This window comes from Lissotriton helveticus, chromosome 4_1 (genome assembly GCF_964261635.1).
Source record: "Lissotriton helveticus chromosome 4_1, aLisHel1.1, whole genome shotgun sequence".
NCBI classification, from domain to species: domain Eukaryota; kingdom Metazoa; phylum Chordata; class Amphibia; order Caudata; family Salamandridae; genus Lissotriton; species Lissotriton helveticus.
In genome coordinates, this window is record NC_136063.1 from 173,067,761 (window position 1) to 173,139,849 (window position 72,089).

General features: G+C 43.6%; 1 protein-coding gene across 1 annotated transcript; it reads left to right on the forward strand.

The window, feature by feature from the left end:
• The first annotated feature begins 22,467 nt into the window (after window positions 1-22,467).
• LOC144828469 (ly6/PLAUR domain-containing protein 2-like) lies at window positions 22,468-57,940 on the forward strand. Its single transcript, XM_078686658.1, has 3 exons — window positions 22,468-22,558; window positions 37,812-37,931; window positions 57,324-57,940. Exons 1-3 carry the CDS (start codon window positions 22,507-22,509, stop codon window positions 57,545-57,547), a joined length of 396 nt encoding a protein of 131 aa, XP_078542784.1. The 5' UTR covers window positions 22,468-22,506; the 3' UTR covers window positions 57,548-57,940.
• The last annotated feature ends 14,149 nt before the right edge of the window (window positions 57,941-72,089 follow it).

The following is a 72,089-nucleotide window of genomic DNA, read 5'->3' on the forward strand; positions in this document are numbered from 1 at the left end:
CTTCAACCTTCTTTGGGTCCATTTCTATCCCCTTGGGACTGATGACATATCCCAGGAACTCAACCTTTGAAGCGTGAAACAAGCTTTTTTCCAATTTGACATACAAAGAATTTGCAAGCAGTTTTTTGAGAATAGCTCTGACCTGTTGTACATGCTCTTCTTCTGAATTAGAAAAGATCAGAATGTCATCTATATAGACAACACAACATACATCAATAAACTCATGCAAAACTTCATTTATAAAAAATTGGAAGGCTGCGGGGGCATTGCAAAGACCAAAAGGCATGACTTGGTATTCGAATAATCCAAATTTTGTGCGGAAAGCAGTCTTCCATTCGTCACCCTTTCGTACTCGTACCAAATGGTAAGCTCCCCGCAAGTCCAATTTTGTATAAATGGTTGCTTTCTTGACCTGATCTAGCAAAGTGGGGATCAACGGCAAAGGATATCGGTTTTTTATAGTCACATTGTTCAAAGCTCTATAGTCTATGCACGTGCGCAATTCACCTCCCTTTTTAGGAATAAAAAAGAGAGCTGAAGAGACAGGAGACTTGGAATGACGAATAAAGCCGTTAGCTAAATACTCATCCAAGTACTCTCTAAGATGAATATTCTCTTTTTCTGTCAATGCATAGATTCGACTACATGGAAGAGTAGCCCCGGGAACAAGATCTATTCTACAGTCAAAGTCTCTGTGTGGAGGGAGAGTATTTGCCTTTTTTTTGTCAAAAACGTCTTGTAGATCCGAGTAAACTGATGGAACCCCTTCTATCACTAAAACTCTAGATGAGTTAGAAGGAAAGTCAAACCCTTGAATAATTTCTCCTGATTTTTCCAAAAGGAAACAGTTGTTTACACAATGTGTTGACTGAAAGGTTAAAGTCTGAGATACCCAATCTATACCTGGATTGTGTTTTACCAACCAAGGAATCCCCAAAATTAACTTGAACTGCGGGGCGTCTATGATATCAAACTGTATTTTTTCACGATGAATAGGTGAACAGTCCATCTCAAGGATTTCAGTTTGTTGGCTAATAGGTCCTGAAGTTAACTCTTTGCCATCTACTGCTCTAACTATCTCGGGACAATCCTTTAAAACTGATTCAAAGCCTAACTGAGAGAAAAACTGAGTATCTATAAAGTTTCCCGTAGCTCCAGAGTCTATTACAGCTTCTACCCTTCTAGCTAAAGAGGAAGGCAAAAGACTTCGTAACTCGACTAGGATACCAAAATGCTTACATCCTAAAGGTGGAACAGTAGAGGCCAAACTAGGAATTACACTCGATGAACCGACCTCATCTTTCATCGAGTTTTCTAGTTTTCCGACGTCTCTTGAGTTAACGCAAGATCAGAGGATTTTACCTTAAACTTATTAGGTTTAGTAGGACAGTCTCTTACAAAATGTCCAGTCTTACCACAGTAAAGACATTGATTTAACTTCCGCCTCTTCTCTTTTTCATCCTTAGAGAGCGGACCTCGAACAGTTCCAATTTGCATTGGTTCCACATGATCTGATTTTGAGCCTACCTCCTTACCTGATGATGTATTTCTATCTTTCACAAATAAGATTTTATGGTCACTTTTCCCCTTCTCGCCCTTTCTCTCACTAAGACGGTGATTCAATTTAATCACAAGATCGATAAACTCACTGATATCATCAGGAGGTTCCAAAATTTGAGTTACCATGTCTTTCAGATCTTCTCTAAGACCTCTATAAAAAATAGAAATTCTTTTATCATATGGCCAATTAGCCTCTAAAACCAAACGATTAAATTGAGAGATATAGTGAAGGAGATCAGAAGACCCTTGTTTTAAACTCAATAACTCATTGTCTGCAGACTGCACAAACATATGCTTTGCAAAGATCTTCTTTAGTGCCCGTTCAAAGTTTCTAAAATTATACAAAATTGCATCATCCCTTTCTACAAAAGGAATGGACCAAAGGGCAGCATCCCCTCCAAAATACGATAGCATGAAAGCTACCTTGGAGGAGTCATCAGGAAAGGCTGATTTCTTGGCTAAGAAATGTAGATGACATTGTTGCAAAAAGATGGAAAACTTGTTGCAATCTCCATAAAAACGTTCTGGTGGAGCTAATGGCGTGGGCATTGGGGTAACTACCTGAATCTGAGCTCCCCCCCCTGAGTCTGAAGACGAAGCCTGCACACTAACTGTACTCTGCTGGATTGCTGCTTGTAAGGCGGTCATGTCGTTTCGTAAAGAAACATTCTCATCTCTAATATCCTTTAGAACTGCCGCTATGTCTTGCAGGGATACCTGGTCCATTGCGTCTGGGTGAAATAAGCTTCTTGGGCTTTGCCTTCTGTCAAGACCTAAGTACACTGTCTCTTACCTTTTAGCAATGACTGGTAATCCTGTTGACAGTGTAGAGATTTTCACAGAGACGCAAGGGACCAACTTCCTGAAAACTCTAACTAAGCCTTGCTGACTAAACTTACAGCTAAGCATTAACCAGAACCTTCGGGAAGAGGGCCGGTACTGGACGTTGACTGGAGGGTTGAGTCTTCGACTGTCGACCTGCAGGTTCACAAGAACAATAAAGTTCAGAATCCTATCTATCTGAATTAGTATTCCTACTTCTAGTTTACCCCCCCTTGACTCTCAATGTAATATCCTGCTCTCCCCCAGCTGCTTCCTACCTGCGATCAGTCCGGGTCCGTCCACCGTCCAGTATTTCTTTGTCTTGTCTAGGGTGCTGCAGTCTTGGGAATTGTCTTTTAGGGTTTTGAAGTCTGCAATTTTAAACAAGAGAAATATCAACAAAACTCCTTTCTCTAAATTCCTTAGTTCACTCTCTCCTCCTATTCAGATATCTAATATCTAAAACTTACTTGAATAAACTCTTCTTTTAAGATGACATGTGGTTTCTGATTATCCTCAAGAGTGTCTTTCTCCTAAGGGAATAAAACTCACCACAAAAACGACAACTCCAGCAATAACAATCCACTAAGAATTCAGTGAATAAATACTCCTCGACAAGATTTGTATCTCTAATAGACCTAAAACATTTATTTATTTATTTATTTTATTTATTTTTAGAATTTATTAAGCGCGAACAATTGCCCGCAGGCGTCTCGGCGCTGTATTGTATTACTCACTTGTTTGATACTGAGGATGTTTTTCAGAGGTTAAACAGCCAGGTTTTCAGTTTCTTCCTGAAGGACATTAAGTTCGGACATGATCTTATGATTTGTGGGAGAGAATTCCACAATCTTGGGGCGGCAACTAGGAAACGTCTGTCTCCCCAGTTGACCAGCCTAGTCCGAGGCACTGCCAAGTCATTCTGTCCTGCTGATCGTAGCATTCGAGTGGGAATGTATGGGACAAGATGGTCGCGCAGGAATTGAGGTGCTTGTTGATGTAAAGCCTTGTAGACGATACAAAGTGTTTTAAATTTAATTCGGTTCCTGACCGGGAGCCAATGAAGACTCCTCAGGGATTCTTGTATTGGCTTAAATTTAGGAATGTTCAGGAGAAGTCTGGCTGCCGCATTCTGGATTGTTTGCAATTTCTTTATTATCCTGACTTGTGCGTTTGCAAACAAGCCATTGCAATAGTCCAGTGCTGACAATACCAGAGCGCTGACCAGTGTCTTTCCCACATTAGTAGGAAGAAAAGGAAGAATCTTCCTAACCAGACGTAGTTTGTAAAACGCCGTAGAGGCCGTCTGATTAGCATGAGCCAGAAAATTTAGCTTGTCATCGAAGATGACACCCAAATTTCTTACTTTCGTAACTGGTTTGGGTACGGCTCCAAAAGATGATGGCCACCAGGTTGGGGACCAGCTAGGACTGAGGTGGCCAAAAGTGACCACCTCAGTTTTATCAGAATTTAATTTCAGACAGTTTGCTGACATCCATTTTCCAATGGCCAGCATACCTGTCTTGAAATTTTCCGCCACTGTTTCCCCATTGTTCCTGACAGCCAGTATCAGCTGTTAATAATTCTGCGAATCACAATAATTATTCTTGTGAATACCTTTTAAAGAAAAAACAAAATATTGACACCCTGAATCTTTAACCAAATTCTGCAATGAATTTGACAATCTAAATACAAATCAGCATTCAAAAGTTCAAAAGAGGGCTGTTTTAAACATTACTCTGAAATCAAAACAGTTATTTCTAAATAATTGCAAAAGTTAGCTCAGTTCTCTTTCTTGCGTTGGGCGCCTTAAATTGTCCACGGAAACTTATCTTTAATTTGAGGCTGGAATCCTAAGCTGCTTGCCGAGTGCTGAAACCTCGCACTGAAGTAGCAATTCTGAAGGCCTTGAAATTCTATCCCTCGAAGTCTTCCTTGAAGCGCTGGATAGACGTCCGCGATGCAGGTCCTCTGGAAACTCCTAAGGCAAAGCGAGGCTTCAGGGAAGGGTGTGGTTTAAATAGCCTACGCACCAAATGCCAACGTGCGCTTGCACGTTGCAACCGCCTTCAGCCCTCCGCGTGCAGCGCGAGCGGAAGGCTTTCGGCAGACAGCTGAACGAAAGCGCACGCATTTCCAGCGTGCGAAGGCTGCCGAAAGAAAGCACACGTATCTCTCGCGTGTGAAGACCCCCTTTGATTCTAACTGTGAAAGCAAGGAACTAGTACTTTCTAAAGGCTCACGGGCCTGCCAGCAGTGATATTGTAGAATGAAAGTTACACTCATGCGCTTACCACGAAATGCTTTTCATATAAAAAATGTCTCTGAAAGTAAGTAACAAAAAGCATAGACATCAGTTTCAAAAACACAAACACAAAAGAGGTGCTGGTGCACGGGAAAGGGGTGGGTTTTTACAGATGGAAAGATACCCTTTGTCCTAGGTGAAATTTACCGTTGGGTATTTAGCAAGTGTCCCCAGGGAGGAACAGCTGGGACTGGAGAATCGTGACAGGGACGTACATCTTAAGCCTTATTACACTATTATACAGTGCTCCCACGGTTCGGGTGCGGTTGGGAACTCTTTTTTCGGACCCAATACTGATAGAACAGGGGACTCGCCAGGGGTGCCCCCTTTCTACCTTGATCTTTGCCATGGTGATAGAACCACTAGCAAAGGTGCCTCGGAGTTCGGCACTGGAATGGGGCATACGTCTTGGAGATGGCTTACATGAAGTTTCACTGTATGCAGATGACATCTTGATGTATGTTAAAGATATTCAATTGATCCCACAATTCATCCCTGATATGCTGAGGGTTTTTGCATCTCTATCTGAGCTGGGTGAGCACTGGGGTAAATTTTGTTTGTATCCCTTTAATCCAGGTATGGACGACCCGAATTGGGAGGTGGATGGGACAGCTGTGCATTGGCAGCCGGTGGCGTTTAGGTATTTAGGCATATGCATCTATCACAATGATCAAGACCTTATGGATGGCATTATCACCAGGGCGGTCACAGCACTCAAATCCCAGATTGAGTTTTGGAAGACGCTTAATCTCTTGGTTATAGGGTGGGTGGAATTAATCAAAATAGTTATGTTGCCGCATCGCCTTTATTATTTTTCGAATCTGCCGCTTTACCTCCCTGCATCCTTCTTTCGCTCCTTGGAAGGGATTGTCAGGAATTTTATTTGGAACAACTTGCGGTGCAGGGTGGCTTTTGTGAAGCTCTATTTACCAAGATCGAGAGGTGGGCTGGCTTTGCCCAATTTAGAGCACTCTTTCCTCGCTTCTCAAATAATGTGGGTGGCAAGGTGGGTAAAGGAACTTCATTTGTCGTACTCGGCTGAACGTAACCCGCCGTACTCTCTGGACAGGATTCTCTCTTTATTCCACTTTTGTGATGGCTCGCATGAACCTCTTCCCCTATTGGTTCAGATTGCATGGAAATGTTTCTGCAGGGCGCTGCACCATACTAAACATGTTACACCGAATGCAACCAATATGCCATTACTGAGTATACCAACAGTGAGGGGACGTGTACTGAGTACGGATCTTACTGACTGGGTAGGAACAGGTATAACTACCCTTGGGGACTTATATGGGCAGGGCGCTTTGAGGCCATTCCTTATCATCACGGAGGAGGATGGGGTTAACCCGGGTCAGTTCCTGAATCATGCCTCCTGGACAGCCACGATGAGGCGATGGTGGGGCGACATTGCACAAGAACCTCCAACACATCTCCTTATGCAATATTTGCACGTCTAAGCACGGGGCACCATTTGGTGAAGTGGTTTGCGGAGTCGATCCAGGAACACACTATGGTTGATTAAATACTGTTACGAGTCACATGGGAAGCGGACTGGGTAGGGCCTTTTTCTGAGAAGGAGTGGTCTGCTGTGTTGGAAATTCCTAAATAGACTCTGTGGAACGCCCGTTTTAGATTAATCCAATTCTGTATTATCCATAGGGCATATCTTTCTCCGGACAAGATAAATAGGTATTTTTATAGACAGGATGCCTGCTGCCCATGATGCCGCTGGTAGATGCAGACTTTTTGCATATGCTGTGGTCGTGCCCCAGTCTGCGCTCCTACTGAGATGGGGAAATTGGGATGTTGGCCACTAGCACTGATAGGGAAATACCGCGGACATGGTAGGCATGTATTGCAGGCACCTTTCCCAGGAGTAAAGTACATAAGGCATCCTCTAGGTTCTTAGATTTGGGGTTCATTGTGGCAAAACGATAACACGCCTGTGGATATCGGAGGAACCCCTGCTGAAGACGGCTTGGTATCTTTCTATGCTGAATTGGGTGAAGCCAGAGGCAGTCTCACTGGTGTGTGAGGATACGCTGGGTCTCCGTAAATTCCCTATTTCCACTGCATGGAATGCAATGCTGTGTTTGCTTCAGGGGATGGCGCTGGATGGTTCCTCGGCCAACTCCACTCTTGATTAATGGTGTGCTATACACGTATTGCATTTCGACCCGAACTATACTCTGACTTGCATGGAACGTCCACTCTACCTCAAAATGTGACGTCTGTTATACCAATAGTCATGAAGTTTGCCTATTTGTGAACGCTGGTGAAGTTTTTCCCACAACATTTGAGATTTATGTTTCCTCACCCATCCACAGTTATATAGCTCTTGTTTTCCTTTAATATTCTCCCACCCTGATTGTGGTTTTCGTTTGCTGTTATTATTAAAAATGTTTCACTGTATAAGCACTTTAATGGGATACGGTGGAGTGAAGCCATACGTGCTGTACAAATGCAATTGATTTATACACGCATTGTAGCATTGTAATGTATTACAATGGGATGGACCAGTCTTGCTGTAGGTGGGAGGAGACTCAGTGACCGGTGGACTATGCTAATAACTGTTATTAGTCGTAAATAATAATGTAATTGTATTATTGAAATACTGATTTATATGTTGAATGTAGTAATCTGCCTACTGGTCTCACACGATAATTCTCATGTATGTATATTGTTTTTCTATTCAAAACTTTCAACAAACAGATCGAACAACAACTGATTTACCAACATATGATTGATTGTCTCTCTGTAATGTGTGTATGATGCAAAGTGCTCTGACACCTACACTGGTATGGGTGGTGCTATATATGCATCTGAGAGAGAGTGGTTATGGAGTCTTGGCCACTGTTAAAGGGTGGTGGTGTGGGAATCCGTGGTGGAGGTGGTCATTGGGGGGGTGCCAACAAACATTGTTGCATCAGGCACCACCAGCTCTAAAGCCAGCTCCGCATTAATGTATTTGACTGGGGGCTTTGTCGGGGATGTGTGGGGCTCTGGGAGGCAGTTTGGCAAAGGCTATGCTAGTTTTTGTATCACTATTGTTCAGAGACTTGCGCCATTTATTGTCATACATTCATATGTGGGCAGTTTCGGCCTAGATGTGTTATCAAAACGTAATAAAATTTGTTGCAGCATTCAGAGTGAGACTTGCATTATTAAGTAACTTGCACACTTGGTTGAGAGCTTTGTTGTGTTCTTGTGGTTTTTTTCACAAAAAACAGTATGTCATCACTGTAGTTAAAAGCATGTGCAACTGATTGAATTACTTGGCGAATATCGTCCTGAAATATTTCAGCTGCCGCAGATACTAAAACACTCAGGGACATATTATCAAGTACGGCGTTAACATTATCGCCGCTTTAGCGGCAGAAAACTGCCGCTAAAGCGGCGATAATGGGCTTGATGATACGCCGTAGAGAATTCCCATAGAAGCCCATGTTCACACCAGAACATGGGCTTCTATGGGAATTCACAAGGGCGTATTATCAAGCCCATTATCGCTGTTTTAGCCACCGTTTTCTGCCGCTAAAGCGGCGATAATGTTAACGCTATTTCTTGATAATATGCCCCTCAGTCTCTTATATCTGAATAAACCAGCATAAGTTGAAAAGGTAGTAACATACCTGCAGTTCTCCCCCAGTTTGAGTATATAGTACCCTTTATTCAGGTCAAGATAGGAAAATAACTTGGCTCCATTCAATTGCATGATCATATCCGCTATGTGAGGACTAGGGTGTCTTTCCCTCTCAATGACTCTGTTTGCTTGGCGCATATCAACTTCGACACGCAGTGACCGGCTACTGTCTTTTTTTGGCACTCCCATGGATAAAACCCAGGGCGTGGGACATGTAGAGGGTTGTAAGGATCCACTGGATACCAAAAGTTTTATGGGTTTAAAATACTTTATTCAAGTTTGACATTTCACCCCAGCCTGCTAGTCTCAGCAACAGCACTGGCTTCAATGTCACTGCTAATCAAATCAAATACATACATTCCACAGTGAAGCTTGGTAACTACAAAGTTCCAGCATTCTGATGTCACAGCTGTAATGTTGAAGCAGGATCATCAGAGACACATTAAAATGGCTAAAGTAACATAACAAATACAAGATACAGAATACCACACATCTCCCTTCGGATAACAACACATAAAACCCAAATTAAAAAAAACCTCTTTAATAAAACATCTCTAATACTGTATAAAATCGCCTAAATATTTCGGTTTAACATGTTGATCTTGCACTTTTCCCTCGCTCTAGGACGTCCTCATGACTTTTTTTGTTAAGTTGCGCATCCATTTCTACAAAAACATTCGAAGAAGAATTCGATAGTTTGGCAACCCTGTTTAAGTTCCAGACCCTGTGATCTTCGGTTCTGATGGCATTCTTAAACACCTAAATAACTTTCATGGGCGACAAACATTTGATCCCCCAGAAACATGACCTTTGCGGGGGCTACGAATCTTAACTATGGGGGTCATTAGGATCGCGGTTTTTCCGCATCCTCGGGGCCGGCGGAAGGCACCGCCGGCCCAGAGGATGCGGAAAAACCGCAGCGGACTGACCAAAGACCCACCGCCACATTAGGATGGCTGGTGGGTCCTGGTTTCCGTCCGCAGCTTTTCCGCCGCGGCTGGCTTACAACCGCGGCGGAAAAGCTCTAATATGGTGATGGTGTCTGTCAGACACCGTCCACCATATTAGGATGGCCTGTAAAGTATGCTTTTCCGCGGCGGGTTTTCCGCCGTGGAAAAGCATACGGAACTTCACTGCGGGGGCCCGTTGCGGGCCCCCTAGGTGAAGGGGGGGTGGGGGGTGCACATGGGGGGTACCTATGGTACCCCCCTGCATTTGCATGCAGAAAGCGGCAGGCACCGCGCGGTGCCTGCCTCTTACTGCATGCAAATGCAATGCGTGCATTTTTAACATTGCGGCGGGTGCAGCTTGAAGCTCCACCCGCCGCAATGTTAAAAATAGAGGATGTGACCGCAACCCTGGCGGTCACATCCTAATCAGCACGGAGGGAACGCCGCAGCCCCTGCGGACGTTCCCTCCTCCTTAAGGGTGGCGGACGGACGCAAGTCCGTCCGCCACCCTAATCGGCCCCTAAGTCTCCAACCCAAACAATCGTGTTTTTTAACAGCCTTCCTTTTGTCAAACATTTCTTTATTCATACATATTTTTTTACTTCATTTCCTTAGCAATCTACGAAGGGCAGAACAAGGTATGGCTCTGGAACTCAAACAGGGAAGCCAAACCCACAAGGGTTCAATTATGTCATACATTAGAAGTGTTTTACAGTTCTTTCTCTGCAGCTTCTTGCAGATGAAAAGCAACTCTACAAGGTCACTGAGCAACAGGGCGAATGTCCTCCTTAATATGAAGTTATGCTTTCATTGTCGTGAGGTTTCCCAGGCCATGGAACAACAGGAATTGGCTCTAGATGTTCAACTGAGCACAAAGGATTGAATATTGTATTATTGTAGACACTACTCCCTGCAATACATTGTAGAAAATGCACATGGTTCCAACTTCTGGTTGAGCATATCAAAGGGTGAAAGCACTACCATTAAACATATTTGTTCATATAATTGATTATACCATTAGGAGTGGAAAAGAGAGAACCACCAACCTTTTCATTTTTTTTATTCACACTTTGACAATGCCCATTTATTTAGTCAGGAAATAGGGCCTATTTTGGATTCATGAGTTTTGTTGTGTTTCCTGAAAAGTTAACTCTGGCTACTTTAAGCATGTGTACTAATACTTGCCTTGATATAGGGAGTCCTAGTTCTCCAATTCGCCTCAGCCATTGATTTTCTGCTGCAAGTACTTGATGCAGTAACATCTGTTTTGGTCTATACAAATCAGAGTCGTCACAGTCTTGTAAAGGGAAAAATTGTATTGAGAGCACATTTGTCTTTTTTAACACCATATCATTATACTGACACCAGTCCCTCAATATTTAGGCAACTTAGTGCATCTCCAAAAATAATATTTTAAATCACCATTATCTTTGGGATATCTATGACTAAGTGCTGGTCAAATGGACATATACAATGCAGTTTTGCTGGGATTATTATTATCATTGAACAGTTTTATAAATTAGCATTTCTGTTTGATGGTATCAAAGACAATGCTTTTCTTGTCTCAAAGGAGGAGACCAATACTAAGAGATCACAAATAATTTATATTACCTTTAATAATTTTAATGCGTTTAAAGTCAACATATTTTGGAGGTCAGACAAACCAACACTTTGTAGGATGCATCCACATATAGATAGCCTTTTCCCCAAAGACTTGCTCAGATTTATTAATAAGGCCTTGTATTGCCGAGTCCCCTCTCATTAGTGTATTTGTTGACCCCAAACTCTCCTCCCAGTAGGGATCCCAGGATGGTTGCTTCCAAACCCCTCATTCCCCTGCGGCATCGATAATAAAATCATCCAAACACAGAACTTGGATTAGGGGTCGGATAACCCCAGCCGTATTTTAGTAAACTCAATAAATTATAATTAGGCAGAAAACCCAAAACATATTCAATAACATTTCAAATACACTTATTTACACATCTTTGATGGATAACCTTAACATGAGTCTAATACATAGCCATATCTAACATAAAAGTGGAATATGTACACTTTTTTTTGCGTATCCTGGATGAGCCTACGTGCAAGGTCATTACTGTTCCCAACTACTTGCCAGGTCCCCCTTTAATGGAGTGACCTTGCGCAGGAGGCCCGTTTTCCCATCAGATTCCTTTCCGCAGGCATCCTCTACCCCCTCCAATACTACCTCCCAGGGACTGATGTTATGCCATGTTGGTGCCCATGAGCCTGCGTGGGGGTTGGCCCAAGGGGCCTGGTGGAAGTGGCACTTCCTACCCACACTCTACAGCCTACCGGCCGTATCACCCCCTGGAGTGTGATGAGCAACCACATTCCTCCCCAGGCGTCCCCATTAAACAATGGGATGCCTACTAAGAAATGTAAAAATTGACCTAGCAATCATGACCTACTGCCCATTTGGTGCGTCCTGGCTTGTGCTTTTAATGTGCCTCAACCACAGAATCACATCCTTTTGATCCCATGCTAGAGCCTGGTCAGAGGCCTTCGCCCTCCTAAATGTCTTGTCATATTCATTCCAACACATTCCCCTGTACTCATCATGTGCACATGTGATCCTATTCTGATAGCCCACCAACTCAGACCCCAGCCTAGGGAATTTCTCCACCATTATTGCATGGAAGTTTCAAAATGCCTTTATCCAGTTAATTAAGGTTCCATCAATCTTTTTCCTAGTGGGCCAATCGCCCCAATGCCTTGGGGGAGCCCATTCCTTCAACTTTTTCGCCTCCTCCTTCTCATCCTTGTCCACTAACAAAGAAAACATGTTCACATATTCCCCTTTCCAGATTTGCTCTTTAACATCGTGTGGGATGTGCCTCCCCAGACGCTCTCTGGGTGTGCGCATCTCTCCCAAACCTAAACTTGGAAACACTTGGTCCGTACCTGTAGACGTGCCTGCTTGCGCCTTTGCATGCTCAGTTCCTGCATCCGTGACCGGATTGGGAAGCTCTGGGCCACTCTTATCACTCCCTGCACTCTTTTGCCCTGCCCCACTGGCCGGTCCTACCACTGCAGGTGTGCCCGTCTCAATTGTCTGTGCCACCACCTGGTTCGCCTTTTCTACCTGCGCAACCAAACTCTTGGCCCTCTCCACTATGTTCCCTTCAACTAACACGGCCCCACTGCCTGCAGAAGGAATTACAGTCCCTGCCTTGGCTAGCCATGGGAGCACTGTCGCTAGATTAGCTACTAGATCAAGTTGACATGGAATCAAACTAGGGGTACCGCAGCGGGGTACCACTGGCTGGGACGGAGCACCCTCTGAACCAGGATGCCCCGGTGCGCTAGGCTGACTTGGGCCACCCGGACCCCCAGGTGCGCTAGACTGACATTGACATGGGTCCCCTGCACCCCCAGGTGGCGTTACTCCCACGGGCACTGCTCCATTTCCCTCCTCTGGCTGTGCCCCCCCCCCCCAGCTGGGACAACAGATCATGAGAACGCTGGGCTTGGCAAATCTACTGGAACAGCCCCCCCCCCCCCACTCCCACGTTTAGGCTTAGATCTCCGGGGTACTGGAGGGAAAGCTGCCCTGAGTGCCACCCCTGAACGCACGGGCCTGTCCTCACTGCCTTCCTGCCCATCCACTTTCCTGCATAGCTCTGCCATGGTCTAGCCAAATCATTCATTGTACGCATCATTGTAGCCATCCACTCCTCCATTCAGGTTGGTACCTGCTGACTCTTAGCCGTGGGTGCCATGGCAAGAATATGTACTGCGCAATAAATGCCCAACAAAGTTTATGCTCATGGCCTGGTGCACTCGTCAAACCCCAACAGTGACTGCACTATAATCAGGGTAACGTGGGCAACATTCAATAACCCAGCCCTAGTTAGCAAAAAATGGATTGTGCGCCACAACCTCACTGCACCTCACATCAATGTGGCCCTAAACAAATACTATGCTTTACAAGCCAAACCCTTGGGTCCAAACTATTTTGGTCTGGTCTAGGACAGTGCCCAACCCCTTACCTCCCTCTCAGATGAACCACCGCAGGCCTCCGGTCGACCACAAGCACCCCCACAGCCAGAGCCACTCCCACCAGTTACTCCAGTGGGTCAGGTGAGTATGTACTCAAACCCGAGTTTCTCCCAGCTGCGGTGGAATGCAGGTCCACCAGGGGTGCAAAAAGGAGGGGTCCTAGCTGCCTTGCGCTTTCCCTCACTGAACAAACTGCTCCTCATGATGTAGATGCCTGATAAGTGCCCCTCCACAAAAGAGTGCCCTTCCGTAATTGACAGCAACCTGAAGAAACAAGGAGAGAAAAAAAAAGAGAAACAGGCTTTCCACAGCGTCCGGTGCGTGGGGGAGGGTGAGCAAACAGCTGATTCGCGGAGCGGCAAGGAAAAGACTGTGCTGCTGCTCCGTGTTCCTTTGATAGGAGCCATGGCCCCCACAACAGGCATGAACAGGTCCCGGCAAGATCCGGGACCTGTTTCTCATGCGTTGGCCCCGGAAGTGCGTGACCGAGTTCTAGGTGGCGCCTTGGAAAGATTTGCATCGGGTTTGCAATACTTTTGTAATGCCAACACAAGGCAAAGTGTTAAGGTGGGATTTACTATCCAAAACATATCTGGATTTGCGTTGACTAGTATCCCAAAGTCATGCAAAGTTATGCAATGCACTTCCTTGCACCAAGGAGGTGTTTAATGGGTAGTGCATGGACGTTGGTATGCAACCACCCATGGGATTTGACACAAGTCCCTATCTATACAAAATCGGAGACAGGAATTTTCTCCAAAAACCTTCTCCTTCTCGAGTCAGATGCAACAAGGAGAAATATTTCTCTTTATGTTTCCTACTTTGCATGCGAGCTGCAAGTTACAACATGCATTCAAAGCGGGAAAAGCCTTAAAGCATAGATTTTGGACTGTAAGAGACCCCTTCCAGCACAAAACCTATGCTTTTAAAAATGTACGCAGCCTTGTACCATGGAGCAAGGGTGTTTGCATTGATGCATGGCTGCAAACAGTGCACCAGCATAAGAAGAGCGGAAAACAGTGCACAGAGAAGCAACTTTAGTTGCTGCGCTACGTTGCACAACTTTTTAGTAAATTTGGCCTTTAAATTATTGTCCATATAACATTTATTTGGGTATTGGAGATTATCTGAAAAATCTGTAAAAACTGTGTGTTAGAACTGGCATCCTTGGCGTGGTTTCCCCTTAACTTTTTGCCTTCAGATTTCCTGTTTTTGCTGACTTCGTTTTTGCTGGCCTTAGGACTCTGCACACTTAAACCTGATTAGGCTGTGTCCTGTCTCCTCACAAAGCGCTGCATACACCCTGTAGTTAGTCAGGATCCAAGGCAGGGCATCTGTGCACTTCAAAGGATTGGCTCCAGAAGCTTTTCCCCACTCCAAAGCTACAACTGTGTATAAAAGCAGGACCCCAAACACCACCACTTCAGTGCACTTCTGGAACTGGGGATACACTGCAGAAAGAAGGACTGCTGTGCGGCTGTAGGACTGCCACTCTGCTGGACTCCTACTTTGCTGTGCTGTCCTGCAGCTTGCTGCCATCTTGCCTGGGTGAGAAGGACTGGACCTACATTTCGTAAACCCAGAACCCACAGTGACTCCAAGGGCTAATTGGTTGGCCTCCTGACAGTGGTGTAGCTAGCCACTTTGCCGCCCGTGGCGGTCTTTGCCTTCCGGGCCCTGCGGTGGGTGTAAGAGCCATGGGTTTGCTAGCGCGATATTCCCGCGATTGCCGCCAATGGCAAATTTCATGGAAGAGTGGAGAGGGGTACCGCTGCCCCCAAAACTTGTGCCGCTTGGGGCAGACCACCCTCACTGCCCCCCTTGCTACACCACTGCCTCCTGACTCAGGTGCTTTGATTTTTTCTAAGTTGGTCTTGTTAGTGTAATCAAGCCACATTTCGTGGCAGAGTTGGTGGTCATGGGTTCATTGTATAAACCAGCTTGCAGGGACCAGAAACCAAGCCTCACTGATAAGGCCATTCATTGTCCTGAGGAGACTTATAAAATATGTTGCCTCAATTTTTACGATATATCATATATTTGTTAGATTATCTGTAAAATATTTTTATTATTTTTACTTTACATCCGTATTTTGCTATAGTAGGCACCTGGTAACTCACATAACACTTACATCTACACTTTTATTTTTTTGTCTCATTTGTAGAGTAATCTCTTTTGCATGGCTATAAGTATAATAGATTAGCAAACTTGCAATGGAATTTATAATTGGTTCATAAACACTGAATGGTCTATGTTGGGTTTGAGACCTAATTTTGATCATTATTAGGTCGAGTCTTCAAGAGCTCTTGTATATATTTTAGTATATACTTATATACGTTAGTATATACTTATGTGTGTATGTACTTTGTGGGCTCTGGAGATCAGCCCTAGGACTTGCCTACTTCCGCTGAGAGACATTTTTTTCTGTTCAGCTGCCTCTATTTAACTGTCTTGATAGAAAACGACCAGCAGAGGTCAGTAAAATACCAGAATTGCTTTCAGTTGAGGAACTTTCTTTTTTTTCTTTTTCTGGCAACTGCCTCTATTTAACTTTCTTGACAGAAAACGACCAGCAGAGGTTAGTACAATACCAGAATCACGTTAGCATTCTTTAGATTCCATTCCATAGAAATTGTCTTCCACAAGGACCAGTAGACCATATTTTTTTTCAAATCTTGTAATTTCAGTGATATGACCACCGAAGGCCCTGATTTTATATTAAAAACAGAGCTTTGGACTATACCATTTCCCACTGAAAGGCAATATTTCTCTCCATGTGTTCCCATACCTGGTGTGTCACGCAGTTTGGGGCTTACTTTCCCTCTATGTTAAAGAACAGTAGATGTTTCAGCACACAGGCTAATTTGCTGCATAGCTAAATACATATAAGGTCCCACAGGCGAGACCGATTGCATTGCAAATGCTTGTTTGACATTGGGGATGATATGTGTATTTTATGGGATGTTTATGTAGCTTAACAATGATGTGTTGATTTTAAAATACTCTGTACTGTAAGACATCTGGTTGGTAATGTTTTTACACAAGGAGAGGTACGGTAAAACAGACAATCCCTTTGAATATATTTCTGGAATCACTTGAGCAGATTGTGATGGACTGTTTTGGTCGCCATTTTCACTTGTGCTAAGTTGACACTTTTGGACGCCATCTTGTTTGTTGGTCTAGTTGTTGTTTGTCTGCTCTGCAGCTGTAATGTGCAAACAGACTGGGGATATATAAGCAGAGCCATAAGTACACAGAAGACGTGCCAAAGGCAAGCTTGTCTGCTCCCGTCAGTGCTCCGCTTGTGGTAAGCACTAGCCATGCTCCCCTTTTTATTCTGTAAGTGACTGCTCAAGTTAAGATTAGTTATCCTAGAGAGGAGTTACTGATTATTGATTGGGATGGGTTAGCTAGGGGGAAATTACTTTGGTAAGAATGTCTTCCTTTATTCCTTTCCCCCCTGATAATGTGGGTGGGATGGAGTAGTTGTTCAACTCATCTTTATTTACTTTTAATGGAAGGCACCATGATGATTTCTCTACCCCATCACCATATGTTTTGGAGATGGACATTGCACAAGAAAGTGCAGTACCTCAGGTTAACAATGCCTCTTATGTTGTGTAAAAACTGATAGAGCACATGACGTGTGCCTTGATTAACTCCCGGTCATCAGCTAAGCATGTCATTGAGATCTTTGAGCTATTATATTGAGGGGAGTGTGACGTGTTCTCTGGCTCGTCTGCACTGGACTTAGCTTCCCTTCTGCCCACCAGGTTTTCAGTTGCTCCAACATGCCCATCCTTTTTACAATGAAGCGGGGATAGATGTAATTGCCAACTCTGATTACTATGTTAAAGGAATGAACTATTGCTGATTTTCCTTTAGTAGAGTTATTAAGATTTTCCATATCCTCCTCCTCTAATATGTTGTTAGTGGGCTAGACTGTTATCATCCCCCAGGGCCGAGCTGAACCTTTTGTTAGTTCTTTTCTTGGTTTTATTGTGCCTTGAAAGGTGCTAGTGCGCTTTACAAGTATACATACATTTGTCTCGTTGCCGCTCTAAGTAGTTTGCGGTGCGGGATTTTAATATTTGGATTGTGTCCTCCCCCCCTTCATGAAATATTTCTGACTTTATTGATGGTATGGTATCGGTAGAGCTATATTGTAAAGTTTTGGGTCCCACTCATCTTAAAGACCATACTTTGAATTTGATCTTTAAACAAACTGAGTTGGTGAAATGGGTGGAAACGATCCTACAGGCTTGGACAGATCACTATCTTGTCCCAGTATACCTCATGTGAAGAGGGCTTGGAGTGAGCACTCCATTCCCAAACTCCTTATGTTATGTTAAATTAATTTCTAAAGCGCACGAATACCCAGGTGTGTCTTGGCACTAGTTGATACTGAAACCATCATAACTTCATGTTCATGGATTTCAAAAAGATACATTTTAAGAGCTTTCCAAAAAAGGAGAAGATTGTTCATGGATTTTAGGTGCAGAGGTAATGCATTCCAAGCCTTGAAGGTACTGTTCACAAAACATCTTCCTCCCAAGGAGGCACGATTGAATCTTGAGATTGAAACACTTTTGGCTGCCGAGGAGCATAAGGTCCTAGATGGAGAATGCCACTTGAATTTATTTTTCAGTTAGTCAGGCCCTATAACATGTAAAGCTTTAAACTTGATACAGAGAGCTTTTAAAATGACTCTTTGTATAATAGCCAGCCATTGCAGCTGTTTGAGTGTCAATGAGATGGATTGAAACTTGGGGATACCCAGTAGCAATCGTGCTGCAGAATTTTGAAGGCTTTGTAGATTATTAATGTGTTGTTGTTGCATTTTTGTATATAAAGCTTTGCAATAGACAATGTGGTGAGGACCATGGATGTGACTACTGGTTTCTGAAGTTCAGGAAGGATAAAAGGTAGGATTTTCTTTAAGGTCCTTAATGTGTGGAAGGAAGATGATGTAATGGCTTTGACCTGGGTACCAAAAGTAAATTTATCATCCACCAGTACTCCCAGGTTATGTACTTTCCTTACAGGGATTGGGAGAGAAGATACCTGAAAGACACCAGAGGGAAAAGAGAATGGATCAGAAGTAAAATTGTTATGTTCCACTGACTGTTGACAGTTGTGTAGGATAGGGCTAGGAAGGACTAGGGCAGTTCCTACTTATGCTGATGTTTCAAAGGCGATAAATCAGTAGTCTATGATGGACTGTATTGAATGCTGCTGTAAGATCTAATATTACCAGGGTTGCACTACCCTCCTGATCAAGGGATTCTCTGATCTACTCTATGGTCTTTTCATTTGTCAGTTTGAGGTGGGTGAGAGACCCTCTAACTCCTATCCTTTAGAAAATGGCTATGAGAAGTATGGAACATGGGTTTGAAACAGAACTGGATGCGGTCTTTCCTCTTTTTTTTGTGCTTTTGAAGGTTTGGGTTGATGTAGTAGCTGTTTTCTCTCGAAGCACCTGGAGACCTTTTCGGTATTTGCTCACTTATAAACTCTTAACATAACATAACATACCAAAACATAACATCACAATTAATTACTTTTACATATACTATTTAAGACATCTATGGGCCATACATTGAGTTTTTTAGCTGCATGACTCCAACCACCAATGCCGACTTGTAAATATGGCAGCCGGTTAAAGCGACCAGCATCTGAATTGCAGACTGAGTGGGGGCCTGGGGTATACGTTAAAAGGAGCATTGACAAACAATATGATCATGAAATACTAAAGCATTTTTTGGGATCTTTTAGAGGAGCAGGCAATTGACATAGCTTTTGTTACATAAACCCTGGCAGGTTCGGGAAAAGGGGTGGTGGAATTGGGCTCATAGCCAGAAAGGACTTTAATATACAGTTTAGACCAATTCCAGACATCACAGAGAGCGAAGCAGCAACTTTCAAAATCAAACTCGACAGCCGGAATACCTGCAACGGCATACTTATTTACCGCCCACCAATAGCTAAGGCCAACTTTTTAAAACTCTATAGGTCAACTCCTGGAGAAGGCAAAACAATCTAACTTCACAATTCTAGGTGACTTCAACTTTCACCTTGAAATACCACTGATACAGACACTGTAGCCCTTTTAGACCACATGGCCAGTACAGGACTCACTCGACTGGTCAATGAGGCTACACACTCAGCTGGGCATTGCATGGACCGGGTCTTCTCCAATCACCTCAATCTGTCATGTAACAGAATTCTGCCACTCATTGTGTCGGACCATAAGGCAATAATGTTTGATATCACTCTGCCATATAAAAGGCCTCCTAAGGTATCACAAAAACACTTAGCTTTCGTCCATGGCACAAGGTTGAGAGAGAAGAACTAAGTAAGATACTTAACCATTCCAGTCAGCCCATCCCTATGGACTTGGATGAGGCAGTGAGGAACTATCATTCCTGGACCCCCAGACTTTGCGGCACTCAGTCAGGCAATATCCCTCTGAACCATGGTTCAATGAGTCTTTGAAGGCACAAAACCTAATCTGTATAAGATTTGAAAGAAAATGGCAGCTAGCAAAGGATGTTCAAACTAAATCAAACTACAGAGAGGCCATTCAAACCCATAGAAAGCTCGTTCGAAGGCCAAATCAGACTTCATAAAAGAAAAAATAGAAGCAGCTAACGGCTGCGCTAAAAGGCTTTTTACCATGATTAAAAAACTCTCTAAGCTTCCGGAAACTCAAGTCCAAGAAAGTAGCCAGCAATTCTGTAATAGGTTAGCTGATGACTTTCAACTAAAAGTTAAACAAGTCTAAAATGCCTTTGTGCCCCAAAATAACCAAAGTGCCTGCCATACTCCTCACACCAAAGCAGATCGCTCCATGACCACCACACTTCCCATCTTTCCATCTATCTCGCTCGACCGGACCATCAAATTAGTCTCTTTAATCAACTCCAGATCCCCCCTTGACTCCTGCCCACCCAAAATCCTGCAAATGGTCCCTGAAACATTGCATCCGTCCTCTGCTCTATTTTTAACCAAATTATTACCATTTTGTATTTTCCCCATGATTTGAAAAAAGCTTCTATTCTGCCTCTCTAGAAGAAATCGAATCTTGATCCAGAGGGCACTTCCAATTATAGGCCCATCTCTAGGCTACCATTCCCTGCTAAGGTCATCGAAAGATTCCTAATTGAGGAACTGTCCTCCTTTCTTATGGAAGGAGACACTCTGGACCACTCGCAGTATGGCTTCAGGGCCCACTGAATTACCGAATTGGCGCTCATTACTGCCACGGAGGACCTCAGGCAAACCCTTGACAGAGGGGGTAGTGCTCCCCGTATCCTTTTAAATATCTCTGCGGCATTCGACACGGTCAATCATGACGTGTTGGTTGAACGCCTTGCCTCGCTAGGGATCAGGGACAAAACACTCCTACTATTCAGATATTTTCCTTCCAACAGGACGCAATCAGAGGCTCATGATGTATTCATTTCCCTGGATTTCTTGCTTCCTTGTGGAGTCCCTCAGGGCACGTCACTGAACCCTACTCTTTTTAACCTGTACGTCACACCCTTGGCCAAAGAGATAAAAAGCTTTGGTTTCTTGCTGGTGCCCTATGTTGACAACACACAGATTATTTTGTCTATCAACAGCCCGGCTACGGACACGGCTTCCCGGTTTCAAGACTTCATGGGTCATATAGGGAACTGGATGCAGGCTATCTGTTTGAAACTTAATACGTCCAAAACAGAAGTCATGCTTTTTGGCATCATGCCAAGTTTCTGGTCAGACAGCTGGTGGCCAAGTGACATGGTTCTCCTCCAATACCAGCCAGCAAGGTAAAAAAACCTTGGTGTTCTCTTCAACTCCAAGCTCTCCTTTGAATCCCAGATTAATATCAGACTACAGCTGCATGTTTTTTTATTCTTAAAATCCTAAAAAAGGTATTCCCGTTCAACCCACTTGAACTAAGGAAAACAGTGGTCATGGCCTTAGTCGGCTCTAGACTGGACTACTGCAACGCCCTTCTCACTAGCGCGAGTAAGCGCAGTATACGTAAACTTCAGGTGACGCAGAATGCCGCTGCCAGATTCTTGCTTGGGCTTACCAGCTTTGACTTGGCCTCCAAAGCTCTTGCCGAGCTCCATTGGCTACCTATCACCAAAAGCATTCAATTTAAAGCTCTATGTATTGTGTTTAAGGCTACACACGGCAAAGGCCCCAGGCAATTGTTGCAACTCTTCAAGCCGTATATCCCGGCCAGATCACTGAGGTCCTCAGGCATTGGCAACCTGATTGTCCCCAAGATGCTTAAAGTAAAGTGGGGAGGCAAAAGCTTTGCATATACCACCACCAAACTCTGGAACTCCCTACCTACCTCTTTTAAAAATGAACCTAACTTGTTACAGTTCAGGAAGTGCTTCAAAGACCTGGCTTTCCTAACTTACTTTACTAATCAACCTCACTGCCTGTGTGTCTATCCAGCGCCTAGAAACCCTCAGGTCTGGGTAGCGCTTTATAAATTCTTCATTTCATTTCATATGATCCCTGACAGTGTCAAATATTACAGTACGGCTTAAGATAAGGAGAATAGAACAGAAATGTTGTGTGGTGCATTGAAGATTTTTTTTACACATATGAATGAATTAATGAAATATTTTATAAAGCGCATTAACTATCCAAAGTAGGGCATCCAGAGAATTTATATAAAAGTTCAGATTCTCTGAAGAACCCACAGTGGAGTACCTATTGAAGAGAGAGAGTGGAGTTCAATAATCTGGGAAAGTCATTTATGAACTACATATTCTTTGAGTTTGGACAGATGGGAATTAGTTGTTTGCATAAGAACAAACTGATTATGGGAGTACATGGGCATATATTATTGGATTGGCACATATACCAGAAAAAAAGATAGTGATTAAAAGGGAACACAGGTGGAGTGGTGTGGACACAAACCTGTTCTTCCACATCCACCTTGGGCCCTCAAGCAGAGGAATCTTGGCTTGGAGGTAAAGGACAAAATACTCATTACGCAGGCTCAGGGTGCAGCTTGCAATTTAAGAAACCACAGGGTGTTTGAATCAGCTAGATTAATATCTTATTACATCATAATAATTCTTTAATGGACACGTGTCCTAATAATTATTTATAAGGGATGAGGCGAAATGGCCTATAAACTCCCAGGAGCTCACAGTTCTGTGACTTCAGTTCAAATCCCCTCTCCGAAGATGAAGCCATGCTTGATTTTGCTGCTGGCTGCAGTCTTGTATGCTCAGTTAGGTAAGACTTCCAGGCTTTTTATGATGGTATGAAATTAGTAAAGCAGACCCAATAAATAACAATGACTATATAAATGTATAAAATTGTATTAGTAGCAGTGATGGCAGTAGTAGTAGATGTCATATGGTAATAGTAGTAGTGATATTATATTTGTTGTAGTATGTAGACGGAATATACGTTATACATGTATAGTTAATCTTAGCTATGATTTTAGTGGCAGTAATGGTAGAAGTATAAGTTGCAGTAGTTGTTGGAGGGAAGTAGAACTCATAGTCATGGTAGATGTATTTTAGTAATGGCATAAGTGGACATTATCTAGCCTAGTAGTACTAATAGTAATTATATAGTATTATTATAGTAGTACTAATAGTAGAAGTTAGATTAGTCTTAAAGTACAAGAAGATGGTTGTATACATCTGTAGTATTGTATTGCATTGTAATTGCATTTATATAGCTCTTACTACCCCTGATGAGGCGTCAAAGAGCTTTTTCGTAGATTAGCACGGTACTCCGGAACCTAAATAGGATTAGTGGTGATTTAGCAAAGTGAAACATGAAAGAAATTTGAGTGGTGGATATGTTAGTCAGTGATTTGGATTGAGAAGGATAGCGGAGGGATAGAAGAGGGAAAAGGTTTGCATTTATACAGCGCTTGCCACCCCTGATGAGGTGTTGAAGTGCTTTTTTGGCAAGTAGCATGCTACTCTGGAACCCATAAAAGATTAGTGGTGAATTAGTATAGTGAAATATGAAAGAAATTTGAGTGGTAGACATGCTAGTTTGTTATTTGGATTGAAATGATAGTGGAGGGATAGAAGAGGAAAGGACTTAGAAATCTTTTTTTTGTTTTGGAGCTCATAGCAGTAAGAGGAAGCTTTGGATGAGTAGAAGGGAGGTGGATGGGGAAGAGTAGTGGTAGCTGTGCCAACACTGGTAGTAGCAGAATTTGTTTTTCTTTTTCTATAATACTAGGTAGTGACCGATGGCTGTTTTTGAGTTTTATTTACAGGCATTTCAGAGATTAGCATAAAGGAATGAGGTTACATGGCTTTAAGCCAAAGATGATGTGTCAGTGACGTTTTGTGTATGCTGAGTTTGGGAGGAGGCCACAATTAATTCACAAGCCTAATTATTTCATGGAGCAACAATGAACATCATAAATCAAATTGCATCCTCAAAGACTTGAATGTTCTTTATGTGTCATGGTATTGTAATAAAAGGACTTTGCATTTAGCGATGTACAGTTGCGAAATACCTTAGTTTTATTCTAAGTAAATACTTTAATTTAAAATATTAATGATGATTCAGTGTATTGTTTAGAAATTTTGTACAAGTGGTACAAGAAAGACATTCAGTTCAAAGGAGGCAGACAATTTTAACTGATTTTCAAGTTATATATAAATGAATATAATCCAGAGATAAATTATTTACAACCACGAGGAATATTTTTGTAATCAACACAATTTTACTGATTTTAAATTAGAAAGAAAAACTAATATATTTGGAATGGGTACAAGGGAAGTTGTATTAGAATCAGTCTGAAATAAAGAAGGCATATGTGTACATAACAATTAAGTTCGGTAACTCAAAAGCAATTCAAGAAGGTTTATCAACCTACACGCCTTCCATGTGGAAAGATCGTCATTCGCTTTGCTTTACAATTGGATGTTTTTGGAGTTGGTTTGCTATTTCAAAATAAAAAACTGCAAAGATTTGAAGGATGGCCATCCTGTTTGATGGAGTCGTTCGTCACACTTTTACAACATTGTCAGGAATGGAACCGCCATGACAGCGGTTCCTGACAACGTTAAGGGTTGTCTGCAAGGCTGGATTTGGCAGGTGGAGGTCACCTGGGATGGTGGGGGCAGTGTTCTTCACCATCTCAATGGAGTGCTCTCCAGTCGTCAAAGTCGCCCCCTTAGCTCACAAGTAAAACACTAAGGGATATTTGAAAACATTATGTACAAGACCTGCTCCTGTAAAAAACAAGACCTGCATTTTTCACGTTAGCATGGATTGGATTTTTCTAACATAGATGGGGTAGTAAAAAGTCTGTTGCATATACCAACAGTGTTTGTGTAATACTAGTTGATTGACCTATTTAACAACAGCAATTAACCAATGGTAAAACTTGGAAGCTTTAGGAAGACAAATGATTTGTTTATTAAGTCTTTGTATGTGGTAAAGTAATATAAGCATTCAAGAGCGCTATAAAATCCTATTACTATTACTAACTTTATCTTGTCTGTGATGAAGCAGGTAAAGTTTATCTTTCTTTTAACAGTAAATAAATGTAATATGTCTCTAGTTTCAATTAATTAATAAACCCCGAACAACACAGTGGGCCATACATTTTGGCTAAAGCAACCAGAAAGATGAGCTAATTAGGTTCTCTCAGGCTGGAAGACTACTACGCAGAATTGGTATTAGGACAAGAAAATGGAGAAGGCATCTCCTGAAGGAGAATAAAATAGAATTCCAAAGGTTAACCCAGAATAGAAGAATGAGATTCCAATAATCATATATCTAAAACCATGCCTCACAAAGTGATAAAGCTGAATAATATTTACAAAAATCAGGAAATGTTTCACCATTTTTTGCTTTAGTCCTTTCCTTTCAACCTTAAAACAGGAGCTTTATTACTGTTACAAATGTTGAAAGGGCAGTACTAATGAATTCAAACAATGTTTAGGTAAGTTGAGCCGTAATACCGAATTAGTGTCAAATACATAAACTATCCTATTTTAGGTTTAAACCTATATTAACTGATATACCCCACCAAAAGCTAAACAACCCTCATCAGCTGAAACATATAAACACTGATAAACCCCTGCACAATCACAAACTAGAATTAGAATTCAAAGAGAGGAAAGTGAGAGAGAATGAGTCATTGTATTCTTTCTGAAGGGGCCAAAATTATATAACTTTACTTTTACAGGGAAGCAGCAAGAAAGACTGGTCTAAGATTATTCTGCTTGATTTCTGTTGTTTTAGGATGTCACTAAAATATTGCGTATGCTTCCTTTTGTTTCCTCCAGTTTTGTGTTCTTGTATTGAAGGTGCAGAGTTTAGAATCATGTTGTCCGTCTGATATAATTATTTTCCTCACTGTGGAGAACCTGGAAATATTATTATTATAGTTGATCTTTTGGCAGTTTTTAATTGTTTCACTCTTTTGGAAAATGTTAGTGTCATAAGAATCTTGGCCAACATGTACGATCACATTTACCCACAGAATCTATAAAACCCTTTGATACATCATACATCAGCCCCCTTTTCAAACAAAACAAGCTAAAAATAATAATAATTCACATTATAAAGCGCATGGTTACCTCACAAAAGGTGTCCCACCACTAGGAAGCTGAGTATGGAAAAAAGAGCACAACAGTGATGCCTAACTGGAATCAAAAAGTAAAGTTTACAGTTGCTTTCTGAATATCACTTGGGTGGGTGCCAGCCAAAGGTGCAGCTGTAATGAGTTCCAAATCCTGGAACCTAAGTAACTGAAGGTGCAGACACCCGCTCTCACCTTCTTGAATATAGGGACGGAGCCAAATTGGCCTTAGTGGATCTCAAAGCTCTTCTCGGAGCGTAAGAAGTAACTATATCCTGCAGATAAGCAGGGCCTTGACGTTCAAGTGATTTGTAGCATAAACAGAGCGCCTTGAAGGTGATTCTCTGTTTTTCTGGTAGCCAGTGCAGCTTCTTCAGTGCGATGTTGATAGAGGATCGCCTTAGGAGTCCGAGGAGTGTCAAGCTGCCACATTCTACATACGTTGAAGCCTCTTCAGTCGAGATTGAGAGACACCCAAGTACAGAATGTTACAGTAATCCAATCTAGATATAGCAAGCGCCTGGATGACTTTATTGATCCCAAAATCCCAAAGCGCTTTCTGGCAAGGAGATTGATCTGGGCATCAAATGAGAGCTGCTCATCACACCAGAAGCCCAGGTTCTTAACAGTGGGCTTGGGGGATGGGAAAGGGCTGAGGTTATTTGACCGCCAGCCATTAGACTATATATTCAAATGCGTTCCCAGTACCAGGACCTCAGTATTTTGAGTATTCAGTTTTAAATAGTTGAGGTCCTTCCAAGCAGCAACATTGTAATGCTAGCAGGACACCTGCCAAACACACCAGGCTCAAATATTCAATGCAAGGCATAATAACAGGTAGATTGAAAAGAATGATGTCACTATGCACATGGGATAGTGCTGGAAACATGACGCAAGACTTTGCACATGTCAACACAGTTTGCGGGTGTGGGTGGAGCTTGTCATTGGAGCAAGATGGCAGCTCTTTAGTGGAGCTCTTGCTCGGTTACACCACCAGGTCCTCTCCTGGCCCACCAGAGGGGTATCAATGAGTCATAAAGGTGGGCGAGCCAGTCTGGAAAACTTTTCAGTACAGAGAGATGCCACATCGCTGGACCTTGAAATAAGCAAGCAGGATGTCTGGGGGGGTTATTTTGATTAAAGTTGTGATAAACCTTAGACTATTAATTCCAAAGTTTTTAAGCTTTATTTCGCTTATTTTTGATATCGCTGGACCTAGCACTGATCGGGGCCACTACCCAATGAATTGAAAGCCGCAGGGTCAGACCTAGCAAAGTCCACTACTGGTGGTACAGCTCAAGACTCCATAGAGCCCACCAGGACCTACCACAGAACGACACCCACCTGAAGGGCTACAGGACAAGCACAGCAGGTGACAATCCATCCAAAGCCCGGGTAGGAGGGTGGAGTGGCCTGCGCACATTGAGATGCAACCTGTGTCCCCTCCCATAGGCAGACTTTCGAAGGTGATGGGCCAAGAGTGAAGTCTGCCTGGAAGAACACCTGAGCAGTTTAACTGCATGGAATTCTGTGGAGCTGCATAAAAGTTCAGGGAGATTCCATGGAGTTTCGCCAACGGGTGGAAAATATGTACATCACGCTATTTCCGCTGCAATTTAGAGCCAGTAGCGTGAGCAGCACTGAAAAATCAGTTCAAACTGCATCGTGCAATGCACAACAGTGCACAGCCCTTCAAGTTGATTTTGCTGCTGCTCGAGTAGATGATATACTCGAACTGCAGCAAATCTGCTCAAGAGCAGCACTCTTGAGAAAATCGTGCTAGAGGACCCTAAACTTCACTCGCCAGCTCTCTTCGCAAGAAACAATATCCGCCCTGTGGTGTTTGACAGAATTTGCCAGAACTCTGCGTCTTAAGAGTAACATAGAGTCACCAAAGTCCGACAATTCTGTGGGTGGAGCGAAACATCCTGCCCACCTCCACACCGAAGGTGAAAGGCTGCAACTTTTGATCTCCACTCATTGCACCTCCTCCTATTATTCCCATGTGCACAGAGGTGAGGAGTTATATGAACCGTCTAGGTCAATGCTGCCACAGTGTGCTGATGGCTCAATGTATATATTTCTGTACTGGGCCCCAATCTCATGTCAGACAAAGGTGGTGGAGGAACTATACTTGAAGAGACCCAGGAGATCTGAGGAGAGATGAATCATACGTACCATGTGTGGCAACATCCCCTGCAGCTTTCTAACACCAACCGACTTTAGGAAGACAGACTGGCAGGAACAAGGGATCAATAACCTGTAGATTCCCGCATGAATAGCGGGTCCTGAACTTGGGGGGGTTAGACATTGTCCCCGGGCAACACTCAGTGACTCGCGGGACACAGCCATCTGGACCTGAAGCTGCAGCCATGCTGTTTCTGGCCACAGTGCTCGTCCCCCCCTTAAAGGGCTCCCACAATGTCGAAATCATGCAGGCAACTTGTAATGTTCTTTTCTGGGGAAGGAGACTAAAGAAGGGAAGGCTACTGATGCCCAACAAGAAACCACCCCAGAATTCATCATAAAAGGGCTGGCTGCACTGAAGACTATGCTTTCCGAAGTGGAAGAAAACACATCATAAACATCTGTGAGTATCCAATCCACCCACCACGACATCTCCTCCTTTGACAACAGACTGTTCAGTGCAAAATCCAGACTGGACCAGATCGACAACAGTCTGGCAGCCTCTATAGACAAAATCACTGGTACAGTCAGACGAAACTAGCTGGAAGACCTGAGCCATCACGACAATTTACAGATCTCAGGAGTGCCAGAGATGCAGAAATGTGACAAAAACATAGGATTTTTCACCCAATTTATTCCGATCATCACAGAGCTCCACTTCAATCCATCCGTGGAGCTCCAAGAGGCTCACAGAATAAGGCTGGGGCGCCCTATAAAGAAAGAAGACCGAAGACAAATTATAGCTTGCTTTCTATGTCACCAGCAGGCCTGTGTCAATATCCAGTAGACAGAGGAAAAGTTTTTCATATTCATTTCACCGGACGTTTTGTGAGAAACTATGACCACTCAGAAACAATTTTAAAACTTTTTCCAAGGCTCAAACAAGTGGGCATTCATTATCATCCCCTAAACACTGCAATAATGCTGATAACCCACGAAAATAAGACAATAAAATTCACTGACCCCAGACAATTGGAAGGATACTTGGAGTCGTTTTCAGCCACAGGAATGGACAATGATGCCGTGAACCTGACCTGCTGCTCACTCCTGCAGAGGAACAGCCCCATCTCGAAGAAGTCACCAAACAATGGTCAAGGGGGTCCAATGTTTTGACACGCCTGTAAACAACCCCAGCCGATGGACAAGTCGCAATCTCCACTGAAGACCACCTGATTACTCAGCCCTGTTCCTCACACTCAAGAGCCTTACCACCTTACTGCACCCCAAGATGCACTACTACACATACACAACGTTAGGTACCCATCTCCCTCCTCCCCCTTTTTTTCTACCCAGTCTATCTTGACATTTATGTCACCTTGATTCCTGTATTTTCACCTGACCTCTGGAGACCTCAGTAGCCATGCCATGACAACTTGGCACACATTCTTTCCCCGAGGAAAACAAGCACCCCATAATCCTTGACCGCAGGCTTAGGTATCCCCCCTTCCATTCTAGCCCTCATACCTTCTGCACTTCACTAGACATGTGTGGAGTTCACAGAGTTCTGCTACGTGGAACTCCCTGAAGTGACTAAAAAAACTCCACTGTGAAACGTGGGTTCCGCAAACCATGGTTACGTTGCACCATTCGCACACATTCTTTGCACCAGGTTTTTGTCCAATGCTGTAAAATAAGTGCGAATGGCACCATAAGCAGCGCAAGAGGGTGCTGCTTCTTTCTGCCACTCGAGTAGATGTTCTACTCAAGCGACAGCTTCCTCAACGGGATCAGTAGTTTTTTCAAAGCTAGCGGTGGCGACCATCCGCAACTGCCCGTGTTGAGAAATCTCACCTGGAGGTGGTCTGGAGCAAGATTTTCTTTGCTCACGCTCACCAACTTAATGTTGGCGGGCGCGGGAAAAACTCAGCTCAGCTGAGTTTTTGGGAATTCAGCGTGCTACGTGGAGCTCAGAGTGTGAACAACTCTGCGAGCGAAGTTGAATTACACCCCCACGCCTACACTTCAACCTGGACACCATACAACCAGGACCAATGATACATTGAAACAGCACCTTTCAGTAGTCTCTCTGCATGTTAGCGGAGTTACAAAATATGTAAGAAGGCAAGAATGTTTAAATACACCCAGTCACTGCAACCAGACATAGTTCTTCTGCAAGAAACACACTCATTGGAGGCAGAAAGCCAGAAACTGTGCAGGGAATGTGTAGGGAGGGAATATCATGCCTGTAAACGTTTGCCGATCTTCAGATAAAAATCTTCTAATTGTACTTTAGTATCAAAAGGAAAGGTGGGGAGGCAGGGCCTTTTCTGTGGCCGCAAATAAGCTTTCAAATTCTCTTCCTCATTCTACCTCCAGTCTTCAAGCTCACGTTCCTTTTCGTAAGGCCCTAAAAATGTGGCTTTTTAACCCCTTCCATGCTCATGACGAGCTGAGCTCGTCATGAGTTGCGCCGCTCGCATGCTCATGACGAGCTCAGCTCGTCATGTAACGCGGCTTTTTAAAAAAAGCCGCACAGCGCGAAAAAAGCTGCCGCACGCATGCGGTTAATCTTTAACAATAGATGATCCTAGGACCTGAGGTCATGGAATTCTGCTGTTTTTCTCCTCCTTCTTACAACTAACCGCTATCAGCACCTTGACACCATTGGGCATTGGTTTGCCCTCTATAAGCTTCTTTTCTGGTTGCTGGTTGATTGCTTTATTTCGATATGCATATATCATAAAAGCATTACAAAAGATAAAACAGCATGTCGAAAAAGGGAGACTGTACATTTAGATTTAAAAAGAATAAGATCACAGTTAAGTAGAATAAATTATCTAAAACAGCATTAAATTGATACGGCCAGTCTTTTAAGTCGAATCAACCAAGCCCATTTAAAAAATTTAGAGACAGCACAAACAATGTTGGGGGCTGTATTAGTTAAAAGTATCCGAAGGGCGACTGTGTACTGGCGGGTGCCCAATTCTCTGCAAATTGGTTTGAGCCATCGTGATCTAGGGTGCCCATAATCCGGACATTCAAATAGAAGATGTGGCACAGTCTCTGGTTTGTCAGGGCATAGGGCACAGTAACGTGATGCAGGCTCTGACTTGTTCCACCTGGAGCAAAGGTCGGCGAGGGGTAGAGTTCCTAATCGGAATTTAATGTACAAGGACCGGTCCATGGCGATGGTGATTAGGTCCATGTAAGGCTCAAGCGCAGCAACATCTTTTATGAGCAGAAAGGCTGCAGTGGCTTTGCAGTGCTGCTGGTTACTGGTGCGCTTCGCGGAGACCCATTCCCAATACAGTTTTTTTAAAGAGTCCTTTGGGGGGGCTGAGCGGGTAAGCCAGCAGGATTCCAAGCCTAGGTCCCTTAAAAGTTGGTTGGTAGCCTTGAGCCATTTGATCTTCCGCCAACCAGTGGAGCGCATCACCTCTGCTAACCCGTCAGCGTTGGGTTTTAGATCCGGAACCCTCCACAGGCGGGCCCAAAGCTGGAGAGGACGAAGTCGTGCCTGATCCCCAATTGCTTTGCAGCCTACATCCATTAGCACCGGAACTGTTGGAGTGCTCGACGGGATAGCAAGGAGGTCTTTGATAAATTTGTTCTCGGCCTTGCTCAGGGAGTCCAGTTTGCCTTGACCCCACAGTTCAGCTCCGTAGAGTGACGCGGAAACAGCTCGTGCTTTATAGATGTCGATCAGTGGGGCAACGCAATGTTTGGTAGAACTGCTGTACTCCTTGAGTAGGGCCCCTCCAACCCTTTTGTGGCCAATTATCATTTTGTTGATGTGTGCGGTCCAGTTCATTGAATCACTTAGACGGATTCCCAGGTAGTCAAATTCAGCCACTCTTTCAAGCTTCTTTTCATTTCATTTCTTTCAACTAAGGGCCTCAGCTCCTGAATCAAAGAATCTAAGACGTTGGTTGTAGACCATGAGAACCCAGCGCACACACCGAAAGGCCATGAGGCTATAAAAAGGTCTGCAGCAAAGAGAAACAAGAAGTACATTCTTAACGGCACCTAGGCGATCTGCATGCAGAGGTAAACCCAGAAGAAATAGAGGGCAAAACATCAGTAAATTGGCAATTGTGGAGGACCATAAAGAACTTCAATCTGAATGTCTTAATCAGGACCAAGGAGGAATAATGATTGTGGTATTACTAGCGCTGTTAATTGGCAGGGTACTGTTGTCTCTCCTAAAAGTTATTTTAATCATGGGTTCACCAATTAAAGTTACATGTTAATTGGCAATTTGTAAATCCAGAGGAGTAATGTTTGACTTTGGGTATTCTCTCTAAATTGTTCCATGATTTGACTTCAGTTATCAGTCTCCCTTTGCCCCTAAAGTAGGGTTGATGGTCCCTCTCCAACTCGCCGTTTTCTGGTCTGTGTATATTAGCATCCCTAATAGCATACACACCTCACATGTTTATCCTCAGGGGATAGACAACCTTCCAGTTGTGTGTGAGTGGTTAGTGTTTTGTAGCTTCGCAGAAAAGGTTAAACAGTTGAAGGCACCGATCCACCAGGCCTTCAACCCAGTTTGAATTTTCATTAAATCAATACCCCAAACATGGCCATAGCCTATTTCTTGCTTATGATGACATCTCGCTCTATAGCTCGCTCTCCTTGGCTGCACTCATTCGTACTCCCTATGAGTTACTTTGCACTTTTTCTACAATTTAAAGCTGAGAAAACGAGCGAATATATCGTGATAGTTCCAAAAAGCTGATAGGAAATCTACATTTGTTAAGAGATCTTGGTTTCGGTGTCTTACTATGATTATTAGGCTTTGAGGTGATTATGTATCAATAAACATGAAGCTGAATTACCCCGTTGGGTCTTCTACCACAATATTAGGTTTTGAATATCATGCTGAGAAAATATTGAACCCAGAATATCAACTACCACAATATCGTACAGTTAAATATTTGAAGGTATCTTAAGGCATATTCTGGAAACAATATTATTTAAAACCAATATTTTGACACTTAATATAGTGACAGACTGACAGGCAGTAGGCTCCCTCACTCTTCTTCATGAAGAGAACATGCAGGCAACCTGAAGATAGGTATGATCATGTGCACCATTACAGTGTACCAGGCTCCAAGTGTCACAACAAGGGCATGTATTTGAAAGGCATGAGATGAGGTACTAATATCTGAGAATCCAATTAGGAAAAACCTGTGTGGACTTATTAGGAAGATTCCTGGTTAGATTCTGAAGCTAGATTGCTTACTGGGTCATACAGCATATCAGCAGTATTTCACATACATAGAATAAATGTTAGAAAGTATGGAATACCTTGTCACTGCATAGAATGAGGAGCCACAAATATATGTTGTATGATATCAAAGGACAGCATAATTCAGTAACTATGGGTGGCTGGAGCTACCAACAGTATACACATACGTACACGATAGCAAATTGGTACGTGAAGAAAATTATAGTAAATTGATTGCACAACACATGATCGGAATGTTTCAAACACCAACCGATTTTAGTAACTAGGAGGTAGAGAATGGACTTTAAGAAGTAAGATGCTTGTCTTTGAATGCATGAGATATGCAATGAAAAGGTAGTGTGGGTGCTAGCTACACATAAAAAAGCGGGACCCTGTCTTATTTGGTAATGAACCATGGACTCTGTCAATATCTTTAGAGCTCACAACAGCATGGTTAACCTGTTATTTTTTGTTTTTTTGTTTATTCGATTTTGCACACGTTACACATGCCCAATCAGTGAATGCAAGCGATAAAAAAAGAAAAGGGAATGGTGATACATCAGCTTCACACCCCCATATGCATTTTCTTTTAATGTAGAATAAGCGTAGATAATTATTACATTTGCAGCAGTACACAATTCGTTGAGGTGATACAAACTAATTCCCTGTGAATAAATTACATAGTGCTGATACAACCGTGTTATATAAATGAAAGCCACTGCTTCAAAATGGTACATCTGCTAGTGAAAAAAAGTGGTATGATGAAGACCCAACTATCGTACACTTGCTGATATTAATGAATATTGGGTATTAGGAATGACTGAACAACTGATGATAATAATCACAAGAATAAAGAGATCAAATGCAGGGGTCATTTGCAAGTTCAAGAACCCAGACAACCCCTCTGTGGACAGACCCTTCTCCATAATTGCCACAAGAGAATGGAATAAGCTCCCTGCCGAAATTCTGAAAATCTCCTAACTACTCCCCTCAAAAACGTACTTATTTAATCAGTAATAATCTGCGAAAGTTCCAGGCTCTGTTTCCTGAGAAAGCTTGGTGTTTGCGTGTTTTCTCTGACTTAATAGTAAGAGGATTTATGTGAAAATCTGGCTGGATACTGTGGTTGGGAAAGGAAAGGTTTTTTTCTAGCACACAACAAACTTTAAATGTCTGTAAATTAATTGTGCAAATATTTCAGAATATGTCAGACTTAGGAAAGCAGAAATGAAGTAAATGTTTTGTAATTCTAAACTGTGCTGGGACCAAATATTTTAATTGATCGAAACAAATCAATACACTGGGTGATGCCATTTCCACACATTATTGTTTGTGCACTTTATAGTTTTATCAGTATAGCTGTATGTGCAAATGTAACAGTCATTTCAATGGAAAATGTGTTGTCTGTAATGGTAGGTGCTACCACATCATGCATACTCCACTCTACACTACTCCACTTACCACCAATATGTCACTCCACTCTGCTCTATGCCACTCTAAAACACTATATGACACTCCATTCTACAACACTCCACTCTACAAGAGTCCACAACACTTCACTCAACGCCACTCCACTCTACGAAATTCCACTCCATGACACTCCACTGTACACCACTCTATGCCTCTTCACTCTAGGGCCACTCTGCTCTATGACACTCCACTCTACTACACTACACTCTATGAAACGCCACTCTACGACACTTCACTCTAATACACATCATGACAGTCCACTTTAAACCACTCCACTCTACGACACTCTACTCCCCTGTTTGACACTCAGGGGCATATTGACAAGCCAATATCGCTTTTAGCAGCGTTCTGGTGGCGATATCCTTTTCTATTTATTTATAAAGCGGCATTAAGCCACTTAATGTGGCTTAACATCGCCTTGTAAATAAGTCCCCTTTTCATGCTTCAATTAGCATGAAAGGGGCTTGCAATGGGTGTTGCAGTGGGTGTTCCGCCGCAACACCCATTGCTTTTTGATGCTGCCCCACATTTACAAGGCTTGGGCAGCGCCAACAACTAAGACCAGGGAATACCTGGTCCTAGACGGGCGATAAAAGGAGAATTATTCATTTCTCCTCAATTGTTGCTCTTTCCATGTGTGATGCTTTCTGCAGCACACATAGAAAGAGCAAATCGCCTTTCAAGATTGTTCATGTGCAGGAAGGTGTCCCTTCCAGCAGATAAACAATGGCCCCTACAGCGCAGGCACCCTTGTAACATGGCGGAAGGGTGCCTGCACTGGTGCAAGGCAGCTTTATCACTGCCAGTGCTAGGGGGAAATACAGGGGTGCGCCGTATGTTTGTGAATAAGGTGCATCCATGTGTGGCTTTACCACTGCACTCTGACATTTTACTGTAGATATTCCTTTCAATGTCATTTCACTCTAGGCCACTCTACTGCGCTCTATATGACTCCAATCAATATCAGTCCACTCTAAGTCACTCTCCGCCACTCCACTTTACTCCAGTCAACACCACTCCATGCCACTCCACTCTATGCAATGCCACTCCCCTCTATGCCACTCTACTCAGCGACACTTTACTCCACTCTGCGCCAACCCCGATCTACACCCCTCCGCTTTACAACAGTCCACTCTATGACGCGACAATCTACGACATTCCACTCCACTCAATGACGCTTTACTCCACTTTATGCCACTCTGTGACACTACTCCACTATATCTGAAACACACTCATTTGAGTACAATGACTTTACATAAACGTGCATTATAATAAAAATAATAATGATTAACAACTCAGATGACAATGATGAATCATTATTATTTTTATCATAATGTACGTTTATGTAAAGTCATTGTACTGTACATAAACGTGCATTATAATAAAAATAATAATGATGAACAACTCAGATGACAATGATGATTCATTATTATTTTTATTATAATGTACGTTTATGTAAAGTCATTGTACTCAAATGAGTTAGAGCAACAGTGCGCATAGATCAAGTGGTTTCACTTGTGTGTTTCAGATGTAAGTTATACACAATAGGGACATTGTGTAAATCTATGCAGCACACTTTGTTTAGAGGAAAGTAAAACTTTATTGTCAAAGCAGATCATAATCCGGTAAACAATAGGTGTGCCCCTCCCCCCAGAAATCTACTACTCCACTATATGCCACTCCACTCTACGCAATTCTCTCTTTGCCACTCCATGCCATTTTGCTCCACTTTATGACATTCCACTCTACGACACTCCACTTTATGACACTCCACTCCACTCTACAACCCTCTACTCTATGCCACTCCACTCTACGAGCACTATTACTCCACTACTCTATTTTACACCACTCTACTGTACACCATTCTATGCCACTCCGCTTTGTGCCACTCTATGGCACTCCACAACACTCTACTCCACAGTATACCTATCCACTCTGCCCCTCCAAACTTTACTTCACTCTACAGCACTATATGTCACTCCACTTTACGCTATGTCACTCCACTCCGCTCTACAGCACCTTACTTTATTCTATGCTATGCCATTCTGTTCTAAGTCACTTCACTGTATGCCACTTCAGACTAAGCCACTCCAATCTACGACACTCTATGACCGTCCACTCCACGACAAGCTACTCCACTGTATGCCCCTCCACTCATTGTCACTCTTCTCTACTCTATGCCACTCTATTCAACTCTATACAACTTCATCTATTCCACTTTACCCCACTTCATTGTACTCTATGACACACAACTACACTCTACTCCACTACTCCACTGTACACCACTCTATGCCACTCCAATCTATGCCACTCTATTCCACGCGACTCCACTCTATGGCATCCTACTGCACTCTATGCCTCTCCTCTCGGCTCCTCTTTTCTAAGCCCCTCCACTTCACTCTACACCACTATACTCCACTCTACTCCACTCCACTCTACTTCATTCTACTCCACTCCACTCAACACCACTCTAAACCACTCCACTCCACGCCCTGCCCCATCACTCCACTGCACGCTCCGCCACTCCACTCTACGACACCCCACCCCACTCCATGCCACGGTTTTCTATGCCACTAACCTTTAGCTAAGCTGAACAGCAGCCACATTAGTGAACAAGAAGGCTGAAAAACATTGGCCAAGCCAATAGCTCTTGCATAGGCACGGTCTATTGGTTTTGCCAATGCTTGTTTATATATGGTATAGGCATCTCATCTTGTATTTTTCTTCTCTTGTCATTTTGTTTTTTCAGCACCAAGAGGTTTCAGTGTGTATGCATTTACAAATATTAAATACAAATAGTTCTACTCTTGATTCCAAGATATTGTGGAACAGTTAGGGTGGAGTTTGGCTGCATTGCTGTGTAGATATTCTAGTTCAACTGGATTTGACCTTAATGATTATTGAGTTCCGCTATGAAATTACTTGAACAGCATAAATGATACCAAAGTAGTACAGCTCATATTCCATTGTCCACTGGGACACATTGACGTCCAGTTTGTGGCACCATCTTTCACATTTGAATTGCAATCACTGATACTCATTCACCTATTGATGTGAAAACTCATGACAAATTGCATGTTTTTCTGTTTCAGTTGATGCTCTCCTTTGCTACTACTGTCCCCTTCAAACTACTGCTGCAGAATGCACAACCATAAAAAACTGCACCGGGCCGTTAGAGTCGTGTCAAACAAAGCTTTATTCAGATGAAGTTGGTAAGATTTTAAGTTATAAGCAGGATGTGAAGACAGAGCAACTGATTGGGTATTGCACAGACTGTATGACATTATGCTAATTTACCAAAACCTAATTCAAGAAAGAAAACCAGAGTTACAAAGGAATGATAAAATGCAATGGTATGCAAGCTCATGGGTGCTTGAATTGATGTCACGTTGGGGGGGTTCCAGATTTTTGCCAGGAGGAGCTCTTAGCCTGTTTTGAGCTGTAGCGGCACTCCCTAGTCTGCGCTGGAGCACAGCCACAATCTTTATTTTGATGTTCATTTTTTCTTTTGGGCAGTTTTATAAAGCACATGAGCACCAAGTACGTTACATAAGGATGCACATATTATTTGGTAGGCACAGTGAGATTATGTTATTTGTCCAGAATTATAGGCTATCTAGCCGGGATGTATGACGTTACAACGCATACTTTTACATCGCGTGCCTTTACAACGCGGTATTTACAACGAATACCATTACAACGCATAGTGCTTTTAGGCGCTGGATAGTGAATTGTTTAACTTACTATTCCAACTCCAGTCCCCGTGGATAGTAGGGAAGGTGTTGGATAGTACATTAAACCCATTCCCTATCCTAGAGCGCCCCCCAGCGCAATGCGTTCTAATGGTTTGCGTTGTAAAAGTTGCGTTGTAAAGGCACTGTGTGGTAAAAGTTGCGTTGTAAAGGATGTTTAAAATCTAGCCGACGTGAGACTCAAATCTGCTTCTCTAATTCCAACGTCGGCAGCTCTGCCTCAAATTAGAAAACCATAATGGAGATAAAAAAAGACACACACACACAAACTTGCATTAAAAAGATACACATACGCAGCACACACACAGAGTAGCACTCACCTGTTACGGTTACCTAACTGTGCTGAAGTACATGCCTCCGTGGATTAACACAGGCGCATTTTGCACAGTACGGCGGAAATCAATGAATTGCCAGGCTGAAAACCTCATATCCCTAAGGTCTGTTAAGTCATCATCCAGGCAAATCTATACCTCCTGGGATGAGTTTTACCCTTGATGACGTTTTCTTAAAGTTAGCCCCCGGGCGCTTTAGGCTAAAGAACTGCAGCAAGTGGGGCTTCACGTCAGTCAAGGAGTAAAGCCATGCCACAGTCTACCCTTCCCTAACTTGTCACAGGGTTGTGTCAGGGAGCATCAAAGACCTGACCCTATTCTGTGATGACCAAGCTAAGGGTGGATAAAAATGGCACTAGCATTCACGCCAAGAATTCTCAATTTTATCAAGGACACGGAGGAGAGGATTATTGCTTTTACTAAAAAAAACACAGCAGCCAGTGAAAAACCTTTTAACACTGTACAAGCTACATTTCCCATGATACTTTGCTCACAACCACCAATCATGGTTCAGCGTCCATATAAGGGTAGCCATCGTCATCTTAAGTGCCTCTTTCTCTTCTATGAACAGTCCGTCAAATCAAAACTGCTATAATAACCAAAATTGCCTGTAGGGCCAACTCCTGCGGCCTTCCCCAACATGAGAGCAACAGCTCATCCAGGAACCGGAACACAAGTGTCACCAACGACATGAATCACTCAGTTTTTTTATCCAAACTTAGAAATAAAAAAAGAGCAGTTAAAACCATATAACACAGATTATACACATGGGTGTGTCAGCAAGTAATAACAAATCATATAATGGCTGACATATTGGGCTGGATAATCCTCGCCTCCGTGTCCTTAATGGAATTGATAATTCTTGGTATGAATGCTAGCAATTTTTCTATTCTATTTCTGGATCAAAGGCTCCGATTATTGATAGTTTAACACTTGCACACATGTCTAGAAAAACATAGTTTTTCTTAGAAAAGCCTCACCCACCAGGGTTGCCCCTTGGTGGCATGCTTCATGTGGTGATTGGTTCATCCTGACCCGCAGCGGATCGAGGCGTGCTACGGCCAAGCGAATATCGCAAGAGCATTTAGAAATAATGTCTATGATAAAGACAGTGTTCATGAGGGGAGTGGGAAGTAAGTGCTAACAGGTTAAAAATATCTGACTAATAGGACCCTTACTTTATTCCTGCCTCTAGCCAGTATGGTAAAAAATCAGGGAGTTCTGTTTGAAGAAGTAGTCTACAATGTGTTTATCTCTTAAAAATGGTCCACACCAACAGCTCTAGACAGTTGATATGAAGGGACAATTCTTCGAGAGACCACCTTCCATCGGTGGAGATATCTATGCAATTAGCTCCCCAGCCCCACCGGCTGGCATCTGACTCTATTATCACCTCCGGTTGAGAACCGAAGATGGCATTGCCGTTCCAGGCATCCTCTTGTCCCAACCACCAGCGGAGTTCCTCCCTCACTTACTCTGCCAGGGAAATTTGATCTGTATAACACAGGCCATATGAAGATGTTACATTTCATCTCTGGCTTGGATCAAGGACGCTTACAGACCGACCGGGCGAGCGATCCCTTGTAAAGAGACCACGTGTTGAGAAAGGACCGACTTCAGTTCCATGTCTTGCACTTTTGTTTTGGGAAGCCTCAAGTAGGCTGACTAAGAGTCGATCATAAACCCCAGAAAGTCTGTCATCTGACAGGGACAGAGAATCGACTTGGTTCCATTGATGATGAAACCCAAATCCAGTAAGAGAGAGACGTCATCTGTCAGTGAATGTTCACCAATGACTGAGCCATGATGAGAATGTCGTCCAAATAGATCATATTGCGTATTCCCTGCTCTCTGAAATGGGCTACTATTGGCATCATCACCTTGAAGAAGCACCATGGCGCCAAAGAAAGCCCGAAAGGAAGGACCAAATATTCCAACCACCTGCCCCTTCATCAGAATTGAAGAAATCTCCAGTGCGAGGGAAAGTAGTAATAGTCACGTACGCATCCTTGAGCTCCAACCGGACCATCCAATTCCCCTTCCGCAGTAGATCTACTAAAAGATGGATGCCTTCCATCTTCAAATGTTTGTACACTATGTACTGATTGAAATCTCTCAAATTCAGAAGCAACCAATGACACCCTCCCTGTTTCTGAACCAAGAAGACGTTGCTGGAGAAATTCCTGGCGCTGTTGTCGCAATATGCCACTGCATGCTTCGGCAGCTGGTTTTCTCTTTCTGCATCTATAAAAGTGCACTCTTGTCTGGAAAACGTACATGACGAGGCAGAGACATTTGTCATGGGTTCTATTAAAACTCTAGGTGAAACTCCAGAAGAGTGTGCAATATTCATGCATCCTGGGTAAGAGCCCTGCATTTGTGGAGGAACAATCTAGCATGACCACAAAAGGCATAACTGAGTCTGGAGAATCTGTGTGCCACCTCTGAAAGAATCTTGCCAATCTCTTCTCCCTTGACTGTATCCACCTCTAGGATGGCCTTGATTATAAAAACGGGCAGGCTAGCCGCCCATGCCTCACCCTGCCCTATTGAAAAAGCCAAAGACACACAAATGATGGACGGAATGCAGAACAAATCAAATATTCACCCCCAGTCAAGAGATCTGGGTTAAATCCATCATTCTTTTGCTCACCATGTCACCCCAGTTTGGACCCAGCCATATGCAAATCAGTCTTAACCCTGTTCTTCATGGGAACAGTCCAGCCCAAACTGCCAAGCCAGGTCCTCCCTGGACCCGAAACAAGCATCCTGGGACAGGTTTTGGGGCATAACCCCTGATCAGCCAGACTCTCCCGTGCTCACTACACCACTGGATTCAAAGCTAGCGTGGCTGATATGGGGTGATACCCCAAAACTGGTCCCAAGATGCTTGATTTCAGTCCAGGGAGGACCTGGCTTGGCAGTTCGGGCTAGACTGTTGCAGTGAGGCCTGGGGTCAAGACTACTTTGCATATGTCTGGGTGGTGAGCAAAAGAACGATGGATTAAACCCAGATCTTTGTGACTGGGGGTGAATGTTTGAATTGTTCAGCATTCCGTCCATCGTTTGTTCCTTTTGCTTTTGTCGCCCTAAGGGGGAAGGGTATGCCGAGACGTGGGTCTCATGCTCACTGCACTACTGGATTCGAGCTAGCATGGCTGATATGGGGTGATGCCCCAAAACCGGTCCCATGAGGCTTGTTCTTGGTTCAGTGAGGACCTGACTTGGCAGTTCGGGCTGGACTGTTTCCATGAGGCACAGGGTCAAGATGGATTTTATATTTGGCTGGGTCCAAACTCGGGTGGCGTGGTGAGCAAAATATCGATGGATTAAACCTAGATATTTGTGACGGGCATGGATATTTGGATTGTTCAGTATTCTGTCCATCATTTGTTCCTTTTGCTTCCATTGAAAAGGCCAGCATGGAAAAGTCTTTTTATATTTGATTGAGCCTTACCCAGTGAAGTAAAGCTACCCACATACTTGGATACATCATTGACAAATTTATCTCCAAATATATGGCCCTCAGCCAAGGGGCCCGCTTCGGCTGAAACGAGTCTGGTGGGGTTGGAATCCATGCACATAGGAGAGATTAAGGAGAGATTTGCGCTGAACACCGGCGCAGTTCTCGTTCCCCAGCAAAAATATAGCCTGCTGGGTCCAGCCAGCTAATATATCAGGGTCAACCTGTGCGCCCGTCTCCTTGGCCACAAAGGCCATCTCTAAAATGTTTGCAAGAGGCCTTGCCAAATCCAGTAGCTTGTCCTAACACCCGCGCTAAGTATGGTCAATACCCTTTAAAAGATCTTTCGCAATCTTCTTCAAAAAGATTAACATGTTCGTGTCAATTTCAGGAGAGTAAACAACTTTGTCAGGGATATCGGGCATTGGACATTTGGCCTGATGATGGTTACAGACCTCCTTTTCAAAACCATAACTTAAATTCTCATGGAGGTATTCAGACAGTTCGGGAACAGGCTCTCAATCGAACAAACGTGGATGGACAATATCCTGAGATTTAAAAGTAAAGGGATTCCAGGGACTTAGATCAGAAATTTGTGGCCTGGCTGAGGCAGACTTTATTGCCTTTTTTATTTTAGGGGGATTATCATGATCGGACTAGGTGGAATCAGTATTTGTGGTATCAGTATCAGTATAATTCCCCTCCTTACGCCTGGGTGTTACACTGAGTATCCATGTTCACCCAAAGGGCCTTGTGGGAGACTAGCCAGAGTGTCAGCATAAGGCCACTCAGAGGACTTGGCTTTCGATTAACTGGGTACCTCAGAAGAACTGGGCTTGGGGTCCAGTTCCGGCATTTAGCAAAACACTCCAATGAAAAGTAATAGACTTAAGGGCAGCAGCCAGAGTCAATTGCCCTGTTGACTGATCGCTGGACAGTGGTATCAAGAACGTCAACTAAATTATCTTCCGAAAGGGGCCCCTGTTGTTCCTGATAATAGGACTTGTATTCTTCCTCCTCAAAGGGGGCCCAATCTTCCATTATTACTGATATCCTTTCATGTAATAGGAAGAAACTACCACATCTATCCTCAAAGGATCACACAGGGAGGAGCCAGCCCCACGTGCACCAGAAAACCAACAAAAATCGACTTAGCTCCTCAGCTCAGCTGCAATCACAATTATTCCAGCCCCAGTGCAGCCAGGATGTCAAAGACAAACTGTTAAATTGAACGTTAACGCGCTCAGTTGGGCAGGTCGATTTTTCCAGCCTGAGCCAGCATCAACTGCACGCTGCAAAGTTACTGAACAGGGGGAAGGCGGGCTTTGAAAGAACGCTACAGCAAGGAGGGCACAAAAGGAGGGCGGTGCATAGTCCAAAAACTCACAAGAAGTAACCCATTTGGGCTACGCAAGTCTGCACGGCTCTAGTAGGATATCGGGCTCGTTATGAGGGAAAGGACCAATAATAGTCTACATGGGATTAACGCGAAGCATACCACTCAAAGGAGCGAGGTCATGACAGTCAACAAATGATCCCATAGTCAGGACAACACAAATAAACAGTGCCAAAATTGCCGCGGTGCGGTCCGCTCACAGAGTGTAACCGGGCAGAGTAACAATGGTCCGAAGTCGGAACAGCCTTACATGTAGCTTTTTATCCCGCTGCGTGAGTGCGCAGGAAAGGAGATCAATTTAATAACACAATCATAGACAGTATAAAGATTAGAATTTATAATAGAAAATAATAACTTATCTCAGCTGAGGACTCAAGGTTGGTGGCAGCACCTGAGGTTCTCTGTGGGAACCGCTCGCAATACCCAGCGCCATATCGCGCACGTTTACTTGCAGAAAGCCTCAGACAGCGCTGGCATGATTTAGATGTCAGCGCTGTCTTGCCTTATTTTAACAGAACTTTTTAAACCACTTATCATTTATGTGCACTGTGTAGCTGCTAAGCTTTGTTTTGATCTGTACCTCGCCCCTTTCCACCGCGGCTGACTGTGCCGTTTGCGTGGAGGGCGAGGCGCCATCTTTGATCAGGCTGGACCGGAGCAAGCGGTCTAGCTCTTCTGGGAGGCAGGGCTTAAAACGACCGAAAGCCCAGGGCCCCCCGAGGACTCAAGGTTGGTGGCAGCACCTGAGGTTCTCTGTGGGAACCGCTCGCAATACCCAGCGCCATATCTCGCACATTTACCTGCAGAAAGCCTCAGACAGAGCTGGCATGATTTAGATGTCGGCGCTGTCTTGCCTTATTTTAACAGAACTTTTTAAACCACTTACCATTGATGTGCACTGTGTAGCTGCTAAGCTTTATTTTGATCGGTACCTCGCCCCGTTCCAGCGCGGCTGACTGTGCCGTTTGCGTGGAGGGCGAGGCGCCATCTTTGATCAGGCTGGAGCGGAGCTAGCGGTCTAGCTCTTCTGGGAGGCAGGGCTTAAAACGCCATGTGCATCCGGGAGCGCAGCGGACGAGCGCAGCGGGCGCGAAGATGGCGCGCAGAAGGTGCGCCTAAGGTAAGCCCGTCTGCGCCCGTCCGTGGCCGGTCCGGCTAGGGGCCAAATTTATGGCCAAACATATATTTACTCCTCAAATGATTTACTTACTTTGAGACCCCTTGATCATCTTTGCCCGCCATTACCCCTGTATGTACTAAAACGTACCTCTTCTTATGGTATCTCTAAAATCAAGTATACAGCTGGTAACTCCATTTTTAACCCATGCCCATGTGTTGCCCCTCAGCCCTTATTAACCCCTTCCATGCTCATGACGAGCTCAGCTCGTCATGAGCATGAAGCACACTGGAGCTGTGCTAATGACAAGGTGAGCTCGTCATGAAATAAAGAGATTTAAGAAATCTCAGCACAGGAGAAAAATACCCTTAGCATTGAAGGTGTTAAAACCACAGATTAAACTTTGCTGTATTTATCTCAATACGCGATCTATGGTTAAACACCAAATGGACATATTTTTTATGTTGACATCTGACAAACCTGATATCGTGCTTCTTCCGGAGACTTGGCTTAACCAGGACTCATTGCCGGATATTTTGGCCTCTGTCCCATCTGACTATTATATTTTAAACGTTAACAGACCAGCTGGCAAAAAAGGTGGAGGAGTGGCTGCCATCATTCACAATACTCACAAATGTATTACACTTCCTCCTCTTGCCCTGTCCAGCACGGAGAATATTGTTTTTAAGACTGACACAGATAGTGGAGCACTATTATTAGTTTTGATTTATCGACCTCCCCAATCTATGCCAACCTTTTCTGCATCTCTGGCCGAGCAGATGGCCTCTCTTGTAACAAATTATTCCAAAATTGTCCTAATTGGAGATTTTAATCTCAGGTTTGATGATATTGAAGCAGACCCCCAGGCAGCAGAGTTTAAGGACGTACTTTTAGACCTAAATATAATCCAACAGATTCACTCTCCCACTCATGAGCAAGGCCATAGTCTGGATCAAATATGGTCTAATAATCTTTCCCTATCGATCTCCTCCATAACTCCCTGCATCTGGTCGGACCACTTCTTTATACATTTTACACTTACCATCGATAGAGGCACAAAACAGTCAATCCAGGCGGGTGGAAAAATTAGGAAATGAAAGGGTATTAACACACCGGCTTTCTTGGACACCTTGGCCACTACCCTTCCCCCAATGACTAAAGACATCGATGTCATTGAAGAAGCCTTTTCACACTGGATCCAACGGGCAGCTGATATCCATGCACCCTCTGTGAATTTCCCCCGCTCACGCCCTAATGACGCACACAAATGGTTTACCCCACAATTGAAGATCTTAAAACTTGACGTGCGTCAAAAAGAGAGGAAGTGGAGGACCAGGTATCTACCACAAGACAAAGCTAATTATTGTCTGGCTCGGAAAACCTACCAAAAATCTATTTTAAAACAGAAAACTGATTATTTTTCAGAAAAAATATTGAATTCACAGAATAAGACAAAAGATTTGTTCAACATAGTGAACGATCTTTGCAATAGTGATAGAACTACCCCTTTGGTTACTCCTACACAGGAGCTTTGTGACTCTCTGAATGTATTCTTCCTAAATAAAATCACTACTATAAAGCAGAGTATTTTAAACTCTTTTCCCCCTGTCCCTCTGGACGATGTCTATCATAATCCTTTTATTTTAGAAACCTTCCTTCCATCGATGCTAAAGTCTTGCTTTACCTCCTTGTACGTGTCAAGTCTGGATCACCTGATGACATCTGTCCTCCATATATTTTTAGAGAGGTGGGGTCGGCTATTCCACAGGGCGTTCTTTCGCTGCTAAATGAGTCACTTTTACAGGGCAAAGTGCCGAGCAGCTTTAAGAAAGCTTTGCTCATTCCACTGATTAAAAAGTTAGGAGCAGACACACATGACCCAATAAACTATAGGCCAATATCTCTTCTACCCTATGCATCAAAAATTTTGGAAGCCCATGTCTCCACATGTGTGTCCAAATTTATTGAAAAATCTGAATACCTGGAACCTAACCAGGCTGGCTTCCGTCCCTGTCACTCGACGGAAGCCGTGATCCTTGCTGTCCAAAACACTCTAAGACACAATGCTGACAGAGGCATTCACCAGGCCCGCGTGCTCCTTGATTTGTCGGCAGCGTTCAAAACGGTTGATTACACCATTCTTATCAACCGTGTCGAACCAGCCGGCCTCAGGGGCCTTGCTTTAAGCTGGATCACCTCTTTTATCACAGGACGTACGCAATCAGTGAGACGTGGCACTTTCACAGCTCGTAGAACTCCCATTACATGTGGGGTACCTCAAGGATCATCATTATCACCTCTAATATTCAATCTATATCTCCGCCCACTAATATACTACCTAAGGAACGCCAAAGTCACCATCTATAACTATGCGGATGATCTCCAACTTGTCTTTCCTCTTAACACTACAGACACTGTGGTGGAATTTCAGAACACCATGACACACATACAGAGGTGGATGACTCTCAACCACTTAAAGCTTAACCCAGGCAAGACAGAATTAATCTTGCCTGGGAAAAGTGAATTAAGTTGGAGTCCATGCTTTTGGCCACATAGTATGGGGGTCCCACCAACGAGATCTCTCTCGGTTAAAAGTCTGGGAGTCACACTCAGCGGAGATCTCTCTCTGAAAGGACAAGTTGACATAGTGGTCTCCGCTAGCTTTTTTCAACTTAAGAAAATAAAAAAAATAGCCCAGTTTCTGACGCAACCCGCACTTACTTATTGCCCTCGTTCTGTCCCGACTGGACTTTTCAAATAGTCTCTATTTGGGACTCCCAGCGGGCCTGCTAAAAAGACTCCAACTTGTTCAAAATCAAGCTGCCAGGCTTATTCTGCAACAACCAAAATGGCAGTCTATCAGACCTGGCCTGAAACGACTTCATTGGCTGCCTGTGACACAGCGGATTGCGTTTAAAACGGGATGTATTATTTTTAAAACCCTACAAAACACAGGTCCAAAATTCATAAAAAACCTTGTCTCTAGATATAATCCCTCATTGAACCTTCGTTCTGCCTATAAAGCTTTATTGGTTGTCCCGACCTTTAAGAAAAAACGCCTTGGCGGCTGCTGTTTTGACCATCTCGCAGCCACCTTTTGGAATTCTTTACCACTCCCTTTAAGTATGAGCCCAGACCTTCTCACCTTTAGGCATTCTCTTAAAACATGGCTTTTTTATCAGGCTTACCTTTGAGTATTTTTGTGTGTTATGTTCCTTCAGATAGCGCCATGAAGCCTACGGGCGTACGAGCACTTAATAAATAAATATTAACATAACATAACATAACAGCTGCAAGCAGTAAAGAAAGAGACTCTTAAGATGGCGATGGCTACTCTTATATGGACTGCTGGTCCGTGATAGGTGGTTGGGAGAAGAGTATCATGGGAAATGTAGTTTGTGATAAAACGTTTATCATTGACGGCTGTGTTTTTGCAGTAAAGAAAAGAAAAGCAAAAATTGGAGCATCCGGTCCTGATATGGAATTTAGAGGCTGAAGCTAGGAACCTGAGCCCTGGATTCTGTGTAGTTTATCAGCTCTGCTTTCAGTGGCCCATTGCGCAGAATTCAGTTCACAGCTTCCCGCGCTGCTATACCAAGTGCTTTGACAGGCTCAAGGTGGATAGATTCTGCAGAACTTTGGAAAGCCTTTAAGCGTTCAGCCCCCTACTGTGAGTCTCCCATGCAATGAGAAAAGAGAGAGAAATAAAGTGCGGTATTGAGGTGGGTGAGCCATCACACTGGCACAGAGAGCCAAAGGTAGACACTTGATCGGATCCCAGTGCTCAGCCAGAGTCTTGAGAATATTTGGTGAGAAAAAATTGAAAAAAACATTGTTAGAATACCACAAGCTTTGTCTGCAGCAAGCGCAAATGCATGCAGTCTACAAGACCTTGCATTTATCCACACCGAGTGCCTTTACAAGCTCAAAACTAGCCAGATTTGCAAACGTGGAACACTATTTATTTCGGGCCTATATTGCACCCCAATTCCGCTCTGTTGGAAAGTATAAAGTAAAAGTGAGTGTTTCAAAGTGAACTGAGAAACATTCCTGCCCCTGCCCTGATGACAAAGCAATGACCACACTAAGAGGTACCTTAAGTAAGTTGTCATTCCTAACGACTGCTCAGTGCTGTCGCTGACGACACTGACTGGCCAGCGGCAAATCACCGATTCTAAATATGTTGTTTTTCACTTTGAATTATTTTCCAACTGCACAGCCAAAAAGGTGGGAGTGCTTTGTCCTTCTTCTTAATTGTTCTTGCAGTTTAATATCATGCAAACTCAAACCCAGGGCAGTAGAGTGCTTAACATGAGAACCAAAGTATTTCATTATGAAAAAGAGAGCTAAAAACATGAGATTGCAAAAGCAGCGGCAGGTACCACACTCTGCGGTTTTAGTACTTGGGGGCAGAAGGATTTGCCTTAACAGCAGCGCACATAAAGTTTCACTGTTATCAGTAGTTTAATTTGAAAAAAGTGGACTGACGGAAAAGAAATCCATAAATCGCTTAACCATATGTGTACAAACACTATAAATGTAAGTGCTCATCAATAGCATGGCCATCCCTCATCACAAAGGCTAACACTGTCCCCAATACTTTATAGTATATTGGTGCACTGTAAAGTAGTGTTCCTGAATGTAACTGTCCAATACCCAAATTTGACTTTAATATTATAATAAGCCACTCCTTGTCCCAACGCACTGGTACTCTCCCATTCAAAGAATTGCAGCACTACTGAGAAGTGCCAGCACTATCCTTTCCAAATTATGTTTGCTACGTGAAACTCATGCCCAACTTTACGCCCCTCCACTTTCAGATGTCCCCAGCGACCATTGCCTGGCAGTGCAAAGAACAAGCTGAAATAATTGCTGTGATATTATGTAAGAAAACAAAGCACCTGTTGACCCCCCATTAACCCCTTAACTGCTGGGGCTTTTCCATCCAATGCTGAGCCCTTTTTTTGGCTGTTGGGGTAGTTGGTGCTTAAGGCTCAATAACTTCTTTCCACATAAAGTATCTGTTGGAAATGGCCCTCTCTGAAGGATCACCCCAAGCATTTTACATTTTGCCTTCCTCCTCCACTTTTTCGGACTTTATTTTTGCTGGCCTTAGAACTCTGATCACTTTACTACTACTAACCAGTGCCAACGTGCATGTGTTCCCTACTCTAAACATGATAACATAGGCTAATAACCAATTGGCATATTTAATTTACTTCTAAGTTCCTAGTAAAATGCACTACATGTGCCAATGATTAGTTCATTAAATGCTACTAGTGGGCCTGCAGCATTGTGCCACCCAATAAAGTAGCCCTCTAACCATGGCTCAGGCCTGCCATTAGAGAGCCCTGGACATGCAGATTACACTGCCATTGCGACCGGCCAGGTCTAAACCCTCTCTTTTATATATATATAACTCACCCCTATGGTAGGCCCAGGACATCCTAGTGTACAGGTTGCAACATATTCAATATGTAGAACATGTACTTTTGAGTTTTTCATGAATTTGTTTTTTACTACTGAAAGGCCTATCTCTCCCAAAGGATAACATTTGGGATTAATTTATTACATCTTATAAGTGAAATTCCCAATTGTGAAGAGATAGAGTTTTTCAAATTTGGTGTCTACTGATTCAAACCTTAAAATAACAACCGATGGTGAAGTCAGATTATGAGTTGCAAGTCCGAAAATGGCACTTTTAAAAATATGGCATTTTCTTCATTTAGCCCTTCTGTACCTGGTGCCTTTCACTGAATACATGTCTGGGTTGGGTGACAGCTGAGATTTGTGCATTCCTTCTGGATAGCCACACACAAAAAGAGCTTAGGTATGACTTGATCGGCCATCCACATCCTGATGGGCCATCCTGTGTAAGATGGGAGGGAGGGGCTGATACTTACATCTGAATAGGCTGTGTCCTGTCCCCACAGAAATGGGCAGCATACCCCCTGGATTGAGTCTGAAGTCAGGGCAGGAAGGGAGATCCTCTGTGCACTTGAAAGCTTTCTTTGAAGTCTCGCCCACTTCAAAGACACAACAGGGTATAAATACTAAACCTCTGACATCATGACATCAGTACACGTCTGAACCTGTGACTGCTCTGCCAGGACCAAGAACTGCTGTGGCACTTAAGGACTGCCACTCTGTTGGGCTCTAGCCTTTAGGTGCTCTTGCCTTTCTGAGCTGGCCTGCTGTTCTCCTCTTTGGGAAAGCAGGACCGGACCTACATCACTTGAACCCAGAGTTACACCAAGGGCTTGCTGGCTTATCTCCTGTTCTGCGTCTCAAGGACATCAATGACTTCAACTCATCTTGCTACAGCACATGGACTTTGCTTGCTGCAAGTCTTACCCTGCCAATTGGTGCCAACCCAGTCACGGGCCCTAAGAAGTGGATATAACGTGTCGCTTCAACTAGAACTCTTTGCATCCACATCAAAGCCAGCGCATATTCGACTTTGGGTTGGAACCTGCACATTCCCGTCAAAGTGTGGACTGAACCAGTACATCATCTTCGGTATCAACGCATCACCTGCTGCTGGAGCATTAGCAATGCATCTCTTTCAGAACCGCTGACTCGCACTCGGAACCACTGCATCGCCGGCATTACATGGGGAATCTCAATGCATCTCGCCCACTACGTGGCCCACACCGACACATTGGTTTGGCTGCACCTTTCATCTTCTTTGATGACAACACAATCCCAGATTGAGGTATTGTTGTTCAGCAGGTCCAAGTAAGTCCCTAAATCTAGCCCGCGCTCCTACCCGATCAGCCTGAACTTTTGACTTTGACCCGGGCCAGCAAGACCATATTTCTCATTTAAGCGCTTTTTGCATCTAAGTGCTATTTTAATTATATTCTTTGAAAATTCATATCTCAACTTCTACTTGTTGGATTTTTTGTCATTTTGGTCTTGTTTTATTTATAAAATTATAATCAATTTATCTAACCTGGTGTGGATCTTTTTGCAGTGTTTTATTGTGTCACTGTTTGAAGTTACACATTGCCTCTTAAGCTAAGCCTGACTGCTTTGTGGCCAGTTACCAGAGGGTGAGCACAGGATATTTTAGGGTGTGCTGTGACTTACCCTAACTAGGATTGTGGTTCCTGATTGGACAGGGTGCATACCTTTGCCAACCAAAACCCCAATTTCTAACATTGGTGTTAAGCAGTGAGGATAGGACTATTGTTTGTGCAGTGCCATACGGTAACTGGGTGTATACCCACCTACATCCAAGACCACTTAGGATTTTGTAATTTCTCCCTGTTTTGCGTTTAAAAAAATCCTCAACATCATGTCTCTGGCTGTGGATTCCACAACTGGAGCCATCGAATTTGAGATGGCCAATCTGGAAACATACACAGGGGCCTAGCTTAAAGACTTTTGTAGGCAGATGGGGGTTTCTGCCAAGAGTGCCAGCAAGAAAGTGGAATTTCAAAAGGTGATGAGGGCCTCAACAGAAGCCTGCTCCAATTAGCGTGATGGAATGTGGGAGCCTGAGAATTGCTCTTCTGAGGACCCATCTGCAGCAGTTGAGGACAATACCCCTGAATTTGAGCTCACTGTGAGATCATGAACCAGCGTCTCCTCCAGTGGCTTATCCACGAGGAGCTGATGGAGAGGAGAGAGAATTTAAGCTACAGATGGCTAAATTAAAGCTGGCGGTATAAGAGAAGAAGGCTGAAAGGGAGGCCAAAAGAGCTGAGGCAGAGAGAGAGCCTTAGCAGAGAATAAACATATTTATGCTCACAAACTGAGTCTAAAAGAGCTGGACGTCAAAGCCAAGCAGTCAGAATCCAGCAGTAATGGTTGCAGCATACATTCAGTACAGAATGGAGACAAGAAGGTTTATATCCCCATGGATTTATTGTCCTGTTACATGGTGGTAGATGACATTGATTAGTGGATTTCTGTGTCTGAGGTAGCACTTACGGCCACACCAAGTACACCCCTATGAAAACCATTTTGATTGCCAAATTTGGACTGACCCTGGGAAGTATTGCCAAAGATTCAGGGATAGTCAGAGCTTCCCAACCGGTCCTGGGTGGACTTTGTTAATTACTCCAGTTAGGCACTGAATGGCTGGGTGAGGGGCAGCACAATTAGTGATTATATTGGGGTGTGCCATTTGATCATGAGAGAGCAATTGCTCAGTATTTGTTTTGCAGATTTGCACCAGCTCCTATTCAACGATAAACTGATTGACCCCAGGAAGCATGCTGAGGAGGCAGACCTTTGGGCTAGCACCAGAGTGTCCAAGAAGGTACCTGGGAGTGACCCCAAGTAGGGTGATTCAGGTTCCTCCCAACAGAAGGAGGGGGAAGTTAAGCATGGCCCAGACAGATTTCAGAATAAGGGGGGTAGGAAAGTGTTCCCAAGTCCCATCTGAGAAACAGGGTGGTGATTCTGGTGGCTGGTGGCCCGGGACAGCCCATTTCCAAACCCGCTGCTTTGAGTGCTCCCATTAAGACGCAAGCAGGGGGACTCTGTTTGTCCAAAGAAGCCACCCATTATTGGGACCTCAACAGGAACCTCGAATGGGGACTCAGTGGTAAGCTGTTCCAAAGGGCAGGCCGTAGACCATGACATGATCTCCCTTTGTTGCGAGATTGACTCAGAGGGTGGGTTGGTGACTCCTGAGGCTGGGAATCATTACTTCCACCAATGCTGTCCCAGTCACTGCTCTGGGGGATACCAAGGCTAGCCAGACCCTGGTTGTGAAAAAGCTAATTACCCCAGAGCAGTCCAGTGGCCGGGTGTGTAGGGTAACTCTGGCTCATGGGCAGGACTTCTTTCACCCTATTACCCTAGTATCCCAGAAGTGGAGTGGGGTGGTATCCAAGAGGAGGATCATAGTTAGTTCCCAGATGCCCATAGACTGTGCTCTGTGGAATGGTTTGCCCCTGGTGTAAAAACTGAGAGGGGTGGCTGCAAAAGGTGCAGTTTCAGTTCAGTTTTCTGTGGATACCATTCCCAATTGATGGGTACAGGAACCCAGATGGAGGCGCAGGGTGAGGGAGGACTCTCCCTTGTCCCCTGTTCAGCTTCAAGGTGCAGACTGTGGGTTGATTGAGCAGTGTCAGTTCACCACCCCTTAACTGGTGGGAGAAAGAGTGGAATCAGTGTGCATAGTTTTTGACTTCCTTTCGAAATAACAGCAACATGGAACTTTAGTACCATTAAAGAAAACCAAACTTGCAAATCAAAGAATGCACTAGCGCCCCAACAATCACCTACAAATTTAACTTACCGTCTATTAGATGGTATCTAGATTGGAGAATTGATCAACAATCTGACAGAAAACATTCATGCTGAACAATATAACAATAAATATTGCGTGTTTCACCACTTACAATACCAAAAATGTGAGCTATGAATTAAATGTCTTCATAATCTCAAGCATAACAGAGCATCGGTCTCTATAATAGTGAAACTGTAATACTAACAAAATCAGAGTTTCCCAGGCAGGAACACCAAATACATAATAAGGTGTTTTAAGAAAGAATCCAAAACGAACTTGAAATTGGCCACAATGAAGCAAGGGCTCAATGGACGTCCCCAAATACAAAACATCATATAAACATCAAGCTTTGTACAACAATCGACACCAGATACAATTTTTAGTGTTCGTACAGCCCAGGGTGAGAGGGATGAGAGTGGTGAGGATATAATATGTGTGGTTCCCCCTTAATGTCTCTGGGCCCGATTCACAGAAATAACTTAAGACAAAATCCTAAACTTACTGCCATTTTGGTATTCACAGAAGGCACTTACTCATTTCGGTATTCACAGAAGTTAGGAGTCCTAACTTTAGGACTCCTAAATGCCTTCTGTGAATACCAAAAGGTTTAAAATTAGGATTTTTCTCAGTTTAGAAGGAGTAAAGTTAGGACTCCTAACTTTAGGACTCCTAAATGCCTTCTATGAATACTGAAAGTCTTAAAATTAGGATTTTTCTTAGGTTAGGAGTAGTAAAGTTAGGACTCCTAACTTTAGGACTCCTAAATGCCTTCTGTGAATACCAAAAGTCTTAAAATTAGGATTTTTCTCAGTTTAGTAGTAGTAAAGTTAGGACTCCTAACTTTAGGACTCCTAAATGCGTTCTGCGAACACTGAAAGTCTTAAAATTAGGATTTTTCTCAGTTTAGGAGCAGTAATGTTAGGACTTCTAATTTTAGGACTCCTAAACTGAGAAAAATCCTAATTTTAAGGCTTTCGGTATTCACAGAAGGCATTTAGGAGTCCTAAAGTTAGGAGTCCTAACTTTACTACTACTAAACTGAGAACAATCCTAATTTTAAGACTTTCTGTATTCACAGAAGGTATTTAGGAGTCCTAAAGTTAGGACTCCTAACTTCTGTGAATACCGAAATGAGTAAGTGCCTTCTGTGAATACCAAAATGAGTAAGTGCCTTCTGTGAATACCAAAATGGTAGTAAGTTTAGGATTTTGTCTTAAGTTAGTTCTGTGAATCGGGCCCTGTATCCCTGCACTTCTGAACATGGGAGGATTTGAGAAAGCCACATGAAACATAAACGTGTATGTGACTGTGATCAATGGGAGGTTTTTACACCCTGGGTTTCTCAGCGGCATTGTTGATGAGTATTCACAATTAGCAATCTATAATTCTGTACATTACGATTCAAAAATGTGCATCAACTTTGTTAGGGGTGACATGCTACCACCACGAAATATACTACTATGTGGGAAGTTTTAACAACTTACCTTGGAAAATCTTACATGGGCAAGTTTTACAACGAATTAGCCAGTCAACATAGGTGATTTTGGAAATCATTTTCTCTTTTTAGCCTTACAAGGATTTTCATTTCTTATGCATTTCTTAAAGCATTCTTTTTTCTCATTTAGCTATATGACATTACACTTTTTGGTAACTGTCATCTTGACTCCATCAACAATACAAACCCTTTAAGAAATGTAGTTACAACATGAATACATAGCCTCCCAATTTCCAAAACAATTTTTCCACTCTTTGTTTAACACCTTGAACGCTATGGGGATTTTTCCCCTGTGCTGGAAAAGCAGCAGATGCACTTTACATGACGAGCTGGGCTCGTCATGAGCGTAGCAGGAGGCTACTGCATGACGAGCCCAGCTCGTCATGAGCGTCGAAGGGGTTAAATGTTAAGTAACCTGTATCATTCACCAGAAAAGGGGCTCTTGGTGGATATACTATGCTTTTGTTCAAGACTAGATATTTTTTTTAAAGATTTCAAGCTTACCAAAATGTCAACATTGCTAAGTTTTTTTAAAGGTGTGGTGAAACCATCGCCCATTTGAGCAGCACTGGAGATATTTTACCACTGTTGCCTATGATTGCACAGGGAAGTAGATAAACCATTTTGCAGCCATCACCCATCCCCGTATCTTCTGTGTAAGCCCTACAGGCAAAAACGATATTCCCCATTTCCCGCATCTCCCCTGGGTAAGGTTCACATCTCTGAAACTCTGCTCCTGCACCATCCTAACCCTCTCTGATTCTGGACACTCCTCTCATCCGAATAGCAGCTTGTTCCCCATCCTCTGTCCACTGAGAATCTTTAAAATGGTAATTTTAGGGAGATATTCTGAAGCATACCCTCACTGCCGATTGGCTGGACCTGTTTAACTTCCCCTCAAGGGGAAGTCTGCAATAACAAAGCTGGTCACCTTTGAGATCAAAGTGTATAAAAATCGCCCCCTCCTTCTGAAGACCATGGGGCATATTATCAAGAATTGTGATAAAATTATCGCCGCTTTAAAGGCAGGAAACTGCCGCCAAAACGGTGATAATGGGCTTGATAATATGTCCTTGTGAATTCCCATAGCAGCCCAGGTTCTGGTGTTAACCTGGGCTGCTATGGAAATTTACAAGGGCATATTATCAAGCCCATTATCGCCCTTTTAGCGGCAATTTCCAGCCGCCAAAGCGGCGATAATATTATCGCCCTTCTTGATAATATGCCCCCATATTCTGAAAAACTGGAGCTAGTTTAGGTATATAAGAGGCATCGATATCGTCTATACTGATCATTTTTTAATTTCTTCTTTGTAGATTTGCCTGTAAAGCATGATAGCACAACATAGTCCCACCCTCTTTCTTTCCTTTGTCTAACACAACCAAATTCATTTGGAAAATCGACCAAATATATTTATTGTACACACGCATAACTAAATCTGCAAACCTAATTGTATATATTAGGAATTGCATTTTAACAATGAGAAAAAAAAATTGTCACTTCAAAGTAACTCAGGTGTACAAAAGCCATTTGGTCAAATTTTGTTTCCATACAAATTAAGGTGCATATAATATATTTGTTTTACATTCATATTCAATCACAAAACACGGCAGAATATTAACATAGTTCAAATATTTTTAACATATTTTTTTTTTTTTACCGCCCAGTTCAAAGTAATGAAACTACTGCTCTTAAGTAGATGTGGCAGCCTAATGTTTTCATAATAAGATATTTAAACTGGGTAGATTGTTATCATATTTGGAATAAACAGAATAGTTAATGGAGTGTAATTTCTCTTCCAGTTTATCCCTATCCAAGTGATGGGGATGTTGTCAAAGACTGCTTTGAAAACTGCAAACCGTCGCAAGACAGCATTGGAGTCGAGCATCCCACTTTCTGCTGCAATACTGATCTTTGCAATAAAGCTGGTATCAATAGCACGAGTGCAAACAGCAAAGAAATTAGTTATGTTCTATTGACCGCATCTGCCGGATTGATCAGTGTGCTGTACCAGACAGGACTCTAGTCTCTTTGCACCTCCTAAGTGGACTTTGCTACTCCAAGAAGGTCGCTGAATAGAAGGAAAGCAGGAGGAGGTGAAAGGCATATGTCAAGAGGCAATAAAAGAGCACAACCTTCCAACTGGCACTGGCTCAAAACTCCTGGACATGGTGGTGATGAAGGCAAGATTTCGTCTTGTCAAAATATCTCTTCAGATTCTTCTCAAATTGTACTTTTCGATGTACACCTGTGACAGTATTCTCAGTTCCTGTAGGTTCTAATATTAGTTATTTCTAACTTGTATCTCATTAAGCATGAAATTCAGTCAGTATGTGGTGTAAAAGTGAATAGTATTAACTGTACAGTGTATGAAAGATAAGGGTGAATCTATCAAATAAAAATGTTATACTTTTCCCTGGGAATTTATCCTGAGTTGTACAAATGCACATCTCTATGATACCCTAAACAGTCTAGATGACGTTCTGTAAAAGTTCACACAATAAATGTAGTGTATAGTGAATACCATGCCATTCCATAAGTAGGTATGCTGTTTCTGCTTCATGGCATGTCTTTAGTCTGTCATCCGTAATAGAAAGTGTGAATTCCCTAACAACACACTAAAAATGCTGAGTTCACCATGGCTGCTCCCTGTCTAAGCTGAAAGATTTTATCACTTTTGCTATCAATGACATGGCATGTCACTTAAAGTTAAATGTATGGATGGATATGCTGTACTTTTCTAATGATAATTTGGTCCGGTAAGAGATATTTTGATGCCACAACAGCTTTTCTTTATAGCAAAACCCCCTTAGCATCATTTTCCACAGTTAGTGCCTATTTTCAACAATGGTAGTTTGGCAAGCGCGACTTACCAAAAAGGATATGCAAGCCAGGCGTTCTCACAATAAACCAATCCGCAATGTCTACAAGGAATTTCAGCTACGCCACTAAATACCAAAAAACTGTGGCTAAAGCTCATTAGCGGCAGTTTTCTACCGCTAGGAATTACTTGGTCTTAAAAATGATGTCAACACACTTGTATAAAAATTCAGCAGACCTAAATAACCATGGCAAGCTCAGCTAGGCCATACATCTCCTGCTACTGCAGCTAGGAGCACCAAGGAGACCACTAGCGCCACCAACACTACCACAAAGGCCATGCCGGAGAAGGAAGTGGATATACCGTCAGAGGATTACCCTCATTGACCTCCGGCAAGAGGAGGTCATTGCCCATTACAGGCTCAAGAGGGAGTCTATTGTCCAACTCCTGAACCAGATTGTGCAGTTCACGTCCCAATTCTGCACCAACATCACTCCACAAGGCAACCTACTCGCTGTCCTGCACATGCTGGCATCAGGAACTTTCAACCCACCACCGCCAGAGTGCCAGGAGTATACCAGGCATCCTTCACCAGGTTCTGCCCCATTGTCCTGGATGCCATCATTAGCCTCACACCACAGTACTTCTACTTTCCCCAACACTGTGCAGCAACAACAGGGCAACAAGCAACTATGCCACTGCTGGGTTCTTGCACGTGTTGCAGGCTATGGACTGCACACATGTGCAACTTGTGCCACCTGCAGAAACAGGAAGCACACCTATTACATTAACATGCAGGCAATTGTGGACTATCTGGGACTATTCAGTAATGTACTAGCAAAGGAACCTGGCAGTGTGCATGGCTCCTACATCGTCCAGCAATCTGTCATCAATCGAAGTTTCGAGAATGGAACCTATGGGAATGGCCTGCTTGCTGGTAAGAATATCTCAAGCACACAACAGACCACAAAACACTCAATTATGTAGGAAAACAATGTCAAATAGGTCTTGTGTTGAATTCTACTGTGCATACATTGTAACTGTGCCCCCATGAATATTTTCACACATAAAAAGGCAAAAGCACAACATAGATTTTACAAGTTGCACATGTTGACACTAATTAAGCTAGTGTGGGCCATAATAAATCAATGACTCAATCTAACGGGATTCTTGTATACTGCGACTACTCACCTGTGAGGGTCTCTAGGCGCTATGGGAGGGGGGTGGTTCTGCCATTCAGTGGAAGAACCAGGTCTTGAAGTCCTTCATGAATTGGGGCAGCGAAAGTGATTGCCTGATGTGGAGAGGTAGGGAGTTCAGGTTCTTTGCAGTGAGGTAGGAGAAGGTTCTTCCTCCAGCTGTGGTCTTGTTAATCTGTGTGAGCCTGACCAGCGCCAGTTGGATGGAGCGGAGATGTCTTGGTGGGAGAAGAGGTAGTGGGTGAGAAAAGCAGGTCTGGCATTGTGAAGGGCTTAGTAGCCATGTGTGAGGAGCTTGAAGGTATTTGTTTTGTGGATAGGTAGCCAGTGAAGTTCTCTTGGGTGGCCAGTAATGTGCTTGCGGTGTGGTATGTGCAGGAGGCGTGCGATGAAGGCGTTTTTTAGAATGGTCTGCAGTTACTTTTGAAGTTTCTGGATGATGCTGCTATAGAGTGCGTTGCTGTAAATGAGAGTACCACTTAAAGATGTTATGAAGCAGGCAGAGTGTGTGGAAGCAGGAGGACTAAATACCATTGATGTGGCAGTTCATTGAGAGTGAGGAGTCCAGGAAGATGCAGAGGTTTTGTGTGTGATCCAGGGGGATTTCCCAGGACTGCGGGCCAACAATAATTGTCTCAGCAGGAGTGGGTGGAGGACACACGATGAGGACTATGATCTTGTGTGAGTAAAGCTTGAAACAGCTGTTCTTCATCCAGGTGGGGACGGCCTCCGTCCCGTTGTGCAAGTTTCTCTGGGCGGCTGTGTATACGTCGGTAAGGGAGAAAATCAGCTGTGTGTCATAGGAGACAAAATTTGATCACTGGCTTCTGACAATGGCTGGCAGCATGACCATGTACATGAACATGCTAAATAAGTTGTCCCATACAAGATTTATGTGTGTTACCAAATCAAGGAATGGTGTGGCCCATGACTTCTATACATATAGGTGGTATGTGGGCTGCCTCAGGACCTCTTGCACCTGCTATGTATACTTGTCACCCCAATGAGCGGTTTTTCACTATTAACCATGGATAGAAATGACACTTGTATATAGGTTGTTTTCACCCTTCACAATGAAAGCACTTTACCAGTTACATATTATTGTCGACACCTTGATTTTGCTCTCAGTGTATATCAGACATTATGTGCTTCACACATATTTTGAAATCTCACTGCCTTTCATGGTCTTAGAGTGAGAAGACACAAAAGTTTTAAATTTACTCAGTATTTCAGTTAGGGCATATGTATGAAACGGATTTTTAGTCACAAACGCTGCAAATTGCAAAAAAGCAGCGTTTGCGACAAAAAATTTGCAAAACGCAATGTATAATGAAAATCGCATCACAATATTAAGGAATCGCAAAATTTGCGATTCCTTAATTTTGCGTACCTTAAATGCTTTGCAACAAGCACCCAAGTTGTGCAATTTCTCCTTAAGAAATCGCAACTTACCATCAACTTGGTAATTTGCGATTTCTCTCAAAAATTCACTTTTTGGCATTTCCCTAGGTGCCATGTGGCGCACACACATGCTCTTAAGGCATGTATGTGCGCCATATGCACACACATATTCATTTCAGGGGTGCATCAGGGTGTCCTTGTGACACCCTTGCACCCTTGAAATTATTCTCAATTTGCGATTCTCAAATTGCAAATCGCATATTGAGAATGAATGAATGGGAAGGTATTCCTTAATTGCGATTTCGCAATTTGCTAACCGCAATTAAGGAATACTAAGAAATCACAAAAAAAGGCGAATTTTTAAATACAACCCGTTTTGCAATTCTCAAATTGTAATTCTCAAAAAATTGCTATTTGAGAATCGCAAAAACAGATTTTCATGCATATGCCACTTGGTGGCTACACATATTTGCCATTATTGACACTTGTACTGTTTCATGGTGACAGACAACTTACAGCTGGCAATTGTAGGAGCATTTATATACATGTGCAAATCACAATTGGCCACACAGGGACACTTCATAGGAAGAAAATCCCAAAGAATATATATAGCCAGTGGATATCCAGACAGAGTCCTTGTGGAGAGCATATCATGAGACATGTAGAGGAATTGAAAATTATCAGTCAGGAGGTTGACCGCACTGTCATTGGGGCGGAATGACCACATTGGCTGTCCACAAATGTTCAAGATGAACAGAGCAAAGTCATGAATGAGACAGTGACGGCAGATGTTCCAAGCCATGTTGGTGGCACAGGGCTAAGCAGAAACTTGACATTTAACACAGGTCAGTGCTACCCCAGACTTTTCCTTTTAAAATACCTACCATCCACATCTTCCTCCTCTGATGTGTGTGGTGTCTCCCATGAGGTAGTGCCTGCATTTGTGGCAGATGAGGAGCGGAAGACATGAATGCTATCCCTGCAGCAGCATTCATCTGTATCAAAATGTGATGCATCACTGCACCAATGATGATCTGCTAGTTCTCCAACATGGCTTTGGTAGGCAGCCATGTGGAAATCCTGCTTCTGCTCCATGGTCTCTAAGATATTTCAGATTCCTCCCAGCTCTATGGCCACATCGCTCATGCCGCTTTGGCAGGGTAGTTGCTGATGCCTCTGCCTCACGAACCCAGCGATGTCAGCCAGGGACTTCTGGAGGCCATGGAGCAGAGAGTATGTGCCTCTGATGGCAAGTGATTTGTCCCTATTGGGACTGAGGCACCCACAGACCCCCTCTACAATGACTGCCGGGGCCTCCAACCCCACCTGCACCAGATCCCCCAACTCCCGCTGGACTCCTACCGCAGTCCATTGGAAGTTGGTCTGTGGGTCCTCAGAGTCCATGGGTTTGGCTGTGGTGGTAGGCCTGTTGGTTGTTTGGCAGGGTATGTGGAGATCCCACAATGCTACTGACCCTCCCTGGAGGGTCCGGAGATGTTGTTCCTATGGAGTCCAGGAGCTCTTGGAGAGTGTTGTGGTCGATGGTTTGTAGGTTTTCATGATCATCCCCATCATCGGTGCTGACCAGGAGGTAAGCTTTCATCCTCTGTAATGGAAAGGGATACTACTATTGATGCAGCCTGCTCTATGATGACATGTTTTTAAGCATTTGACATTCAGTGTGCATGACACTTTCCATTTTCTTGTGATACTTGGTATATCCGTTACACTAAGATGTGGATGGTAGTTTACACTGCCCATAAATGTTACAAGTCAGGAGTTCGGGATTATGACATTACCACTGAGTGCCAATACTGAGTGGATAAGGCCTATCCTAGTAGTAATATAGGAATCACTGGCATCATTCTATTTCGTCATGTGAAGGGTTGGGCACCTGCAGGGTGTGTGACATCTTATGTATTTCTTCCAGACACTTGTATGTGTGTATTGATCCCTCTTCTCTGTGTGTTCAAGACAAAGGTCCAGACACCCAACTTACTGCCACAGACTGATGGAACCATAATCATGAGTGGTTTATCCTGTACCTACTACACTTGTATAATGTGTGGCTATCCCCAATAGAGTGATATTGTAAGCTGTTATGAGGTCACATGTGTCATGCAGCACCCCAGCTTATTTTTAGGGGGAGATGGTGAGATGTACCTAAGAAGGGTCCTTTTGAAAAGATTTTGACAAGATATGTCGCTGCAGGTACTTTAACTATGCAACCCACATACACATTCCACATACACAGGAAAGCCTCATACTCAGAATGAGTGTTCCCTCAGCTTGTGTTTTGCCCTGGCAAAGATTAAGTCAGGCAAGCAGCAACACAGACAATTTTGAGCCAGGATTCATGGATGGCTGCATTGGTGCACAGCTGACCCTTTTACAGCAGAACAGTAATGACAAATACTCCAGTGTATATGGCCCTTCCATGCATTTGTGAAAGAATGCAAGTTGAAACAATCCAATCTCCATGTATTTCCATCCTGCCACTTTTGACTTTACATATGGTCCTTGTTCCACGTATGTACATAGGCTGCATTAATCCCCAAACCCAAGGGCACAATAGGTGATATCGCCACAAGAAGGTCACTTTTAATGACGTACTGGTGGTGCAATCCCTTTCTGCTTCTTTGCAATGTGTCATGCAACCACTTAACGTTGGTGAATACTACCTTGTAAATGAGGCCCCTTTCCCCGCTTCACTTAGCATGAAAGGGCTGTGCAAGGGGTATTGCAGTAGGCCTCCCTTCACAACAACCATTGCTTTTTTTAGCTGTCCTCCATTTACAAGGCTCGGGCAGTGCCAACAACTAAGGCCAGGTACAACCTGGGGCCTTATTTACAAGTTCCTTGCACCACTGGTACATTTTAGTTCATATGTGAAAAAGTGATTTACTGGCAGCACAAAGGGCCTGTAAATAAGCCACAGAGTACCTAGGTGGCTACCATTTGACCTGCACACAGCGTAGTTGAGCCCAGAGGCATTGGTGCCTGGACTGGACGACATGCCACATTTCCCCCTAAGTACCTTGTTGGCTCCTACCCTGGTGTTGATGTAGTTGGTCATAATCAGCACTGTCCTGACCCTCTATTTCAACCAACAACTCCTCACAGATGACTGCGGACAACTGCTCCTCCAAGGGATCCAGCTCCTTCTGTGGCGCTGGACTGCCACCGCTGGTCTGCAATGCTGCCTGTCGAGTGCTTGCCAGTTTCACCTTAGTTTTGTGCTTGGCATCATGCCAGCGCTTCTTGGAGTCCATCTCTGTCCTCTTGACTTCTGCAGTGGAGTTCACATTGTTCACTGTGGACTGACATCTAGCATTTTCTGTCCCCAATGACACCTTGGAGCTGACAAAGATCTGGTGTTGATGCTCCATCACCTCTGCAATCAGTGTATCATTTTCCTCCTGAATGAATCTGCATTTCCCCTTCCCCTTGGACTCTGGCTGGTCATCTTGGCTGTTGGTGGGGTTATTGTCCTGTACTGAGGTTGGTCCTGGCTGCTCCATTCAGGTTTTGTTTTCCTATTTGTTAAAATGTTTTCCCGCTAGATGCTGAATTGTGACATTAGGCTGACTAGCGAGATTTTCTTGCCGCTAATTGGCGGGTCATCACGTTTTTCATGCTAACCTGTAGTTTTCTTACAACTTGGCACTAGTGTTACCGTACTTTTTTCCTAATGCCACGTAGCGCAGTATTCTATATTCACCGCTTGCATGCCATTAGAAATTGGCGTACAGCAACTATAAAAAAAATTATACTAGCAGCATCAAAATTGCATAGCAACAATCTTGTAAATATGCCCTACAGTGTCTCTGATCTCTGTTTTATTTTGAAAAGTTCTGATGGAATCGGTGGTCAAATCTTATTTAAACCGCAGGATTTGGCCATTGATTAGGGGACGTCTTCATGCTAGAATTATTGTCAGAGGTCATACCAGAATCCTGATTCAGCTGCTGACAGCCCTCGAGCTGATTTCTCAATCCGAGAGCCGGGCTGAATATGTCTCTGAATGAATGCATACATTCTCGCTCCAGTGGATGAGATCTGATTAGGAGCAGCGGATCTAGCTTTTCAAAGGTATGATGTGCTATCAACCTTGAGTAACCTAAATGGCCGATTAGCTATTCAATGCTGTAGCTACAACTTAGGGGACTGATAGTAAACCTGTGCTCAGAGGGTCTGTGTTAGAGCTGTGGTCAAAACAGTTTTTATAATTTAATATGAGTGCACTGAAGTAAGTCCTTGCATCAGATGGTTAGAAAGCCAACCCCCATAGCTCTGGGGGGTACCCCCAAAATTCATATAATTTGGCGGCCAGTGTGAACCATTGGATTCTGCAGCCATGCTTACATACTATCAAGAATATCAGAACAGAGGGGTGGGTCTGAGCCAAGCAGCAAGATGGCCACTCTATAAAGGGGCTCTGCCGGCCAAATAATTAATCCGACATTTATCCAGTCTATGAGGTCTTCTTGGTACTTGAAAATAATATATAATACTTGAAGACATGACACTGCACCTCCAATTGTGATCTTGAAGCTGTGAGCAGTCACTCAACCTAGCTGCGGACGGTGGAGCAGGACAGGCCTAGCCACGGACTGCCATGCGGTCTGGGATACTGGGAACCGTGCGGCGTGCTGTGCAGCTGAACACTAGGGCCTCGAAAACTTAGCCCAGTGTACAACCCGTGGCGGAATCCGAAAGCAGGGACAACAACTTAAAGCCAATCCCGCAGCTGGCTGTAAACTTCCCACTGAGCCTAGCCTGTGGTGCACCGAATAGGAGAAAAAGCAGTGGAACTGGCGCCAATGTAACGAGGTATGCAGCAAGAGCCACAAAAACAAGTACTCACCTCACAGCAACCTGAGAGCGGCTGTGAGGGTGGCCCCCTGGGGCCTCGGACGCATCTTTAAAGCAAACGGCAGACCATGTCCAGAAGTGCACAGGCAGAAATGGGCCACAACAGATAAGCGCGCGCCATCTTGGATTGGCAGTCCGCGCTGAGAAGAAGAGACGTGCCATAGTGCAGCAGCCTGTGGCCGATGTGGAATCTGAAGTACGGGGCGCCCGACATTAAGACTTGAAGACAACCAGTAGTCCCAGGCAGCGTTATACTTGTGAAGCATAGCAGTGTAGATATTGGCAGTAAGTACACACCAAGCAATACCTGCTGAACGTAACAAAGGCAGGTTAGAAGTCCCTGCTGCAGCACAAGTAACGCCCCGCCGAGACACAATCCAGTTGGGATATAGGGCCCCTGGCGAAGGGAATAGAGTGTCAGTACCGTGAATCTGACCATACCTGCTAGTGGAGAAGCTTAATAGACCTGGAATGGCCCCCTGCTGAGACAGGGAACTGCTCGCAAGATTCCAGGCAAGGAAATCTGAGCAAACAGAAGCAACACCGGTGGGACCGGACAGGTCGCACTCACCTTATAGAAAACAGCGGAAGGCGAAAGGGGTGTTGCAAAAGCAGGCAATATGTAAGGCACACTCCACGAACATAGTGAACAGGGAGACCAGTTTGGAGGACACCTAGCAGAATGAGAAGAAGCTGATTGTATATTCACTTCACTACAGTTCACTGCTTAGGATCGGTACAATGGGGAAAAGCGACGCCAAGCAGACCAAACTACTATTCAAGAATAAAAGAATCGCCTGCACGACATATGCAGGTTCCAAACAAGAAGCAAAACCAAGCCCCCAGGAAGAACCTGTGAGACAAGATGAGGCTCTACATAATATACTGTTATAAGTAGAGTCAAGCCTCAAAACAATTGCCACCAAACTAGACAAGCTAACCACCCAACTGGACCAAGTGCGAAAATGGGTGGATTTGCACAAAACTCACCTTGACCAACTTCGAAATAAGGCATCAGACGCACATGACTACCAAGTTGAATCAAAAGAACATTTACTCCAAATGGAAAAAGTCCTGCATATAATCAAAGCAAAGAACGAAGATTTAGAGGCTCGCTCCAGAAGGAGTAATATACGATTACAGGCATACCTGAGACTACGGCAATTCCCAAAATGGAGCCCTATGTGTAAGTCCTGCTTAAAGACCTGTTTTGCTCAAAGCTATCAAGAGAGTTTATTGTGGAGAGAGCACATCGTTCACTGGCCCCCAAACCTCCGATCGGAGCCACCCAATGCCAGCTAAGATTCTGAACTACAGAGATAGGGAAAGGTATGCTCACACACCAAGGGAACAATATTTAGTTCCACCCAGACTTTATACTCACAGTCCAGGCAGCCGGCTGTGAATTCATGCCACCCAAACGGATCCTGCAACAAGCAGGAGTCTCATACTTGATGTTCTACCCTGCAAAGCTGAAGATAACATAAGAGGGATCAGCGCATTACTTTACGGACGCTAAATAGCCACTCAGATTTGCTAAACACATCAGCAAATCGAAAAGCCCTCCATCCCAGTCACACCGAGAAGCATGCAAAGCTGTGTTGAGTGACAACGATTAAGAACTGGCAAGCAAACTACACCAGATAAGATATTTGTATACTGACCTTAAACTGGAATGGGGGTTGTGGGAGTACATTTGGGCACGAGGTGTCCCATAAGTGAAGAACCTCTATCCTTTATACAGGTTCATACAAATACACTAAGTTAGACCCCTAGTTTCTACTTGATAATTTGGCCACCTGCCTCTTGGCGGGTTATTAAGCTGGTGACTTCAAGCCTGGGTGGAACGGAAGGATGGAGAACTGTTTTAAATGTTTGGAAGCAGACAAGTACAATCACACTATCTAATGATACACAGGTGACGATTGAGACATACTAAGCACATACCAGGTCCAGCATGAGCCTTATACCCAATTTAACAAAACCACCACCAGATCACATAGGGCGGGATGGAGGTCAGCCCTATAAAACACGAGGCAGTGTAATAATCCTGTGGACCCATTGACAAGATGACAGCTTACATATTCTTAACCTGGAACACAAGAGGGTCAACGATTATAGAAAAACCCATCTCAGTCATGCTCATCTCGCTAGACACAATATAGACGTATGTTTCCTAAAAGAAATGCATCTAAAAAGCACAGACTCAAACAAACAACATCATAGGCGATGGGAGAGACCTACTCTGCCATGTACTCAAACTAAGCGAGAGGACTAACCATTTTAATTCGAAGGTGTATTGAGTGGGCAACACATCAGACGCAAATCGACCCAGAGGGGAGATATGTTATACTGCAGGGCGCACTGGGATGCATCATTATAACAATGGTGGTGATCTATGGGCCAAACACGGATTCCCCCGAGTTTTTCAATGATGTATAGGCCAGATCTATTACCCTAGGGTTAGACACCATTATATGGAGAGGCGACTTTAATGCCATACTGAACGACCATCAACAGAGAGGGCGCATCTCGCAACCTAAACCCCAAAGCTAGCAGAACACTAAACACTATTGTTAAAGATAATCACCTGGTGGATATTTCGTGATAGTGGCATATCGGCAAAAGTAAGTGCCTGTGTATATCAGCGCAGCACAATGCCTGGTCAAGATTAGATTTCTGGTTGATATCTGGCTATGTAGCGAAATGGACAGAAGAGATTTTGCATATGCCCAGTACCCTCTCGGATCACGCTCCATGCCTCTTAAAGGTGGGAATCCCTATGGCACCCAATCGTGAATTTACTTGGAGATTACCCCCACATGCTTTATTGGACGCTGCATTCAAAGAAGAAATACCAAGCAACATAATAGAGTACGTTTCATTGAATCATGGCTCAGTATCTCCCTATTCCACATTATGGGAGGCATTCAAAGTGGGAGAAATGCATTTCCAGACGAGCCAGAGTTCTGAAATCTATCAGACAGACAATCAAGAAGCTAGAATTGGATATACGTGACTGTGGGCTCAAGTACTTTGAAACAGCCCTCCAGGCACCTATTGGGGGAAGTTATCTGAATTTGAAGATGAATCACACTGGGAAATAAAATTAATGGGGAAATATGCATCTGCCAGAATATATGGGGAGGGAGACAGGCCGGGTAAAACTTGTGCCAACACCTTTCAAATTTTCATATAGCGCACCGTACATAACTGAAATACATAAGGAGGAAGGCAATACTGTCAGGGGATCATGTGAGATTCTCAAGCACGTAACCAAATTCTACCCACACTGTACACCTCTGCAGCATAGGAGACTAATTAACCGCATTTTTAGAGTCACTAGAACTACTATGTCTCAGCAGCGCACACAAGGAATATCTAGATGAACCATTCACCAAGGAAGATATCATATAGGTTATAAATAGCCTTCCAAGTGGCAAAGCTCCGGGAATAGATGGGCTGACAACGTCATTTTACAAATCTATGTAAATATTCTCACACCCCACCTCATGGATATGTATAAAGAGTCCTTACAAAATGGAATCCTCCCCTCCACTACTAGGGAAGCGGTAATATTAACGCTCCTTAAGCCGGGAAAATCACCATATAAATGTGATTCATACCGACCCCTCTCCCTTATTAACATAGAAAATAGGATGTATTCAAACTTTTTAGCAAATAGAGTACAACCCCTACTTCCCCTAGTTGCCAGACCGGATCAATCAGGCTTCATACCAGGCAGATCTACGGCCAACAATCTTTTCACCTTCTTTTCCATGCTATATTACCTCGAGCCCCAGACACCAGCACTAGCAGTGCTATTGGATGCCACTAAAGCATTTGATTTGCTGGAATGGCAATATCTTTTCACAGTACTAGGCAGACTAGGACCAAGCCCACTGTTCATTAAGCAAACTATTATACTCTCAGCCAACAGCTCGACTACGCATGAACGGTCTACTCTCGCCCTCATTTGACATCATCCGTGGCACCAGGCAGGGGTGCCCTTGCGCCCCTCCTCTTTGCCATAGCCATGGAGACGCTCGTGGCCCAAATCAGGCAACACCACAAGGACGGGGCATTGGAATTTTCCACCAAAGACTTAATAATATCACTCAATACTAATGACATCACTCTATATATTAAAAATCCAGACGAGAACTTGAACCCAGTGCTTCATGAAATAAATAGATTTTGGGGGACTATCAGGAATGCAAATTAACTGGGCTAAGTCCAAACTTCTACCACTCACAGGCTCAACCAGTCCATTTGACGCGGACTATTCGATAAGCTGGTCCAGCGGTCTTGTCAATACCTAGGAATATGGCTGAGCCGGGACACACAGGAACTATGGGACACAAACTATGGGCAGATGCTCACCTGGTAAGAAGGGAAAATAGACATTTGGGCTAAACTCCCAATATTCCTGGCTGGTAGAATAGCTATAGCCAAAATGATTGTCCTTTCAAAACTATTGTATCTGTTAGTAAATCTTCCACTGCCATTGACCCAAACATTTCTTAAGAGGCTGCGATTGTTAATGATGATGTTGATTTGGGTGGGTAAACAGGCTTGTGTCTCGTGGGAGGTGCTCTCGCTTCCCCTCACACAAGGTGGTATGGGCGCACCCGATATTTTGCTATATGCATACTGCGCCCAGGGGCAGTTTTTACATCATTGGCTGTATCCAGCACCGTTTTAGCCCCATCTGGCAGTTGAGGCTGATAAAGATGCCCCAGACCCTTAGAGGTGGGCGTGTATCAAAAACTCAGGCAGAGCCCCACTGAATTACATACAAATAAAACGCTGGGCATGGGGCAGGTTTCGTATTAGAGTGAGACACCTAATTTTATATGCAAAGTCCATACCACTTGCACGGAACCAACAGCTACACTTCTAAGAAGACAGAGGCAATATTGGGAGGGCCCTTAAACAAGGAATAAATATTTTTGGCGATCTCTACCTCGGAGGCACTTTCCTCGCACCTCCTCCACCTAGCCAAAATACTTACTCTAGACTCTTAGACTTATTATTCTACATAGTACGTTTCAAAACCATCCACCCGCTTTGGCACCCCTTGAACAAATGCTGCTTAACGATTCTCCATGCAAACTTATTATTCAATTGTATAACACAATGCACAAGTTGGCCTACAGTAACAAAGGTTAACGTGATTGAGGGTTGGAACTCGGAGCTTGAGCTTCCTATCACTGAAGCTCAATGGAAATTTTACTGCGGGCAACTAGAAGCTCTCTCCCCCAACTACAAACTAAGGGCTAGATGTAGGTAATTTCGATTTCCCGATTCCTAAATACCGAATTTTACCGATTCGGTATTTAAGAATCGGTATATAGAATGTAGGTAAGCAATCGGTAAACTTTACCGATTCAGTAATATTCGTTATTACCGATTCGGTATTTACTGAATCGGTATAAAGGAATACCCTCCCATTCATTCCTATGGGCCTGGAGACCTATAGGAATGAATGGGAAGCCATTCACTATTACCGATTAGGTAAATACCGAATCGGTAATAAGGGGAGCATATTCAAGGGTGGCAGGGTGTCACATTGATACCTTGTTGCACCCCTGAATCGTGCATGTGTGCACATGTGGCGCACATACATGCCTGAAGGGAATGTATATCTGCCACATGCCACTTTTAAAAAAGCACAAAATTGCTTTTTTAAAGGTATTCGTTATTAACCACCGACTTGTAGTTGGTGGTAAATAACGAATCCTTAAACCAAAAATGCTCACTTGAGTGCTCCCTACATAGGATTTAAGGATTTGGACATTTACAGATTCCTTAAATTAAGGAATCTGTAAATTACCGAATCCTTAAATCCAGCCTCCTACATTGCAAAGGGCTAAATACCCCCCCCCCCCCACCACGCATCTCTGAGCATCACCCAAGTAAACGGGGAGGTATTGAATACTCAAACTTATATTCTCCTGTTCACAGCCCTACAAAAAGGTAAATTTGTAATGCCATATTGACCTGCAAGATGTACGCTTGAATTCATAGAAATGCGGGGACCTTGGGAATTTAGTAATGTCTACTGCATTAACACGTAGAAGTTGTCGTGCTTCCTTGTTTTTTCTTGTTATTGATAATGGTGCGGTAAATGCTTGCAATAACTTCAAATGCTAATAAATACATTAAAAAAATATATATCAGAAGAGAAAAATCCAGTCTCAAAGACACATTTAAAATAAGAAGAAAGTACCCAGACTCACTAAAAAATAAACAAGCAGTGCAAGCTATGG

What these genes read in the sequence shown, in the direction of transcription:
- LOC144828469 (XM_078686658.1), top strand. Translation starts at nt 22,507, where the DNA reads ATGAAGCCATGCTTGATTTTGCTGCTGGCTGCAGTCTTGTATGCTCAG. An exon ending in AGTCTTGTATGCTCAGTTAG is followed by an intron (nt 22,559 to 37,811) that starts GTAAGACTTCCA and finishes TTTCTGTTTCAG; the next exon opens with TTGATGCTCTCCTTTGCTAC. An exon ending in GCTTTATTCAGATGAAGTTG is followed by an intron (nt 37,932 to 57,323) that starts GTAAGATTTTAA and finishes TTTCTCTTCCAG; the next exon opens with TTTATCCCTATCCAAGTGAT.